At 41.7% G+C, this 72,089-nt stretch overlaps 1 non-coding gene across 1 annotated transcript; it reads left to right on the top strand.

The window, feature by feature from the left end:
* The first annotated feature begins 38,319 nt into the window (after positions 1 to 38,319).
* LOC131223197 (small nucleolar RNA R71) lies at positions 38,320 to 38,426 on the top strand. Its single transcript, XR_009160326.1, has one exon. It is a non-coding gene; the product is annotated as a small nucleolar RNA R71 (small nucleolar RNA).
* Positions 38,427 to 72,089: the final 33,663 nt, after the last annotated feature.

Here is a 72,089-nt window from a genome sequence, read left to right as displayed (position 1 = left end):
GCATGTCCTCGCCTACACTCCCTCGTGCGACACCATCTTACGGTCACAGCATACTTTCTTCCCTCTCTGCTCTTCAACCCGGGGCACATGCAGTGCGATGACATGAGCGTGATTACCGAGTTATTATTAGACCTTTTCATACAGCAGGATTAGGAAGATAAGGTACCTCCCTTATATCAATTCCCAAACAATGATCCATTCTAGGGTCATCAATCCTAGTAAATCTCATATGATGTTACGGTTCTAAGTCGCTGCAAAGGGCTTGTCACCTTATCAGTGCAGGCCTAGTGTACTCTTGTTGCTACGTAAGGGCTCGTCGCCTCTACGCAGTCTTAGTGTATGCTCGAGGTCACTACAAAGGGCTTGTAACCTTATCAATGTAGGCCGACAGCTCGAATACAGTGTCCCATACCACCGTATTCGGCTCACGAGTTGGGTTGCTCACTGGTCACTACGGGGAGGCTTGTCACCCCAGCGTAGGCCAACAGCTCGACCACGGTGTCCCATACCACCATGCTCGGTCCATGAGTCTTAGCAGATCGAGGTACCAAGGTTTAAAAGGATTTTCACTGGTGAGTTTGGTACCTTAGATTCAAGAAGTAGCATCCATACATGGTGAAAATACATCGGTTTAATCGGGTTACATGATGAGCTCGACTGGTACGAGCGCATGTTGAATTGAGTGACATGAAGTGTGTAAGCACTCCGTGTCGCCTAACCACTGCCGACAACCAAGGTACGACTCGTGTTCATCGAACGAGTCCTATGTGGCGCGACAACCTCAGCCACTTATTCAATGCCTGTTACCGATTGCCTGGACTATTCCGTAGTCTCAGACACATTCAATTATAATAGATAATTATATAGGCTAATCAAAACAGTAATGGATCAACAATTTCAATCATACAAGCATGTGAGCATTTGATGGATTTCAACTTAAACATGAATTTACACATATGCAGTGTCTAAGTAAAACAGACAAAAAATGTAATTTGCATGGAGGAAATCATACACATTGTTAAGGTAGTTGAGAATCTCTTCTCAACACCCATATAAAGTACAATTTATTACACACTTGCTCATTCAGACATTTCTACAAACACTTAGACTACATATTCCAACATACATGATGTATGTTGATGATAGCACATATTAGGACAAATCCTTTTGCCAAGGAGTTGTTACACATACAACTAGCACAAACACACGACAATTAATCATGGCAAACACATGTTCATATTTCATACGAATACGATACTTTTTACATATACATGAAATACACAAATCTCAATATAGTTCATATATATCAGAAACGCAATACTAACATCGCATTTTGCATGTGAAATTGCACCCACATCAATAATAAACCATTATCTGACATTGAAAGCCTTGAAAACTATAACCTATACATTTATAGTCCGCACCTTTCGCCGGTAGACTTATAACGAACTCAGATTTAAAGCTAAGTCTTTGTCTACGGTAGGTTAGCAACCTATAGGATAAATTAGGTTAGTTATTTCATAACTTGCACTATTAAAAATCCTAAAACAGATTAGGGTTAGGTTTTCTTACCTAAGAACGGGATTGGTATCGCCTGTATAGTGACACAGGAGTGGTGGCTAAGCACGTGGAGAGTTAGGGAAAGATCTCAACCTCTATCTCTCACTCTCTCTCTCTCTCTCTTCCTCACTTTCTTCTTCTCTTTTCTCTCTTCTTTCCCTTAGGGTTTGAAAATTCGTATGGCATATGAGAGAGGGTGTTTAAGGTCCTTATATAGGCCCAGGTTTGATGGGAATGGCCCCAGGGCCAAGGTATACTTAGGTTATATCCAAGTATAGGTCGTTCCGGTTCAACGGAGCACTTCCGGTGGCCCCTTTCCACAAGTGGTCGGACTTAAGCTCCCTGACCATGGATCTAGGTCAGGCTGATTTTTCATCCTGATCGGATTTACAGATCAGCCGTGGCGGACCAGTTTTAGTTCAACGATCACGGTCACTCGATCAGGGCCATAAGTACATCGACATGTGTGGGACATGTCTCCTGATCCGAGGGTGTATTTGGGTCAGATTCTGATGATCTGAATCCTTATATTTGGCCCGCAAGTGACACGACTCAGATTACTTAAATTTAAATTTTATTCTTTAATATTTTCACATTTCTCACACTCTTCGCTCCGGGCTTAAGTTATGCATTTCTAGACACAATTAAGACTTCATTTCCAAGGGAATTGTCAAGTCCAGTAATGCGATCATATCCGTACAGTTTCAGGGTAATCGAACTTTCGACGTGTGGGTCAGGTTCGATACGGAGTTTCGGTGTGCTCCCGAGAGCAACCGGGTTTAAGGATGGATTCTAGATTTCAGGGTAATGTAGCATCAATGATTCTGCACGTTTTAGGTCTTACAGATCATATTTAAAGTGATTAGTGCTAATTTCATCAGAACTCTCGTTTAGCACTTGCTAATATTAACCTAATTTTTAAAGGATTTGGTTCTGGGTGATTTCTGCCTGAGGTGGTACTCGGGTCCTTATACGGATTTTTTTCAAGATGTTATAGCACGCGACCCAGTCATATCCCATAGATTTGAACTGACTTAATTCGAGACTTGTACCATTACGACCGCACCGTCGCCACGGTTCCAACGCCATGTCTTGCATACCAATCCAATACCCTAGCCAGGTGATATGGACCCGCATTTATTTCGAAGAAACACCGCGTGTTTACAATCTCAAGAGAATCTCTACAACATGTCCAATCAATCAATCAATCAAAGTACACGACCCATGCTTTCTTTCTCCCCAAGTCAAGCAACCTACCCTAAGTCAACTCTCTCCCTCTCTCTCTCTCTTATACACCCATACATGTCAAGTACACCTATCACCTCAAAGCCATCACCTCTCTCTTACAACCACCCCTTCTCTCTCTTTCTCTTCACATTTTCTAAGCAAGCAAAGGAGTGCACGTCCAAGAACTCCAAGAAGAGAAAAGAGTGAGTTGTGTGGCCCACTTCCTATCCTAAGATCTACCATCCTAGCCCTTCATTTCTCATCTTCTTCCATCAAAGAAGGACACAAGGAGATCGGCGTACCATCGGACCAAGAAGATCAAACGGTGGGTGCTTCATAGGCCTAGATTTTCATGTTTTGATGATGGGCCAAGTGAGACCTACTGATTGATGGTATGGATCTCACTTTGGACCCTAGATGTGGTCGATGGCCCACTATGATTCACATGATCATTCCATGATGGGGCCAATCTCCATGGACCCCATCATGATGTTTACTTTCTAGTTTGAATGAGGTCATATAGACCTTCCATTTTGGTGGAGGAGGAATCTCCATCGTTGATTTTTAATTTGGTGGGCCCACATGTTTTGGGACCCACTTGATGTATGATTGAATGCATGGAAGGGAGGGCTCATAGTGGAGGTGCCCTCCATCATACGTGTCCCTTTCCCTCTCTCTCTCTCCCTCTCTTTTTCTTTTATGTGATGATGGGTCCCACCTTGATGTATGTTTCATCCACACCATCCAGCCATTTGGGTGGCCCACCTAGACAGCAGGTCCAGAAGCGGGGCCCACCTTTATATGTGTTGTTTGCAAACCGTACAGCGTCCAGGGACGCTAGACGTGCCACACCGTGAAGTGAGCACTGACTATGTGGTGTGCTAACCGGGTAACCAAACAAATAAAAATAATAATAATAATATATATTTATATTTAAGGTATTTGGGTGGGCCACTCATGTAGGCCCCACCTTGATGTAAGGGTCTAATCCACGTCATCCATTCCATCCCCCAACTCATTTTAGGCATTGAGCCAAAAAATGAAGCCAATCCGATAATCAAGCGGGCCATACAATAAAAAAACAGTGGTATTGACCGTTAAAGGCTATTAGGACCCACCTTGATGTTTCTACACACCAAAACACATCAAATATTGGGCTCATTTAGACTGTCTTGAGCCATAAAATGCAATGTTTGGATTGGATTCACCTGATACGGGCCCCACCTAGGAAAAACCTTAAAAATTCATTTTTTTTAAAGGAAAAATAGCTAGCAGCATGCGCTGCTGCTGGACGTCCAGAGGACGTTGCAACAGCATCCTGCTGCACTGTGGACATGAGTAGGGACGGGATGTGTGGGAACATCAACACCATGCATTTGGTAGGCCTCTTAGGGTAGTGCCCCCCCCCCACCCCCCCCAAGATCAGCCATTTACACGGCTCAGGTGGCCCATGTCACAGGAAATGGTGATGATTGAACGTGTATCATTGATACCCTGTTGGGTCACAGAAGTTTTGAATCATTGTGAAATTTGTTTTTCCTCTTCATCCGGGTATGGTGACCTTATCAACAGATTGGATGGAAAATAAACATTATAGTGGGCCCCACATGGAACCCACTGATGTATGTGTTCTACACCTTCCATTAGTGTGGTCCCCACCATGACGTATGTGCTTTATCTATGATTTCTATCCCTATGGGACCCACCATGATGCATATGTTGCATCCAAACCATCCAACCCTTTGGCAAGCTCATCTTAAGGCTTGAGGCTAAAAATAAGACAGATCTAGGATCAAGTGGACCAAATTTTAGAAAACAGTGGGTTTGAATGTCCGCTATTAAAACCCTTAGGCTACAGGGTTTGGACCAATATGATATTTATTTTTCCTCTAAATCCAGGTCTTTGTAACCTTATGAATAGACTGGATGGGAAACAAACCCTATGATGGGACCCACTGAAATTTAACCATGGAAATCATTATCACTACGGTTATATATGGTATGGTCCAATTGATCTTTTGATATGATTCATTTTTTATACATATATGTATTAATTTCTAAAAATAGATGAATTGTGTTCGGCCCATTCCACTTGGCCCATTTGATTAGGCCCGATGTGATGTATGAGGCCCGTTGTTGAGCCCCACCTTGATATACATGAGACCCATGTGATGTGGCCCATTTGATGTATTTGGGGCCCATGGGTTGAGGCCCAATGGGATGTACATAAGGCCCATTGTAATGTGTGATTCCACCATGGTTTGTGTAATGATGTTTATTGCAAGTCGTGCCTTGGGAGCAATGATGGTTTGACATCCACATTGTAAGAATAATGTTGGTTAAATGTCTGCATTATAACTCTCCCTAGGGCCCATTGATAGGCCCATACTTGTTGAGTGTAGGCCATTTAGGCCCATCTTCATTATGAGGATACTTCATTACCATATAACATGCTTAGTATAATTCCATGACTCATGTCATACACATCATATGTATGCTTGATATGAGTAGTGACTGATCATAACATATGTCATTGGGCAGATTATTTATGGGACTCACTGATAGGAGTAACCCACATGAGCGCATGGTATGCGCAGGATTATTGCATGACTAGACAGTATGATACATGCATCTCGTATTTGTGTGTCATGATCATTATATGCCCTGGTGACATCAGAGTCATGGTTCCACAGGTACATCATGGATGGTCGTATCGAATACCGAAAATACTTAGTTCTAGCACGGTGGGCACTTAGGATGTCCTTGGGTGAGAGTCCCAGAACCTTTTTGGTACCAAGAGATGCTCCAACGTCTAGACTGAGTGGATACATGAGCACAAGAGTGCCGAATACCAGTAGGCTGTGTCTCCCACTGTGTCGTGGTCGGTTGGAAGGGGGTGTGGCCTTATCCGCCCGAGTGAGGGGGTTGTAAGTTAGGCTGAGTTTAACTAGCTCGCGAATGAGTCCACTATCGATGATCTAGGTAGGTATTGGCAGACTACTGGCCAAGCGGATAGTATTGTCTATTCCACTTACTGGGCTGTGCGGCTAGGGAGGCAGCAGTCAGTGTGAAGTGTATTAGACCTCGGTGATATCCTAGATAGAAATTGTACTGATATGTACTTAATGAGGACTAGTATGCTTGCTTGCATATCACATATGACATTTGGCCACATAGGCCTCGCATCGCATGGTCTTGGTATGGCCGATAGCATTCATGTCTTGCATCACATAGCCTTGATACAACTAATTATATTCATGGACTTACCCGCATATTTCTGCATTACTCTGATATTATATACTTGGCACTTACCTTACGCACACACTTACACCACCCTCTAAGCTTTTGTAAGCTTATGCACAACTGTTGTGTGCAGGTATCGTTGGATCGTAGCAGTGCTGAGGCAGTAGTGTGCATCGAATTATTTTGAAATCTTTTGATCACCTTGTATTTCCTTTTCTGCATTGTACTTATAGTTTTTGATATAGTGGATATGTGGTGATGTTGTTTTGTGACTTGGTTATGCTTGTGGTTATGCTCCATTACAAAAAAAATCATACTGAAAATCCTCCTTGTAGGATCTCAGGATCGGAATCTGGCATATGAGTGCCAGGAGCCGAGAATGGGGCACTACGGAGGCTGTCGGTGCCAAATTCGGTGATCAAAAATTTTGTGAGCCCATTTTTTGAGCTTGGGGAGTGACAGAAGTTGGTATCAGAGCATAACTTGGGAATACCTGAGGATCACATTACATATCTACTATGAACTTAGAATAAATAGGTCCCGAGTCTGAATAACTTCGCAATTTTCTGACATAGGCCCTGAACGTTTATGCCTTTGATAATTCTCAAGGCTAATAGGCCATTGTTCCTTCCTGTAGGACATGTTGCCTGGAAAAGCGACCCGAGCGAATCCCGCTCCACCACCTGTGACCCCCGCTCCACCACCTGTGACTCCTGCTCTACCACCTGTGATTCCCACTCCACCACCGGGTATTCCTACTCCCCAGCCTAAGAATGTCACTCCTCTATCTGAGACCTGTGCAGATCTGACCATACCTGTGAGTGCCGCCCAGATACAGCAGATGCTACAGGCGATGATTGCTATTCTTCAGAGGCAGAGTGGGCGTCCCACTATTACACCAGCCGAGGCTGCGCAGGATCATGAGAGCACTCTTCTCAAGGATTTCTGATAGCGCAATCCCTCACGTTTTCGGGGCGAGCCAGACCCTACTGCAACAGAGATATGGTGCTCTAAGGTGGAGAAGATATTCGACACCATGAGATGTACGACCCAGCAGCGGGTCCCGTTAACAGTATTTCTTCTCCAGGGTGAGGCTCATCATTGGTGGGCATCTTTCACCCGAGCAGTAGCGGTCGATTTCGTGTGGACCTAGGAGGACTTTGTAAACTAGTTTGACCAGAAGTTCTTTCTCGAGCACATTCGACAGTAGCGTGCATTAGAGTTCAAGACTTTGGTCCAGGGAGACATGACTATGTCCCAGTATGAGGTACATTTCGTTGCGCTATTAAGATTCGTGACGTATCTTGTTGATGATGAGGGGTGAAAGGCCCATCGTTTTGAGAACGGTTTGCGTCCTGCCCTCAAGAGCCATGTGATCGAACACATGCTTCCGATGTTCGAGCAGATTTTGCAGAGGACCTAAATCTACGAGTCAGGTTGGGCCGGTTTGCAGAGAGCCCGTGACCAGAGGGGAAATCAGAAGAGGATGGTGCCCTCTAGTAACTTCCAGCAGCAGTAGCATCGTCTACAGTAGTGACGCATGACCCACCAAGCATTCAGAGCACCAATGGCACCCCCAGCACCACCTCCGGGACCATTTTCAAGTACTTACTTTGGTTGTGGTAGGACAGGACATCGTAGGCAAAAGTGTCTCCATCCGCAGCAGCAGCAGTCGAGGGCACCGTATCGGCCTCTACGGTAGCCCCCACAGTAGTAGCAGCAATTGTAACACTAGCCTCCGGGACCTCCCCCACAACAGTAGAGGCAGCAGATCAGACCGCCACAGCGGCAACAGCAAAGACCTCAGAGGGGACCTGTACCTCCCCACTAGGCACAGGTCAGATTTTATGCCGCCCAACAGGACCCTCAGTCATCAGGAGGGGTCGTCAAGGGTACTCTCCCTGTTTCTGCATGCATTGCACGTGTATTATTTGATTCTGGTGCATCGCATTCCTTTGTGGCTGATGATTTCTACCAATCGACCGGTTTGCTGATGGAGTCTGCCTGTGAGGGTTTATCAGTATCGACGCCCATGGGGAAGACTGCATTGTTAGACCGATTTTGATAATCTTGCCCCGTTCTAATTGGGGATATCTTTTTACCTACTGATCTGTTCATATTGTTGATGTCTGAGTTTGATGTCATCCTAGGCATGGATTGCCTCACTGAGTACCATGCCATATCGGACTGCTCCGCGAGGACAGTCACATTTTGTATATCTGGCGTGCCAGAGTTCTAGTTTGTTGCCTAGCCCAGAGGAGAGCAGCTTTCCTGCCTGTTGTCGTGTGTTGTTGAGGAGTCAATTGCTTTGAGTATCAACCAGTTGTCGGTCATTTGTGGTTTTCCTGAAGTGTTTTAGGAGATTTTGGGGTTACAACCTCGTTGGCACACTGAGTTACAGATTGATCTCATGCCCGGTACCGTGCCTATTTCGAAGGCCGAGTATCGTATCGCACCGTTGGAGTTACGGGAACTACAAAAGTAGTTGGACGAGTTGCGTGAGTTAGGCTTTATCCGTCCGAGCAATTCACCGTGGGGAGTGTCGATACTCTTCGTGAAGAAGAAGGATGGCTCGTTGAGGCTTTTCATATATTACTACGAGCTCAACAAGGTCACGATCAAGAACAAGTACCTGCTTCCGAGGATCGATGATTTGTTTGATCAGTTGTAGGAGGCGTAGTTCTTTTCGAAGATAGATTTGCGGTCTGGTTATCGTCAGGTTCTGGTCCGAGATGAGGATATCCCGAAGACAGCCTTCAGGACTCGCTATGGTCATTTTGAGTTCCAGGTCATGTCCTTTGGACTGACTAATGCACCCGCAGTGTTCATGCAGTTGATGAACGAGTTCTTTCATCCATATCTCAACCAGTTTGTTGTGGTGTCCATCGATGACATTTTGATATATTCGAGGATCTGTGAGGAGCATGAGCGGCATCTAGAGATTACCTTACAGACCCTCCGTGCACACCAGCTTTACGCGAAGCTGGAGAAGTACGAGTTCTGGTAGGAGCATGTGAAGTTCCTTAGTCACATGGTGACGAGGTAGGGCATCGTAGTGGACCCCTCAAAGATCGATGTCGATGCCGTGTGTCAGTGGGGCCAGCCCACGAACTGTCCGAGATCTGCAGTTTCCTTGGTTTGGCGGGCTACTACCAACGATTCATTGAGGGATTCTCTCATATTGCAACCCCGTTGACCAGGTTGACATGGAAGGGTGCCAAGTTCTTTTGGAGCGATGCTTGTGAGCAGGCATTTGTGGAGCTGAAGGACCGCCTCACGTCTGCTCCTGTCCTGACTGTTCCCTCTGGGAGTGAAGGATTTGTTGTATTTACCGATGCCTTGTGAGTTAGCTTAGGTGTTGTCCTGATGCAGCACGGGAAGCCGGTGGCTTATGTGTCTCGTCAGCTCAAGGTCCATGAGCTGAACTACCCCATGGATTATTTAGAGCTAGCAGCATTGTCTTCACCTTGAAGGTGTGGAGGCACTATCTCTATGGGGTGAGGTTCGAGCTCTTCTCTGACCACAAGAGCTTGAAGTATCTGTTCTCTCAGTCCAAGTTGAACATGAGGCAAAGGCATTGGATGGAGCTTCTGAAGGACTATAATTTTGATCTTCAGTACCACTCGAGCAAGGCGAACATGGTAGCAGATGCCCTCAGCCGTCAGCCACGAGGCCCGGCGACGCACATGATGATTCAGGAGTGGAGGATGCTTGAGGATGTGTCAGCTTTTGACTTCAAGATCGGCTTACAGTATTTTATCGTTCAGCTATCGAGCCTGTCGATTCAACCCTCTCTTGTCGTAAGGGTGATCGAGGCTTAGCAGATAGACAAGTCGTTAAAGGATTACCGAGCAGAGGAAGCATCTGAGAGTCAGACAAATTGGTAGATTGGTTCTGATGGTGGACTTCGCTTCAGAGGCCGATTGTGTGTCTTGGATATACCTGAGTTGCGTAGAGATCTTATGACCGAGGCAAATCGATCGCAGTTCTCTATCCACCCTGGCTCGACGAACATGTATCGCGATATAAGGTATCAGTATTTTTGGACGGGGATGAAGCGCCAGATAGCCAGTTTTGTGGCCGAGTGTGACACGTGCCAGCTTGTTAAGGCCGATCATCAGAGACCCCCTAATCTATTGCAGTCGTTGAGCATCTCGATGTGAAAGTGGGAGCACATATCTACCAATTTTTTCATAGGTTTGTTGAGGACACAGTGTGGTCATGATGCCATTAAGGTTGTCGTGGACCGTCTGGCGAAGTCAGCACATTTTCTTGTGATTCATGAGACCTGGTATGCTGACCGTCTCGCCAAGCTATTTGTAGATGAGATCGTGAGACTGCACGGTATAGCTGTCTCGATCATTTCAGACCGAGACCTGAAGTTCACGTCTCAATTTTGGAGGAGCTTCCAGAGAGCGATGGGGACTGATTTACAGCTCAGCACCGCGTACCATCCACAGACTGATAGCCAGACCGAGAGGGTCAACCAGATCCTTGAGGATATGCTTCGGGCCTACGCGATTGATTTCTTGGGTAGTTCGGACGAACATCTGTGATTAACTGAGTTCGCGTACAATAATAGTTATCAGGTGACCATTGGCATGGCTCCTTTCGAGGCATTATATGGCAGACTGTGCAGATCTCTGAGTTGTTGGACCGAGGTTAGAAAGAGACATCTCCTAGGTCCCGAGCTTGTGCAGTAGACGTCAGAGGCTATTGATATCATTGGGCAAAGGATGCGTATAGCTCAGAACCAGCAGAAAAGCTTTGCTGATTGTCAGCGTCGTCCCTTAGAGTTTGTCATTGGGGACCATGTGTATCTCAAGGTCTTACCCATGAAGGGTGTGATTCGATTTGGAGCGAAGGGCAAGCTTGACCCAAGATTCATAGGACCTTTTGAGATCACCATGCGTGTTGGCGCCGTGGCCTACCGGCTTACCTTGCCATCTCAGTTGTCTGGTGTCCATAACATTTTTCATGTTTCTATGTTGAGAAAGTTTGGGTTAGACATCATTCATGTTATTGATTGGCATCTGTCGGAGGTTCATGAGGACACTTCTTACATTGCGCAGCCAGTTCGTATCCTCGATCAGAAGGAGCAGGTCCTCTGGACCAAGGTCATTCCCTTGGTGAAGGTGCAGTGAGGCCATCATAGTGTGGATGAGGCATCTTAGGAGCACGAGGTGGAGATTTGAGAGTGTTATCCCCATCTTTTCGATGTTTGATTGTGTATTGTAATGTGTTTTGATTATATATGATGTTCTGTTACCTATTCCCTTATAAGTCATGATTAGCTACGATGGTAGTATAAATTTTGAGTATGAAATTTTTATTAGGTAGGGAGAGCTGTAAGGCCCGTATCCTAGTCCGAACTGTTCCATCGACTCCATGATCCTTCCCGAAAAATTTCGGCAATCCATGACATATAATCGATGTTTGCGCATGACCCTAAGTTGTATCCCGTAGATTTAAGTCAGCTTAATACGAGACTAGTACCATTGCGACCACACTGTCACTGCGGTTCCAACGCCGGGTCTTACATACTGATCCAATACCCTGACCAGGAGATATGGACCCGCGTTTATTTCGAAGAAACAACGCGCGTTTGTAATCCCAAGAGAATCTCTACAACATGTCCTATCAATCAATCAAAGCACAACCCATGCTTTCTTTCTCCCCAAGTCAAGTAACCTATCCTAAGTCAACTCTCTCCCTCTCTCTCTTACACACCATACATGTCAAGTACACCTATCACCTCACATCCATCACCTCTCTATTACAACCACCCCTTCTCTCTCTCTTTCTCTTCACATTTTCCAAGCAAGGAGTGCACGTCCAAGCACTCCAAGGAGAGAAAAGAGTGATTTGTGTGGCCCACTTCCTATCCTAAGATTCACCATCCTAGCCCTTCATTTCTCATCATCTTTCAACAAAGAGGGATACAAGGAGATCGGCGTTCCATCAGACCAAGAAGATAGAACGGTGGATGCTTCATAGGCCTAGATTTTCATGTTTTATGATGAGCCAAGTGAGACCTACCGATTGATGGTATGGATCTCACTTTGGACCCTAGATGTGGTCGATGGCCCACTATGATTCACATGATCATTCCATGATGGGGCCAATCTCCATGGACCCCATCATGATGTTTACTTTCTAATTTAAATGAGGTCATCTAGACCTTCCATTTTGCTAGAGGAGGAATCTCCACCGTTGATTTTTGATTTGGTGAGGCAACTTGTTTTGGGAACCACTTGATATATGATTGAATGCATGGAAGGGAGGGCTCATAGTGGCGGAGCCCTCCATCATACGTGTCCCTTTCCCTCTCTCTCTCTCTCTCTCCCTCTCTTTTTCTTTTATGTGATGATAGGTCGCACCTTGATGTATGTTTCATCCACACCATCCAGCCATTTGGGTGGCCCACCTGGGTAGCACGTCCATAGGTGGGGCCCACCTTTATATGTGTTATTTGCAAACCGTCCAGCATCCAGGGACTCTGGATGTGGCCACGCTGTGAAGTGAGCACTGACCGTGTGGTGTGCTGATCGGGTAAGCAAACAAAGAAAAAATAATAATAATATATATTTATATTTAAGGTATTTGGGTGAGCCGCTCATCTAGGCCCCGCCTTGAGATAAGGGTCTAATCCACCCCGTCCATTCCATTTCCCAGCTAATTTTAGGAATTGAGCCAAAAAATGAAGCCAATCCGATAATCAAGCGGGCCATACTATAGAAAACAGCATATTGACCATTAAAGGCTATTAGGACCCACCTTGATGTTTCTATACACCAAAACACATCGAATATTGGGCTCATTTGGACTGTCTTGAGCCGTAAAATGCAATGGTTGGATTGGATTCACCTGATGTGGGCCCCACTTAGGAAAAACCTCAAAAATTTATATTTTTTATAAAAAAATAATAATAATAGATAGCAGCAGGCACTGCTACTGGACGTTCAAAGGACGTTGCAGTAGCGTCCTGCTACACTGTGGACACGAGAAGGGACATGGGACCCAGTTGTAAGCCCAATGTCTACCATTGAGACCCTGTTGGGTCACAGAAGTTTTAAATCATTATGAAATTTGTTTTTCCTCTTCATCCAGGTTTAGTGACCTTATCAACAGATCGGATGGAAAATAAACATTATAGTGGGCCCCACATGGAACCCACTGATGTATGTGTTCCACACCTTTCATTAGTGTGGCCCCCACCATGAGGTATGTGCTTTATTTATTCTATCCACCCCTATGGGACCCACCATGATGCATGTGTTACATCCAAACCATCTAACCCTTTAGCAAGCTCATCTTAAGGCTTGAGGGTAAAAATAAGACAGATCAAGGATCAAGTGGACCACATTGTAGAAAATAGTGGGTTTGAACGTCCACCATTAAAACCCTTAGGCTACAGGGTTTGGACCAATATGATATTTGTTTTTCCTCTAAATCCAAGTCTTTGTAACCTTATGAATAGACTGGATGGGAAACAAACCTTATGATGGGGCTGTAATGTCTTGAAAAAATCCGTACAAAGACTCGAGTATTACCTCAGGCTGAAATCCTTAATGAGCGAATCCTTTGGTAATTAGACGAAAATTAATTAAGTACTAAACTCAATCACCAATGGAATTAGGTTGAACCACTTGTATATGAACTATAAGACCTAAAACCGTTAGATTCACTAACCCAACATTTCCTTGAAACCTAGGATCAATCTCAAAATCCAATTGCTCTCAGGAGTACCTTAAAACTTCGTATCAGACCTGGACCGTACGTCGAAAGTCTGACTACCGTGAAACTATACGGTTATAACCGCCTTACTAGGCTTGACAACCATCGCGAAAATCGAGTTCAAATAGTATCCAGAACTGCACAACTTAAGCGTGGAGCGAAGTGTGTGAGAAACACGAATATCTTTAGAAAATGAAGTCAAACCTAAGTGAATTGGGCCGTTCGCTTGCAAGCTAAATCTAAGGTTTCAGATTGTCAGATTCTGACCCAAGTACACCCTTGGATTAGGGAAATTTTCTTACACAGGCTAGTATACTTGTGGCCCTGATCGAATAACGAAGGCTGTTGAACTGAAACTGGTCCTCCACGGTCGATCTACAAATCCTATCGAACCAAAATCTTAACCTTACATAGATCCATTGTTAGCGAAATTTCTTTAGACTGTATGCAAGCAATGAACCTCCATGTGAGCTCCGTTAGACCGAAACAGCCACTTCTTGGCTATACCCTAAGTATACCATGGCCCTGGGGCCATTTACACCACTTCTGGGCCTATATAAGGACCTTAACCCACCCCTCTCTCATTCCATACGAATTTCCTCCAAACCCTAGGAGAGAGAAGAGAGAAGAGAAGAGAAAAGTGTGAGGAGAAGAGTGAAGGTTAGGGTGATCAAGGCGGTGGTTCTCTCATACAACTACATGCCCTAGATCACCTCTTTGTTATGTTACTCAACTCATTTCGACTGTGATTTGGGTAAGGAATCCTAACTCTAATCTCTTTTTAGGAATCCAAATAGAAGAATCTATGAAATAGCTAACCTATCTCACTGTATAGGTACCCATTATTACATATTCGAGAACGTTAGATTTAAACTGAGTTCGATGGGAGTATACTAACGAAAGGTGCTGACTATAAATTTTTAAGTTATGGTTTTCAAGGCTTTCAATGCCAGTTAATGATTTATGACTGACTTGATTGCTGTCACATGTATTTAGATGCGATGTTTTCCGTATATTACACATATATATGAACTATGTTGAATATAATGCATTCCATGTGTTTGTTAAGATGTTTGACTGAATATGGAATCATGATTTGTGCTTGCCATGGTTATTGATGGAGAATACATGATTGTTGTATATGTGGCAACTCCTTGTGAAAGGATTTGCTATAATATATGTTATAACTAATTTATTACATGTATGTTGATATGTGTAGTCTAACTGTTTGATAAAATACATGAATGAGAAAATGCTTGCTGAAATGTATTTAAATAAGGGTGTTGAGATAGGATTCTCATTTACCTTATCTATAGTTACAGTTTCCTTCATATAACCTATCTTACTACTACGTGATTTATGGATGAAATGCCTATATAGGACAACATGTGTACTATTTGTTTGTTAAAATGCTCAAATGAGATTTATATTTGAATTAGTTGTCACATGCTGTTGGACTATCATATATGAATGCCTATTATGTTTGAGTATGATTTGGACTTATATGTAGTCCAGGCAATCGGTAACGTTTAAGATCAATGGCCAAACTTGTTCGCCACAACGAATACGTTCGATGAATCTCGTATAGTGATTATTGATAGTGGTTAGGCCACAAGGAGTGCGTATGCACTCCATGTCGATTAATTCAACGTGCGTTTGTACCAGTCGAGCTTGTCAAGTAACCCGATTGGCCTAATGTATGTTCATCATATATGGTCGCTACTGCTTGCATCTAAGATACCACTTACCATTGAAAAGCCTGTTTAACCTTAGTACCACGATCCACTAAGACTCATGAGTCAGGCATGGTGGTATGGGACACCGTAGTTGAGCTATCGGCCTACGCTGGGGTGACGAGCCTCCCCATAGTGACCAGTGAGTAACCCAAACTCGTGAGACGAATACGGTGGTATGGGACATTGTATTTGAGCAGTCGGACTACGCTAAGGTGATGAGTCTTTTCCGTAGTGACCTCGAGTATAAATTAGGCCTACGCCGACGTGACGAGCCTCCCGTAGCAACTTGAACTTTCCTATCCACTGCTTTAAAAAATCAAGGGTCACGTTGCCCTATAACTTGTCTATTGTATGTGATTAACTAGGATTGACAACCCTATATGGATCATCGTTTGGGTAAACGATATAAATGGAGGTACCTTAACTTTTTGAACCTGTTGTATGAATAAACCTAATTAAGTATTGTCTAACACGATCATTCACCGCATTGCATGTGCTTTGGCGAGGAAGTGTACGTGTCTGGAGTGGTGCATGCCGCGATCTTATAGTACCACTGAGTTGATCACTCACTCCCACTCTGGGACGGTGTTTTAAAACACCAACCAGACTTTGTTGTAGCTACAGGCGATGGCGAGGCTTACAAGATGGAGCCTGACTTTTATGATGACGAGGAGTTCTCCTACATGCAACTCTTTAGCGAGTCTATGTAGACCTAGAGTTGCATCGACGGGGTTACAGGGATACTGATTAGATGCCATCACATTGTATCATTTTGTAAATTTTGGGACTATATATGTAATTATTTAACTTGGTGACATGTTCATACTCTGAAGACTCACAACCACTTATATGCTTTATATATCTATCATAATCTTCTGCTTATGTAATCTAATTGCCTCTGGAGTATGATATGTTGTCTTATTGTAATCTCATTCATGTTTAATGTACTAAAACAGACAACATTTAATCATCATTACCTATGTTGCATAAGTGATGTGTTGGAACTCGAGAGCTGAGCTTTTGCTCGACCCCTAACTTTTAGGGCATTAGAAGTTGGTATCAAAGCATGATTTGGATTAACCTGGACCTTTGTTATGAACACATGACGCACGCTGACGTATTTTGACTTAGGTGGGGATGAGAAAAATGTAGAAACAAATATAGGATTCCTAGTTTCACCGACGGGCAAAACTGACTGTTGAATTTCACCCCGTATGCATATAAGATCATGTAAAGATGATCCCAATCCCTTTTTAAACCATTAATCGATGATTTTGGGCAATAATTCAGGGAATCCCATGCTCAAAACACGTCAAAAATGTGAATATGTGCGAGTTGAAGTCCGAAAGCGCCTCAAATGGATGTGGGGGCCACACCATAATTTACAGAGGGACCTAGGGGGTCCCACGTGTTTTCGGCACCCCGAGGAGGGGTGGACACCACCCCCAGGTGGGGCCACCACTAGCGGTCTAGAGCCCGGGCGGCGACACCGCTAGGTCGGCGGCATATATCCCACCGCCTGGTCAGGTGGGCCATGCCACACGTGTGGGGCCTCTATTTGACCCCCCTCACCTCCCCTTTTGCTATTTCCTTCAACTCTTAGCCCTCTAAACCTCTAAAAACCCTTTCCCTCTCAAACCCCCCTTCCATACATTCAAGACACTACCTTCTTCTACTTTTCACACCAATCTTCCATTCTCTTCCATACTTTACACCATCTCTACCATTTCCCTTAAAAAAACCCATCTCATACCACCTTTCATCTCCCTTATTTCTTCCCATTTGAGTACATAAACCCATCCTTGTGTTTCAAAACTCCAAAACCCACCTACCCATCTCATCCTTCAAGCATTTCCTCTTATAATGACTCTTTTTAAGGTTGTCGCCGCCATCTTCTCAATCTTTACGCTCCTTTCTCTCATTGGAAAGAAGCGAGTGGCCCCGGATGAGGCCGAGCAGAGCCGACCATGCTGTACTACGAGGAGGGAGGACGCCGAAGCCAGTACGAGTGCCAAGAGAGAGCGAAGGTCCAAGCGGGACCTCGATCCTCAAGTTCCGTTGGAGAGATCGCTACCACCGGACATCAATCTCAATATGCTCTACAACCACAAGGTTGTATTTGAGGCACATGTCGATGAGAAGTTGTTTGGGACGTACCGAGTCATTGACTTTCTCCTGGAAAATGGGTGGGGTCCCATATTTGAGGGGAACACCCATGCGAGCAAAGCCACTGTGCGCGCCTTCTACGCCCACATTTGGAATTCACTATTGAAGCCTCTCTAGTTCACTATCCCTTTGGGAAGGCAGGCGGTTATAGTTGGTGTGGATGAGATTGCCCGCATTATGGGAGTTGAAAGAGGTGCAGTACATGCCAGTGAGAAAAACCTCACTAGTGAGCAAGAGAAAAGACTCTGCACACATTTCCTATGTGGCCAGCTCAAGCGTTGGAGGTGGGGAAATAGCCTCGCTTCATCCAAGATGATGAACAACTTTCGCCTGCTCCACCACATATGCACATATAACGTGTATCGTAGGTGGAGTAACCGCACCGAGTGCACAAGATTCATGGTGTATTTCTTATTTAGAGTTGGGCAAGGAGAGAAAGTGTGCCTGCCTATGCTTGTCCTATCCCAAATCATCCACACTACACAGTCTACTAGGGAAAGCTCCTCGCTACCTTTTGGCCAACTTGTATGCAAAATTGCCCGCCACTACTACTTCCGACTCCATATGGATAACGTCGCCCCAATCCACATTATTAGTGAAAATACAATCGACAACATGGGTATTGGCCTTAGGCGATGCTGAGCCCGACTTGAGGAATAGAGTGATGATACACAAGGAGGGAGTGAAGATGTCGAAGGGAGTGAAGGTGAGGAAGAAAGTGGTGACGAAGAAGAAGGGAGTGGTGAGGAAGGCAGTGAAGATGAGGGCAGTGATGAAGAGGGGGATCAGGAAAATGAAGGGGAGGCCCAAGAGTCTGATGAGGGACCTCCTCCTGCTACACATGAGCAGCATCATGATCGGCCCACCATAGAGGCCCACTTGGCTCAGATTGAGGAGGGCCAAGTCACCTTGAGACAAGAGGTTAGAGAGACTCGAGACAAGATTGAAGAGAGTTAGGCCTACATGAAGTAGAAATTTAACAAGGTGTCTCTCACCTTGAAGGCCCTCCTGTGCTATATGCAAGACAAGGGTGCTCCTCCTCCATCACCAGATTCGGACGACTAGTCATATGTGTAGTCATCTTTTAGGTTGTTTTGTTGTTAGTTTTCTTCTGTACTAGCCCTGGTAGGCTTGGTTAGCTATTAATATGATATGGTGTTTAAAGCTTGCTTAGATTAGCCCGCATGCATCTTCTGTCATAATCCATGTAAGACTATATCTCATGTATTGTGACAATTTTAGTAATTGAAATGCATGGAGCTTCTTTGATTTGGAATGTGAATGACGTTTGGATGAGTGTATGTTTTTTTTATATATGCTCAATCTCACACGGGTTGCACCCTATGTTATGTATAGGGAATGTCACCTAAGACCACTTAGAGTACGGCACGTCTTACACTTGGCGAATCGAGCGACAGGGCATCTCCCCTAAGCGATAGCCATACGGACCCCAGTTTGGGCCCGAATCACGAGACTATGCCAGATTCTCTACCGACCACTGGCCCCACTAATGGGCCAACACCTTATGCACCACCGGTTCCAGAACAGAACCGTGCGTCTACCTCGACGCCACACATGCCTCAGGCGGATTCTCCTCCTGATAAGTTGGAGTAAATGATGCTCCTTATGTAGTAGCAGTAGCAGATCTGGACCACCATCGCTAGGGCCCTTTTCCAGAACATGAGCGTGGCCCCATCTGCACCACTTGTGCACCCTGAAGGAAACATGGGTGTCAACGGCTTATTTGAGCAATTCCAGCACTTCCGACCTCCTACTTTTACAAGTATTCACAGACCCAAGGAGGCCGAGTACTGGCTTGACCGCATCTCTAAGATGCTGAAGCCGCTGCATGTACTGAGGCAGAGCAGGTTGAGCTGGTCACCTATATGTTCGAGGAGGCCAGTCTGTGGTGGGATAGCATCTTACGGACAGTTCATGTAGGACATGTATGAACGTGGGACGCTTTCGAGACCCACTTCCATGAGAAGTACTTCCCCCTCACGTACCATAATGAAAAGGAGGGAGAGTTTCTTCGCCTCCGACAGGGAGGGATAACTATGGCAGAGTACGAGAACAGGTTCACGGAGCTAGCCAGATACGTTCCCTTGATATTACTAGATGAGTCGATGTGAATGCGGTGATTTTCTGAGGGTCTACGGCCTGAGATACGCATGAAGATGTGTTGCGCTAACATTCTCAACTATGCTGAGCTAGTGAACATGTCTCTGCGAGCTGAGTAGGACAGGGATAGACTATCCCGCATACGTGTATCTGGGGGTCTGAGGCCTCAACCAGATTTACCGAATAGATCGTTCCTTGGCAAGAGGCCACGAGCAGATTCACCTCCTAGGCTTATGGCTCCATCAACACAGCTGAGATGATTTGATTTGTGGTGCACCTACTGCAAGAGGTCGGGTCATACTAATACTTACTACTTCACTAGGATGAGGGACAATGGCTTTACACTGCCTTAGAAGATTAACCGTCGGTTGCCTTAAGCCATCTCAGCTCCACCTCTTGCATCAGTACCACCTACACAGCCATCTTACCGGCCACCCGCACCTTAATTTAGGCCACCTTAACGGCCTATGGCACCACAACCGAACCATTCTCAATAGGCTTGGGCGCACTCACTTGCAGTTGAGGCATCCAAGGCACCAACTACAGTACCATTGGCCTTCGAAGCCATGGCATATATCCAAGGTACACCAGTCTTCTCATTGGTGGACATCGGGTTACTATTTTGATCATATCATGCGCAGCAGTCAAGCAACTAGGGTTGAAAAATAGTCCTATGGTTGGGTTGAGACTCCTTACCACCACAAGGACTTTCTCAGACTCTACCAAGATGTGTAAGGGTTGCTTGATAGACTTAGGGAGTAGAATAATGCTCGTTGACCTGATAGTCGCCCCATTATGTCACTATGACATCATTCTCTATATGGATTGGCTCACTGAGATGAAGGCAGAGATCGATTGTGTTGCTAGAGTGGTGACAGCCCATGGTCCTGAGGGCATGACCTTTGCTTTCCCAGTTCAGGTCAGTTGGTACTATCGCATTAGTCATTATGGTACCTTGCTAGAGAGTGTTGATGATCCAACACTTGGAAACACGTCAGTAGTTCTGAATTTCACGGACGTGTTCAAAAAGATACCTGGACTACCTCCTCAGCGTGACATCGATTTTACCATTGACCTAGCACCCAGTGTGACACCTATATCTCTACTGACATATCGTATGCCTCTGTGTGAGATGGAGGAACTGAGGAGACAGATCGATGATCTGTTGGATGCAGGCTTCATATGACTGTGTCTTCGTAGGGAGCACCTGTGTTGTTTGTGAAGAAGAAGCATGGATCACTGTGATTGTGTATTGATTATCGCAAGTTGAACTAAGTGACGGTGAAGAACAAGTATCCTTTACCCAGGATAGATGATCTGTTCGATCAATTAAAAGGGGCACTGTATTTTTCAAAGATCGACTTACAGTCAAGGTGTCACCAGTTGCGCGTCAGGGATGAGGATGTGCAGAAGATAGCTTTCAGAACTAGCTTTGGGCACTACGAGTTCCTTATGATGTCGTTTGGACTCACAAATGCGTCGGCCATATTCATGGACCTGATGAACCGGGTGTTTCGGCCGTATCTATACCGATTCATCATCATATTTATAGATGACATCCTGATATACTCTAAGAGTCAGGCAACGCATGAGGAGCACCTACGAGCAGTCTTTGATACTCTCAGGAAGAACCAGTTGTTTGCTCAGTACAAGAAGTGTGACTTCTGGAAGGAAGAAGTCAAGTTCCTATGACACGTGGTGTCTAAGGAAGGAATAGCTGTTGACCTTACTAAGGTGACCACAGTTCAGGACTGGGAGCAGCCCGGTTCAGTTACTGAAGTGAGGAGTTTCCTTGGCCTGGTAGGTTACTATCATCGTTTCATTAGGGACTTTTCCAAAATAGTCAGACCGTTGTCTCAGCTCACTCGGAAGGATCTCAAGTTTGATTGGAATGAGAATGCGGAAGCAACCTTTTAGGAACTGAAGGACAAGTTGACGTCCACACCTATGCTAGTAATGTCAGAGCAGGGGGTCAAATATACCATTTACACTGATGCCTTCGTGTTGGTTTGGGTTGTATTCTTATGCAAAAGAATAGGGTGATTGCCTATGCCTCTCGACAGTTGAGGAAGCACGAGGAAAATTACCCTACGCACGACCTTGAGTTAGCGGCAGTCATTTTTGCATTAAAGCTCTAGAGACATTACCTCTATGGAGAGCAGTTCGAGCTCTTTTGCGACCACATGAGCCTCAGATACATATTCATGCAGAGGGACTTGAATATGAGGCAGCGACGATGGATGGAAACCTTGAAAGACTTTAAGTTTGAGGTTTTCTACCATCCTAGTAAGGCCAACCTTGTAGCAGATGCATTAAACTGTAGGAAGACGATAGCATTTGCAGCTCCGCTGATGATAAAGGAATGGATATGGTAGAGTTTGTGTGCGACTTTGAGCAGAAACTTACGGTAGAGGAGCCATTCGAGAACATCATACACATTTTTGTACGGCCACTTATCGATGACCGAATCATAGTGGCTCAGGGGGAAGATGAATGGTTAGTTGAGTTCAGAAAGCAAGCTAGTGATGATGAAGACTCGGAATGGAGAGTCGGTTCGAATGGGGCTTGACGTTATCGAGGACTCCTATGCATCCCAAATCTTCATGACTTAAGAAGGGAAGTTCTCGAAGCTGCTCACAATTCTAAGATGGCGATGTATCCTGGTAGTACGAAGATGTACCGAGACATGAAGCATTCATACTGGTGGGATAATATGAAGGCCCACAGAGCAGATTATGTGTCCCATTGTCTCACGTGCTAGCAGGTCAAGGCCAAACATCGTCGACCTCCTGGTTTACTTCAGACCATGCCTATAGCTGAATGGAAATATGATTTTATCTCTATGGATTTCATTTCAGGGGTGCCGAAGAGGAGGAAGGGACATGACTCCATTTGAATAATTATGGACCGATTGACAAAATCGGCTCATTTCCTCCCAATTAGAGTCTCAAACTCAGTAGATGATTTGGCCAGGCTGTACATCAAGGAGATAGTATGTTTGCATGGAGTGCCTATGAAGATTATGTCAGATTGAGACACGCGATTCACATCTATCTTCTGGACTCGTATCAAGGAAGTAATGGGTGTGAAACTGAAGTTTAGTACTGCGTTCCACTCACAAACGGTTGGACAGATGGAATGGGTGAATCAGGTGTTGGAAGAAACGCTGCAAGCTTGTGTGCTTGATTTCAATGACAGTTGGGATGACTGTCTTCCTTATGCTGAATTCGTTTACAACAACAGCTTTCAAGCTAGCATTGGCATGGCTCCCTACGAAGCACTATATGGGCACCCATATCGCACACCGCATTGCTGGGCAGAGGTTAGCTAGAAGAGTTTGATTGGCCCCTAGTTAGTACAGGCAACATTAGAGAAGATCGACATTATCAGGCATCGACTTCTGGCAACACAAATCAGATAGAAGAGTTACATCAATATGAGGCGGTGACCGCTAGGGTTTGAGATTATGGACCGTGTGTTTCTTAAGGTTTTCCCCATGAAGGAAGTCCTTCGATTTGGCAAGAAAGGAAAACTCACGTGCATAATTTATTAGTCCGTTCCAGATTCTAGACCGATTGGGTGTGGTAGCGTACCGCCTTGCTTTGCCCACACCACTCACAGGCGTGCACAACGTATTTCATGTATCAATGCTGAAGAAATACGTTCCTGACCCTTTCCATATTATCAAATGGGAGCAAGTACAGTTAAGTGAAGATGCTACTTATGTACTGCGACCGACATGTATTGTAGACCGGAAGGAGTAGGTGTTGCGCAGTAAAGTGATTCCACTTGTGAAGGTACTGTGGACACACCACACTGAAGAAGAGGCTACTTGAGAAAAAAAAGCCGAAGTCCGCAAGAACTACCCTCAAATTCTCGAGGAGTACGAAAAGGTACTAATTTCGAGGATGAAATTTTTTCTTTAAGGGGGGTAGATTGTAACGTCTCGAAAAAATCTATACAAAGACCCGAGTGCCACCTTAGGTAGAAATCCTTAATGAATGAATCCTTTGGTAATTAGACAAAAATTAATTAAGTACTAAACTTAATCACTAGTGGAATTAGCTTGAACCACTTTCTATACAAACTGCAAGACCTAAAACCATTAGATTCGCTAACCCAACATTTCCTAGAAACCTAAGATCAATGTCAAAATCCAATTGCTCTCGGGAGCACATTGAAACTTCGTATCGGACCTGGACCACACATTGAAAGTCCGACTACGACGAAACTAAACGGTTATGACCGCCTTACTGGGCTTGACAACCATCGCGGAAATCAAGTCCAAATAGTATCCAAAAATGTACAACTTGAGCCTGGAGCGAAGTGTATGAGAAACGTGAATATCTTTAGAAAATGAACTCAAACCTAAGTGAATTGGGCCGTTCGTTTGCAGGCTAAATCTAAGGTTTCAGACCATCAGATTCTGACCCAACTACACCCTTGGATCAGGGAAATTTCCTTACACAAGCCAGTATACTTGTGGCCCTGATCGAATAACGAAGACCATTGAACTGAAACTGGTCCTCCATGGTCAATCTACAGATTCGATCAGACGAAAATCTTAACCTGACATAGATCCATTGTCAAGGAACTTTTTTCAGACCGTATATGAGCAATGAACCTCCATGTGAGCTCCATTGGCCTGAAACAGCCACTCCTTGGCTATACCCTAAGTATACTATGGCCCTGGGGCCATTTACACCACTTCTGGGCCTATATAAGGACCTTAACTCACCCCTCTCTCATTCCATACGAATTTCCTCCAAACCTTAGGAGAGAGAAGAGAAGAGAAGAGAAAAGTGTGAGGAGAAGAGTGAAGGTTAGGGTGATCGAGGCGGTGGTTCTCTCGTACAACTACACACCCTAGATCGCCTCTTTGTTATGCTACTCAAGTCGTTTCGACTGTGATTTGGGTAAGGAATCCTAACCCTAAACTTGTTTTAGGAATCCAAATAGAAGAATCCATATAATAGCTAACTTGTCTCACTGTATAGGTACTCGTTATTCCGTATTCGGGAACGCAGGATTCAAACTGAGTTCAATACAAGTATACCGATGAAAGGTGCAGACTATAAACGTTTAGGTTATGGTTTTCAAGGCTTTCAATGTCAGTTAATGATTTATGACTGACTTGAATGCTGTCACATGTATTTATATGCGATGTTTCCCGTATATTACACATATATATGAACTATGTTGAATATAATGCATTCAATGTGTTTGTTGAAATGTTTGAGTGAATATGGAATCATGATTTGTGTTTGCCATGGTTATTGATGGAGAATACATGATTGGTGTATATGTGGCAACTCCTTGTGAAAGGATTTGCTATAATATATGTTATAACTAATTTATTACATGTATGTTGATATGTGTAGTCTAATTGTTTGATAAAATGCCTAAATGAGAAAATGCTTATTAAAATGTATTTAAATGAGGGTGTTGAGATAGGATTCTCATTTACCTTATCTATAGTTGCAGTTTCCTTCATATAACCTATCTTATTACTATGTGATTTATGGTTGAAATGCCTATGTATGATAACATGTGTACTATTTGTTTGTTAAAATGCTCAAATGAGAATTATATTTGAATTAGTTGTCACATGTTATTGGACTATCATATATAAATGCCTATTGTGTTTAAGTATGATTTGGACTTATACGTAGTCCAGGCAATCGGTAACGGTTTAGGATCAGTGGCCAAACTTGTCCGCCACAACAGATACGTTTGATGAATCTGAGCCGTACGGTGATTATTGACAGTGGTTAGGCCACAAGGAGTGTGTATTCACTCCATGTCGATTAATTCAATGTACGCTCGTACCAGTCAAGCTTATCAAGTAACCCGATTGGCCTAAAGTATGTTCATCATGTATAGACGTTACTGCTTGCATCTAAGGTACCACTTACCATTAAAAATCCCTTTTAACCTTGGTACCACAATCCGCTAAGACTCATGAGCCGGGCATGGTGGTATGGGACATCGTGGTTGAGCTGTCGGCCTACGCTAGGGTGAGGAGCCTCCCCGTAGTGACCAGTGAGCAACCCAAACTCTTGAGCCAAATACAGTGATATGGGACACTGTATTCGAGCTATCGGCCTACGCTAAGGTGATGAGTCTTTCCCATAATGACCTCGAGTATAAATTAGACCTATGCCGAGGTGACGAGCCTCCTATAGCAACCTGAACTTGCCTGTCCACTGCTTTCAAAAAAAAGTGTGACGTTTTCCTATAACTTGCCCATCGTATGTGATTAACAAGCATTGACGACCCTATATGGATCATCGTTTGGGTAAATGATATAAAGGGAGGTACCTTAGCTTCCTGAACCTGCCGTATGAATAAACCTAATTAAGTATATTGGCTAACACGATCATGCACCGCATTACATGTGCTTTAGCGAGGAAGTGCATGTGTCCAGAGTAGTGCATGCCGCGATCATGAGATGTGTCACGAAGGGAGTGCAGGCAAGGGCATGCATCATTACAGCATATTATTCCTGCATTAATAAGAGTACTTAGGATATGAGTGTTATACTTCTTCATCATTACTGCTTGATTAAATTGATAACATGTTAACCTTTGCCTTATAGTACCACTGAGTTGATCACTCACTCCCACTCTAGGACGGTGTTTTAAAACACTAACCAGACTCTGTTGTAGCTACAGGTGATGGCGAGCTTACGAGATGGAGCCTGACTTTTATCATGACAAGGAGGAGTTCTCCTACATGTAACTCTCTGGTGGGTCTATGTTGACCTAGAGTTGCGTCAACGGGGTTACAGGGATACTGATTAGATGCCATCACATTGTATTATTTTGTAAATTTTGAAACTATACATGTAATTATTTAACCTGGTGACACGTTCATACTCTGGGGACTCACAACCACTTATATGCTTTATATATCTATCACAATCTTCCACTTGCGTAATCTAATAACCTTTGGAGTATGATATGCTATTTTAGTGTAATCCCATTCATGTTTAATATACTAATACAGACAACATTTAATCATCATTACCTATATTGCATAAGTGATGCGTTGGAACTTAGGAGCTGAGCTTCTGCTCGACCCCCGATTTTCAAGGAGTTATAGGGGCCCACTGAAATTTAACCATGAAAATCATTATCACTACAGTTATATATGGTATGGTCCAATTAATCTTTTGATATGATTCATTTTTTATACATATATATATATATATACATTGATTTTTAAAAATAAATAAATTGTGTTCGGCCCATTCGACTTGGCCCATTCGATTCGGCCCATTTGATTAGGCCCGATGTGATGTATGAGGCCCATTGTTGAGGCCCACCTTGATATAAATGAGACCCATGTGATGCACCCCACTTGATGTATTTGGGGCCCATGGGTCGAGGCCCAATGGGATGTACCTAAGTCCCATTGCAATGTGTGATTCCACCATGGTTTGTGTAATGATGTTTATGGCAGGCCGTGCCTTGGGAGTAATGATGGCTTGACATCCACATTATAAGAATAATATTGGTTAAATGTCTGCATTATAACTCTCCCTAGGGCCCATTGATAGGCCCATACTTATTATGTGTAGGTCATTTAGGCCCATCTTCGTTGTGAGGATAGTTCATTACCATATAATATGCTTAGTATAATTCCATGACTCATGCCATACGCATCATATGTATGCTTGATATGAGCAGTGATTGATCATAGTATATGCCATTGGGCAGATTTTTTATGGGACTCACTAATAGGAGTTACCCACATGAGCGGGCGGTATGCGCAGGATTATTGCATGACTAAACAATGTGATTCATGCATCTCGTATTTGTGTGTCATGATCATTGTACGCCCTATTGACATCAGGGTCATGGCTCCATAGGCACATAGTGGATGGCCGTATCGAATACCGAAAATACTTGGTTCTAGCACTATGGGTACTTAGGATGTCCTTAGGTGAGAGTCCCAGAACCTTTTTGGTATTAGGAGATGCTCCAACGTCTAGACCGAGTGAATATATGAGCGTAGGAGTGCCGAATATCAGTAGGCCGCATCTCTCACTGTGTCGTGGTCAGTTAGAAGGGGGTGTGGCCTTATCTGCCGGAGCGAGTGGGTTATAAGCTCAACTGAGTTTGACCAGCTCACAAATGAGTCCGCTATCGATGAGCCGAGTAGGTATTGGCAGACTACTGGCCAGGCAGATAGTGTGGTATATTCCACTTACTGGGTTGTGCGGTTAGGGAGGCGGCAGTTGGTGTGAAGTGTATTAGACCCGCTGATATCACAGAGAGAAACTGTACTGATATGTGTACTTGATGTGGACTAGTATGCTTGCTTACATCTCGCATATGACATTTAGCCACATAGGCCTCGCATCGCATGGTCTTGGTATGGCCGATAGCATTCATGTCTTGCATCACATAGCCTTGATATAGCTGATTGTATTCATGGACTTACCCGCATATTTCTGCATTACTCTGATATTGTATACTTGGCACTTGCCTTGCGCACACACTTACACCACCCTCTAAGCTTTTGTAAGCTTTTGCACGACCGTTGCGTGCAAGTGTCATTGGATCGCAGCAGCACTGAGGCAGGAGTGCACATGGAATTATTTTGGAGCCTTTTAATCACCTTATATTTCCCTTTCTGCATTGTACTTAAATTTTTTGATATAGTGGATATGTGGTGATGTTGTTTTGTGACTTGGTTATGCTTGTGGTTATTCTCTATTATAAAAAAAAATCATACTAAAAATCCTCCTTGTAGGATCCCAGGAATGGATTCTGGCATATGAGTGCCGGGAGTCGAGAATGGGGCACTACGGAGGTTGTCGGCGCTAGATTCGGCGATCAGGAATTTTGTGAGCCCGTTTTCTGAGTTTGGGGCGTGAAACTTGGTTTGATAAATAAAAATTCCTTCTTCAAGTTGTTTCACTTGCAGACCTAAAAAATAATTTAGTTCTCCAACCATGCTCATTTCAAACTTGGATGTTATCAAATTTGTAAACTCAACAGATATGTTAGAACAAGTAGATCTATAGATAATGTCATCAACATATATCTGTACTATCAGTATGTGATCATTGTGTTTCTTTGCAAACAGTTTCTTATCAACACTCCCCATTACAAAGTTATGACTTAGTAGGAACTTAGTCAATTTCTCGTACCATGCCCTGTGAGCTTGTTTTAATCTATAGAGTGCCTTTTTCAGGCAATAAACATGTCAATATGTTTAGGGTCTTCAAAACCAGTAGGCTATTCTACATATACTTCCTCATGTAGATCACCGTTCAAGAAAGCACTCTTAACATCCATTTGATAGATTTTGAAATTTTTGTAACACGCAAAGGATATGAACAGTCTGGTAGATTCAAGACGAGCTACTGGGGCAAAGATTTCATCATAATCGATGCCTTCTATCTGAGTGTACTCTTGTACAACCAGTCTAGCCTTGTTTCTTATAATATTACATAATTCATCAGACTTATTTTTAAAGATCCATTTAGTTCTAATAATATGTTTATCATTAGGTCTAGGAACTAAGTACCATACATTATTCCTTACGAATTGATTAAGTTCATCTTACATAGCCACTATCCAGTTTTCATCAACAAGCGCTTCTTTTACGTTGGCCGGCTCAATCATAGATGTAAACCACACATAATTACAAATGTTTTCTAATTGTCTACGAGTGCGCACACCAGTGAGAGGGTTCCCAAGAATTTGATCAATTGAATGGTCTTTAACTGATCGCAGTTCAGTGTCATTTTGACTAAATAAAGAGTCTGGTTTATCAAATAAAGAGACTTCATCATCTTTTAAACTTGAGACAGGTGTATTCAGGTGATCATCTATACCACATTAATAGACTCCTAAATTACACCAGTCCTCTTGTTGAGAAGATGATACACTTGACTATTTAGCGCATATCTTAGGAAAATACCCTCGTCACTTTTAGTGTCGAATTTACCAAGATTTTTTCGGTCACGTAGAATATAGCATTTGCTGCCAAAAACTCGAAAGTATTCGACTGTTAGCTTCTTATCGAACCATAGTTCATATGCAGTCTTATTATTTGACTTTCTAGTATAAACATGATTAATAATATAACAAGTCATGTTCAGTGCTTCAGCTCAAAGATTTTTAGGAAGTTTCTTGTTGTTTAACATCACATTAGCCATTTCTTGAAGCACACAATTTTTTCTTTCAACAACCCCATTCTGTTAAAGTGTCTTAGGAGTAGAAAATTTATGCGATATGCCATGATTGCTACAGAACTTCTCAAAACTGCTATTGTTAAATTCAGAACCATGATCACTATGGATTTTAATGACATAGGATTCCTTCTCGGTTAGGATATGCTTGAGTATCCTTTTCACTTCATCGAGAGTTTCAGATTTCTCTCTCATGAAAACTACCCATGTATACCTGATAAAATCATCTACTATTACCAGAATACATTTCTTACCACCTCGACACTCCGTTCTAGTTGGTCCAACGAGATCCATGTGGAGGAGTAGAAGGGGTTTGGATGTGGCATTAGAGTTCACTTTCTTGTGACCACTCCTAGTTTCTTTTCCAATCTGACATTCACCACAGATTTTATCCATTTTCTTTAACTTGGGTAGACCTCTAATTACTTTACCTTTGCTCAGTCTATAAAGATTACGGTAGTGTACATGTCCTAGTCATTTATGCCATAGTTCAGTCTCATTGGTTTGGACCATATAACACGATAACTTAGACGAGCTTGAATCACTAACTATATAATAGTTCTCAGATGTTTTGCGACCTGTTAACATCACAGAACCGTTCTCATTAGAAATCTCACACCCTTGGTTGGTGAATTTGATGCTATGTTTATTATCACAAATTTGAGAAATGCTTAAGAGATTATGCTTATGACCCTCTACAAACAAAACATTCTCAAATGGAGGGATATTAAAGAGTTGAACCGTACCTTGGCCAATAATCCTGCAATTGCTACCATCACCAAATGTGACTAAGCCATCAGCCATATCTTTAAGATTAGTGAACAAATCTTTATCACATGTCATGTGTCTAGAACAACCATTGTCTAGGTACCACTTCGATTGACTCGAAGGCTTGAAAGCGGTGTGGGCAACCAAACAAGCAACCTTAGGGACCCATTCCATTACTGTTTTTGGTTTTGGAGCATAGTTGGTTTTTCTATGCTTATAGTTGTTGTATATTCTACCATTCGAGTTAGATTTTAGAAGCACCTTGAGTAAATCAATAATTTTCTAAGCTAAGGGGTTATGATTTTGATTTCTATAATTGATATGTTTGCTATTAGATTTCATAGCCTGAAAATTTTTAGAATTTTTGAAACTATTTTGATTCAGACTTTTCCCTTTTGAGTTAAAGGAGTCCCCTTTAACAAACTTAGGTGGAGTGGACTTAGTTTTAGGAGGTGCATTCTTATCGTAGCCTAGATCAGATCTATCACCACATTTCCTTGAACCGGTTAGCAGTCTTTCTAGTTTAGAATCACCCTAGGCATACTTCCAAGTATCCTTCAAACTCAAGAGAGAAGAGATTTCTAGTTTTAGTTTTTCATTTTCTAATTTAAGGTTTTCAACTTGGGATGTTTTGAAATCTAAATCACACTTAGCTTTTTCAAAACAATCAGAAAAATGTGATTTTTCTAAAACTAAGTTATCAAAATTTTCTTTTAACTTTAAAAACTTTTATTTTTGAAGTTTTAGTTTTACAGCTATCTTACAACTTTCCCTATATAGGGCATTATAGGCATCTTGTAAATCATCATCATTTTCAGGGTCGCTTCTCAAATTTTCATCATAAGTTGAATTACAACTATCTGAGGAAGTGACTTTGGCTAGAGTCATTAAGGCCTTGACCTCATTAGTAGACTCGGGCTCAGAATCATCTGACTAAGAAGAAGCTTCAAAGCAACATGACTCATCCCATGTGGCCAACATACCTTTCTTCTTAGGTTTGTCCTTCTTTGGACATTTGTTTGTCAGATGCCCATATTTATGGCATTTGAAACATTGGTTATCTTTAATAGATTTTTAAGTTTTAGATCTAGTCTTTTTCTTTTCAGAAGGTTTTTCAAAATCTACCCCCTTTTTTGCTTTTGAAATTTTTATAAAACTTCATGGCTAATAGTGCTATATCATCTGTAGAATTTTCACAATCAGAATTACTAACTTTATCATGAGAAATATTTTTAGAAACTTGAGGGCTATGGACTTACCTTTAGGAGCTTTAAAATTTAACTCGTAGGTTTGTAAAGAACCAACAAGCTCTTCAACCCTCATATTATCCGTATCACGAAGTTCTTGAATGGAAGTGATCTTAGAATTGAACCTATCAGGCAATGAGCACAATATCTTTGCACAAACTTTGCTTTCTAGGATACTATCACCAAGACCCCACATAGAGTTGACTATGTCATTTAACTTAGTATAGAAGTCCATGAAAGTTTCACTTTCTTCCATATGTATCTCCTCAAACCAAGTGGTGAGGATTTAAAGTTTAGATTTCTTCACAATAGTCGTACCCTCGTGTGTCATTTCTATAATGTCCAAGGCTTGCTTTACAGTATCACAAGATATAATTCTTTTGAATTCATCTGGTGATAGTGCGCAAGTGATTACATTTAAAGCCTTTGCATTGGCACTACTCTCATTTTTCTGAAGTGTGGTCCAAGAAAAATACGGTGTAACCTTTACAGTTGTGGATCCATCAGTACCAGTCACTTCAGTGGTAGGAGGGGTCCATCTAGTCACTGTGGCTTGCACACGCTCTCATCTATGGACCTTAAAAATATCCTCATTCTAGCTTCCAATAGGCATAATTGGAGCCATCAAAAGGTGGAGGCCTAGTAATTGAGAGGCTATCAAAATTTGACATCTTATAAGCTCGAATCGATTAGATCAAGAAGTGAATCTAAATAATAAAAAGAGTTATTAGGCTTTGATACCACTTGAAAAGGCTGAGCTAAACGTCCTAAAGGGGGTTTGAATAGGACTATGCCAAATTAAAAATAAATGCGGAATATAAAGATAGATAACACAATCAAAAAAGAAAGAAGCACAAGTAAATAGTATCCTCAAATGCACTAATCTTGAGAGGTTGATACAAACTTAGTTCTAAGGACAACCTAACACCAAAAACCAAAGGCTTATGGCAGGACAACCTTACTAGAATGTTTTTAAGTATCAAAAACCCAAACCAATAAAGAGGCAAAGAAAATAAACTAAGCTATTACAACTTTCACCACATGTGCATAAAATAAATTACACCATTCACCACAAATGCTCAAAGTAAAATACAACATTCACACACATAAGCAAATCCAAACATCCACCATAACTCCAGGAATTATAGTGGTTCGTTTGTGTGTACACCAATTATTAGAAAATAGCCACACAATCACTTCACTCCCAATATCCACACCCACGGGATATTGGCTTTCACTATGAAATAGATTTTCCAAGGTTCACCTTAAAACCTTTACAATTGTGTCTTTAGTTGGGCTTACCCAATTACAAAAACCCCACACTCTGAGATTTTCTGGATTACCTCAAACAAAACCAAAAATAAGTTTTTCTGGCACAACCTCACAAACCATAAAAGATATACAAAATGTAAATGATACTTATCTGAAAATTCTCCTTCTGAAGAAGCCCGGTAAACCAATCAGATGTAGACAACGATGTTCAATGTCCAGTCTCACAAATGAAAGGTTCTATATCTAAATGATTTTTAGATTAATTCAACCTGGGCTAGCCTAATTTGATTTTGATCTCAAAGCGGGTAAAATCACAATTCCCTTCTTTAAAGAAATAGAGTTGAATGGAGATCACAAAATCAAATGCATAAAGCTATTTAAGAGAATTTAAAATGAACACAATATAGCTTAACAAATGTAGGAACTTATATCTCAGAGTGATAGCTTGATATTTCTTGGAATGAATAAAAAACTCTGAGATTCGTCCTCTATGTATAGGTGAAAATATTGTTCTCTCGACTGGTCTAAGGGTCGGTTCGACTGGTTGAAGGACCAACCAAATTTTAAAAATTCTGGCACGATAAGATAAGATCATTACTCGACTGGTCGAGTGGCCTGCTTGATTAGTCGAGCAATGCACTCGACTGGTCGAGTGGGACCAAAAAACCTTGTTGGACTTTGAATCGAGCCTGCACGACTAGTCGAGCACTGTTCACTCGAATGGTCAAGAAGTCTCCACGACTAGTCGAGGGTCCAATAGAAAATTTACAACAACTCTTGGACTGGTCGAGAAACTCTTGGACTGATTGAGCCAGAGCTTGGACTAGTCGAACAAAGACTAGGACTAGTCGATGAAATGACGTATAAACTTATGAAATGACCCATATAGCATAAGAAATGAATGTGACCTAACCTATGGTCAATCTAGGGTCATCCATACCTTGTTTGTGAGTTTGAACAATTGAAACATCGTTCGCCTACAAATGCACACACTTGAAATACTTAAAGCTTATCTTCAAATCTTGAACTTGCGCTTGAGCAAAGACTTGAGTTCTTGAGACTTTAAAGTACTAAACTCAGAGATTAAACATGAACTTGAGCCTTGAACTTGTACTTGAGCTTGAAATCTTGAACTTTGACAATGATTTTTCAACTTGAATACATAGAGAAGTTCAATGAAGACTTGGACAACTTTAAAATGCATGAAGTTGATCTAATCATCTCAACAAAACATGATACATATTCTAAATGATTTGGCAAAATAAAAGTTGACAACTCTGGGTGGTAGATTTATAATATAGCATTTACAGTGCCAAACTGCTTAGAATCTGTATCTTGTTTTGATGAGATGGATAGATCAACTTCATGCATTGTGAGTCCCCTTTGTCATCGCCTAGCTTTTCTATGTATTCAAGTTGAAGAATGTTGTCGAAGTTCAAGGATTACAAGTTCAAAGTGCAAGAACAAAAGTTCAAGGCTCAAGTTTAAGTCGAAAGCTCATTGTGACTACTTTAAAGAATCAAGAACTCAAGCCCTATCTCAAGCTCAAGTTCAAGATTTAGAATATAAGATTCATGAATTTTAAGTGAATGAGTTACCGAAGCGATCGATGTTTCGATGGTTCAAACTCACAAACAAGGTATGGATGACCCTAGATTGACCATAGGTTAGGTCATATTCATTGCATATTTTATTTGGATCATTAGATAAGTTTATAGGTCATTTCTTCGACTAGTCTTAGTCTTAGTTTGACTAGTCCAAGCACTGGCTCGACCAATCTAAGAAGTTTCTCGACAAGTCCAAGATTTGTTGAGAATTTTTAGAATTTTCTGTTGGACCCTCGACTAGTCGTAGAGACAGCTCGACTAGTTGAGTGATCAGTGCTCAACCAATCGTGCAGGCTCGACTCAAAGTCCAGCAAGGTTTTTTGGTCCCACTCGACCAATCGAGTACATTGCTCAACCAGTAGAGCAAGCCACTCGACCAGTCGAGTAACGATCTTATCTTATCACGCCAGAAATTTTGAAATGTCGTTGGTCCTTCGACCAGTTGAACCGACCCTTAGCCCAATCGAGTGAACAGTATTTTCACCTACAAATAGAGGACGAATCTCAGAGTTTTTCATTCATTCCAAAGATAATCAAGCCATCACTCTAAGAGATAAGTTCCCGTATTTCTTAAGTTATATTGTGTTAATTTAAGATTCTCTTAAATAGCTTTTTGTATTTGATTTTGTGATCTCCATTCAACTCTATTTCATTAAAGGGACTTGTGATTTTACCCTCTTTGAGATCAAAATCAATCAAGCTAGCCCAGGTTAATTTAATCTAAAAAATCATTTAGACATAGACTCCTTTCATTTGTGAGACTAGACATTGAACATCTTCGTCTACATCGGATTGGTTCTACCGGGCTTCATCAGAAGAAGAATCTTCAGATAAGTACAATTTGATTTTATGTATCTTTTGTGGTTAGTGAGATTCAGCCAGGAAAATCTTATTTTTGGTTTTGTCTGAGATAAGCCAAAAAATCTCAGAGTGTGGGGTTTTTGTAATTATGTAAGCCAATCTAAAAACACAATTGTGAAGGTTTTAAGGTGAACCTTGGAAAACCTTATTTGATAGTGAAAGCTAATATCCCGTTGGAGAGGATATTAGGAGTGGAGTAGTTGTGTGGATGTTTTTCAAACAATTGGTGTACACACACGAACCACTATAATTCTCAGTGTTTGGTGGATGCTTATGGTGATGTAAGTGTGGTGCTGAATGTTGTAATTTTCTTTTATGCACTTGTGGTGAATGTTGTAATAATTTAGATTATTTCCTTTGCCTCCTTCTATGTTTGAGTTTTTGATACTTGCAAACGTTCTAGAAATCAGGTTGTCCTAACATAAACCTTGGTTTTTGGTGTAAGGATGTCCTTAGAACTCAGTTTGTATCAACCTCTCAATACTTGTGCATTTGAGGTTGCTTATTATTGTGTTATCTATCTTTGTTTATCTTTATAATTCTGCATTTATGTTTTAATTTGGCAGTCCTATTCACCCTCCCTCCCCCTCTAGGATTATTAGCTTAGCCTTTTCAGTCTTTTTGGCAGAAAGTGACCGCCACGAGGTTGAGAATGAGAGAAGGAGATGACACTGTAGTATTCATTATCTGGTACACATCTCCTCAAGATTTGGTCTGGGCAATATTTAAACAAATATGAATCATCGCAGAAGAATTTGCGTACCTCGGTGAAGAATTTTTTCTTATCTTCCATAGTCCAATGTGTCGGCGTGAAACCTGTAGAAAGATAATTAGTGATATCCACAAACCAAGGTGAATGGGAGACTTTGAACAATTGTTCGTCATGGAACATATCATTTATATGTGTCGTCTCAAGGGAATCAGAGAGATCAAGGCGGGAAAGATGGTCAGCCACTACATTCTCTACTCCCTTTTTATCTTTTATTTTCAAATCAAATTCTTGGAGTAGGAGGATCCATCTTATTAAGCGGGGCTTAGCATCATTCTTAGAGAGAAGATACTTGAGCACCGCATGATCTATGTAAATGACGATCTTGGATCCTTTCAAGTATGACCTAAATTTGTCCAAAGCGAACACTACAGCTAATGGGTTAAGTATCCAGGATGATAAAATCTACCGGGTAGTAGAATTTGCAACATGGACTAACACATCCTCAATTATCCCTCTTAATACACGAACTGAGTGATCAACAAGTTGTAACGTGGTTCAGGTGGGTTTCAATTCACCTAAACTTAGTTGTTCGTAGACCGAGTAAGGAATTAGATTTACGCTTGCCCCTAACTCAAGAAGTGCTTGCTTGATGAGGTAATTCCCAATTACACAAGCAATGGTTGGGCTACCGGGGTCTTTGTATTTCTGTGGCACATCTCATTTTAGGATGGCACTCACTTTTTCAGTTAAAAAGATTTTCTTTTGAATATTTTATTATCTTTTGGTCATACTTAAATCTTTCAAAAATTTGGCATATGAAGGTATTTATTTAACCGCATCCAATAAAGGAATATTGACCTTCACTTATTTCAACACCTCTAGAATGTCGTAAGAGTTAGAGAGAGATTTTGGCGCAATCAACCATTGGGGGAATGGTGCAATCAGCTTGCCTTGAAGTTTTCGTTCTAATTCATGTGGAGTGTTGCTAGGTCTATCCGTTTCATCCACATCCGGGTCCTTATACTTTTCAGCCCCTATCGGAATAGATTTGTCAATTATCTTCCCACTCCTAAGAGTGGTGATAGACATAGCTTGCTCCATTTGATTTGAAGAGCTTGGATCACTTATTTCTTATTGCGGTTTAGGATTAGGGAAAGGTTAGACTGGAAGATTTCCTTTTTCCCAAATTGAATTTTGTCTCACACCCTTGTATGGCCTTTAAAAGGTCTTGAAGGGTTTGCAATATACTCTAATTGATAAGATCTTGGTTTTGAATATGTTTCCAGACCGGATCCTCTTGAGGTTTCCCTTGATTCAAGAATTGGTTAGGGAATCCTTGAGGAGTAGCAGTTTGTCCATTCCTCTAACTAAAGTTTGGATAATTTCTCCAACTAGGATTGTATGTGTTAGAGATGAGTCCACTAAAAGGTCTTTAGTAGTTGTTTACGGCATTCGATTGCTCATTCAGTGCCTCTTGAAAAGCAAGTATCGTTGGGCAATTTTCAGTTGTATGTATGTTGCAAGCACAGATATTGCAAACAACTTCCTTAGCTTATCTTTCTTAAGTTTCATGGCCTCGACCTTTCTTGTGAGACTGGCCACTTTAGCATTTATATCATCATCCTCTTTCAGCAAGTATATCCCACCTCTCTCCCTTGCTTGAGTAGGCTTAGATGTGGTGCTAGGTTTTGGGGTGATGTCCCATGATTGTGCAGTTTCAACGAGTTTGTCAAAGTAATCCCACACCTCATTAACATTCTTGTTCATGAATTCCCTATTGCACATCGTCTCGATGAATTAACACATGGAAGATGTCATCCCATCATGGAAGAAAGTTGTTATGCACCACATCTCAAAACCGTATTGTGGGCATGAACTGACGAGATCCTTGAACCGCTCCCAACATTGGAAGAATGTTTCATCTTCCTTTTGGGTGAAGTTCATGATCAACTTCCTGATGGTGTTCGTCTTATGGTATGGAAAGAAATTTTTTATGAACTCCATCATGTCATTCCATGTGTCAATAGATCACAAATGTAGTGAGTGCAACCACATCTTAGCTTTCTCTTTCATGGAGAAAGGAAAGAGTTTCAGCCTAACCGTGTCCTTAGACACATTAGGAAAGTATAAAGTGGCTATAACCTCGTCAAACTCTTGTAAGTGCAAGTATGGACTTTCATATTCAAGTCCAAGGAACTTTGGAAGGAGTTAGATCACTCCAGGCTTGAAATTCATGTTTCTTGTGTTTCCTGGAAAAACCATACAAGAAGGGGTGCTCACCCTCGCCGGTTGTAAGTAATCTCGTAAAGTACGAGGTGGGGGTGCATGGTGACCTCATTCTCATCCTGGACTTCTGTAACTCAAGGTTGCGGCTAATTTACTGGTTGATTTACAGCCATAACCTCAATCAACTCTGAGGATCTCAAGTGGTGTCTAATCTTGTAATGGATAGATGACCCCTCAACAAATCCTCCCGCACTCAAGAGACGTCGAGTGTTGTCACAGACCCACTTGGACATGAAACACTCTCAGCCCTCACTTTCAGAATCTAACCTAAACCTTTAAAAAAAAGGGAAAATGGAAATCTAGAAATAGAAAGAGAGAGAGAGAGAGAGAGAGAGAGAGAGAATTAGAAAGAAGTTACCAAATTAGAAGTGTCTATATTGGGATCCTGCATAAGGATCCTGCATAAGAAAAAAGGAAAGCTATTAGTTTCTAAAATGGAAATAAGGAAAGCAACCTAGTTTCTAAAAAAACAAAAAAGGAAAGTTTCTAAAAACAGAAAATAGAAAGTTTCTAAAAAAAATAGAAATAGAAAGATGAGTTAGTTTCTAAAACTAGAAAGAAAAGTTTCTAAAAAAAAAACAACCTAGTTTCTAAAAACTGATTAGGAAAGTTCTAAACCTAGAATTAGAAAGTTAGTTAGTTTCTAAAAATAAATAAGAAAAATTCTAGCCTAAAAATAAAAAGTAAACAAATCTAAATCTTAACCTAATTCTAAAACTAGTCAATCTTAGAAAAACGTAACCATTAGTACCCGGCAAACGCACCAAAAACTTGTTCACAACCCCAAATGTAGGGTCGCGATGTAGTAATAATCTCGGTGAGCCCAAGGTTGAATCCACAGGGACTAATCTCATGTGTATTCTGAATTTAACTAGAACTAGATAAAGATGTAAATCTAAATCAAAATTAATTGAGAGAGCAATTGTGATTAAAGTGATTAAAACTAACAAATTCAAAGGTGGTAACTAGGGTTTTCAAGGATCCACTTGTAGAGATCAAGGAGTCCTCTTACTTGATTCAAGTCATACAATTGGAATTGGAGTCTTATCCTATCCAATTGGAAGATATACAATTGAGATCAATCTGAGTTTTCCTTACCCTAATTCTCAATGGGGGAGAATTGTGATAATTGGAAGAGATTCCATCACTAAACCATGCCCATGGGATGATGGCTAACAACAGGATTTACCAACCCCACAATCTCAAAATTGGGAAAAGAAGATACTCAAAGCTATTACAGATCTACTGTAATTTGAGTCACGATAAACCATTAAGAACTAAAAGTATTCCTTTAAAATTAAACTAGAATTAAAGAAGGTTCAACATAAACATGAATCAAAGTAAAAGAAACATCCCATCACGCTACAAGTTTCACCTCTTAGCCCTAGCTAAGAGGTTTAGCCAACCATAGACATAATTGAACTAAAATCTCTTAAGAAAAGATAAAAACAACTAAGGAAAAGGAAGAAAAAATCTTGGTGACGGCTTCTCCACCCTTTTACTTCACTCCTCGAACCCTAGAAGATGCCTAGGAATATCTTAGGGACTCCTATTTATAGTTTTGCAAGTCCCACTTTCGCACCGAGTTGAAAAAACCCAGAAACGGCCTCAAATTTACGCAGTCCGTGTGCTGTCTGCGTAACCTTAGACGAGTCAAGGAAAACCTTCGACTGGTCAAGGGCATCTTCGACTGGTCAAGGGCACCTTCAACTAGTCGAGGGCACCTTCAACTAGTTGAAGGTTTCCTTTGACTAGTCGAGGATGACAGAAAATTAGAGAATTTTGCTGCTGGAGTTCAAGTTGAGGAATCTTTGACTAGTCGAGCAGGAGCCTTAGACTGGTCAAAAGAGGGCCTAAACTAGTCGAAGCAAGCAAATTTTTAGGATTCCTTTTCTTAACTTCAAGTCTTCAATTCTCTTCATTCCTCACTTAGTTTTCTTGGATCTTTGGCATGTGAATTCTTCATTCTTGGTCTCATAAGATCCATCCTTGCTTTGGTGATTCTTGAGCGTTAAATCCATGCTTTTAGCATCATTTTCAATCCAAGCTCTTAAATTCACCTTGCAACACAAACATGATTAAAATAGCACATTAAGCATTATCATTTTCATAAAACCAAGTAATAAATGGGGTCCAATATGTACTATTTAACCCTCAACACATATCCTAAAAATTCTACCATAAATCTCCTAACTCCCTCTCATTTCTACCATTTGCTAATAAGAGAGTAGAAAGAGATTAAGAGAAATAAATAGTTTAGAGAGAATTAGGGAGAGATTGAGAGAGAAAAAAAGGGAAAAAAAGGAAGATTAGGGAGATGACTTAAAAGAAAAGAGAGAGCTTGAGAGAGAATTAGGATAGATCAAGAGATTAGAAGGAAGAGAGAAGAGAAAAGTGAGATTAGAGAAGATTAGGGGTGGAGAGGAGCTTGGTGGACCGTTAGATCATCGATGCCAACCAATCCAACCATTCATTGTGAGTGCATGGGAGGGTCAAAACCCTCCATTTCTTTATGAATTTTCCATTTTGGTGGGCCCAAAAGGATGGGACCAACCTTAATCATATATAGATTGTATGGTGGACTTTATAATGGCGGGGGCCACCCCGATGGCCGGATCTCTTCCCTTACTTTTCTTTTCTTTCCATTCCTTTCTTTTCTCATTTTCTTTTAAGTTATAATGTTATAGGGCCCACAAGTGGGCCAAGCTGTTGGAGAGTGTGCCCCGTACGCTATCATAGTGTAGACCGCCTTGTGTGGCCCACTGTAATGTTTATTTTCTGTAAGTGCTAAAATTTTGAGCACACTTTATAGTTGTCAAACTTCGTAAAGACAAAACCACTTGACAATAGATCTTCAAGATCGGTCTATGTTCAAGAGAAGATCAAGCTTAAGACCGGTCTATACTCAAGAGAAGATCAAGCTCAAGATCGACTAATGTTCAAGAAAATATCAAGCTCAAAGTCAAGATGAATTCCGAGAGTAAGTTCAAGTCAAAGAAATATCAGATATTTGATATATCTCAAGTAGTATAAAATCCTAGAAAGACCTTAGGACTAGGAACTTTCAAAAATGTGTTATTTTGAGTTTTTATGCTTTTTTTACTTAGAATTCGGCCAGCCTTACTTTTAATTTGGCTAACCTAAGCTTTCTCGGCCAGCCCAACTTTAAGCCCGAAGCAACAACTAATTTTTGTTGCATATTCAACTAGCCCGAGTTTTGGTTCAGCTAGCCTGAGAAAGTTTGGGTCAAATTCCAACAACATCTTTTGGAATTCGGGGGAATTCGACTAGCCAAAGTGCAAACTCCGCCAGCCAAACTGTGTTGTTTGGAAAATCGAAGTTGACCTTGGGCCAGCCGAATTTTAGATAAATCTTATCCCACGCGATCCAAAATCCGTTGAACCAAATCTGCTGAACTTAGGGTAGTCAAAGCCTGACTCGGGCTAGCCGAAATTCTAACCTCTTTACCTGTAAATTAGGTTCTTTTCTCATTTCGAATAACTAGGTGAAAGTGCCCTGGTTTGTCAATTAGTGTGAACGTTGAGTCAGCCAGACAGAGGAGCCCCATAGGAAGATTGATCAAGCGCCTGCCTCAACTGGACGCGTACCCGAACTCGCCACAGGTAAATCTTATGTAACGCCCTGAAATTCGGGGGTCGAGCATAACTCAGCTCCCGAGTTCCAAAACATCACTTATGAAACATATTTAATGATGGATGTATGTTGACTGTATTAGTGCATAAAACATGGAATAGATTAAGCCAAAATACAGATATAATTCAGGGATAAGTGAATAAAGCAAGCGGAAGACTTATAGAAATATATGTATACAAGTGTAAATCCCTGAAGTAAATATACAAACCAGGTTGTATGAAAGTGTTACTTATCCAAATTATAAGTATCAAGTTACATCATTTAAATTCCCAAAAATAATAATCCCAGCATCCCGCGCATCAGACCAAGGCTCGCTAGAACCCGTCTGAAAACTGCATATAAGAGAAAGCAGCCTTATCATCATCCATCTCCCGCTCTGCCTCAGAAGTCGCATCAACATCTGCAACATCAGAACCTAAGACAGAGTCTAGTGGGTGTTTAACACCGCCCCAAAATGTGGGAGTGAGTGATCAACTCAGTGGAACAATAAGGCACTAGTTAACATGTTATCAGTTCAGTCAAATAGTAATGATAAAGCAGAACAATTAAATAATCCTAAGTACTCTTGTTAATGCAGGGATGTATGCGAAATGATGCGTGCCCTCACGTGTACACCCTCAGCGTCTTCATCTTACGTTATGCATGACACCACCTCAAAGTGCGCCACATCTACAAAGCACATGCAAATGCGGTGCATGGATATGATTACTAAGTTGTTATTAGTCCATTTCATACAGCAGGATTGGGAAGCTAAGATACATTTCTCATATCACCATCCAAATAGTGATCCATACTAGGGTCGTCAATCCTAGGCATCTCATACGATCATATGGTTTCAGGACGTAGCAAAGGGCTCGTCACCAATCAATGCACGCCTTTCACACCTTTATTACCACAGTTCGGCTCGTCACCTCATTGCGGTATCCAGGTATGCTCAAGGTCACTACAAAGGGCTTGTCACCAATCAATGTAGGCCGACAGCATGAATATAGTATCCCATACCACCATAATCGGCTCACGAGTTTAGTTGCTCACTAGTCACTACGGGGAGGCTCGTCACCCCAGCGTAGGCCGACAGCTCGACCACGGTGTCCCATACCACCATGTCCGGCTCATGAGTCTTAGCGGATCAAGGTACCATGGTTAATAGGATTTCACTGGTAAGTTCGGTACCCTAGATTCAAGCAGTAGCGTCCATACATGGTGAACATACAACGGACAATCGGGTTACTTGACGAACTCGACTAGCACGAGCGCACGTTGAGTTGAACGACATAGAGTGCGCAAACACTCCGCGTGGCCAAACCACTGCCGACAACTCTAATACGACTCGGGTTCGTCTAATACGTCCTACGTGGCGAAAGCAACCTCAGCCACGATCGTAAAGCAAATTACCGATTTCCTAGACTAATGCATAGTCCCACACACCTTACACTACAACAGGTATTCATATTAAATGTAGATCAGTAATGGAACAACAACTCAAATCATGGTACATAAGCACTTGAGGAATATCAACTTAACATAAATGTAAGCATAAGTAATGCTTGAATTTAAATAACATGGAATGTAACTTGCATAAAGGAAATCAAGCACATCAATAGGAGTGTTGAGAATCACTTCTCAATGCCCGCAATTAGTGTAATAAGTTACACTTTAGATCATTCATGCATTTCTACAAACACTTAGAATACATGGTACAACATACATGACGTATGTTGAAAAACAAGCATTTGGACAATTCCTTTTACTAAGGAGTCGTCACACACGCATCTAACATACATACATGGAAAATAATCATGGCAAACACAGGTGCATATTTTATACGTATACGGTACTTTATACATACACATAGAATACATAAATCTTAATATAACACATGCATATCAGGAAAGCAACATGAACACAACATTTGGCATGTGAAATCTCATCCATAACAAGAATAAATCATTAACTGGCATTGAAAGCCTTGAAAACCATAACCTATACACTTAAAGTCCGCACCTTAAGCAAGGAAAGAAACACCGAACTGATTTAGACGAGTTGTCTTCGTCAACAGCGATAGAATACCCTAAAACAAGGATAGAAATGAGATACAACAACACTAAGACTAATCTAAGCTCTAACACAGATTAAGGTTAGGTTAACTTACCCCAAAATGAACTTAGAATCGTCAGAATAACGATTCAAAGTGAAGGTTCAAGGATGCAGAAGAACAGGAAAGAATCCAAGATGATTCACCAACTTCTCTCTCACTTTCTCTCTCTTTTCCACTCTCTCTCCAACCTAGGGTTAGAGAAAATTCGTATGGAAAAGAGAGCTAGAGTTTAAGGACTATAAATAGGCCTATTATTGATGAAAATAACCCCAGGGCCAAGGTATATTTAGGATATAACCAAAACCTGCCTCTTACGATCCAACGAAGCACTTCTGGTGGGCCTATAACCACGAAAGGTCGGACTTAAGCTCACTGACCATGGATCTAGGTCAGGCTGAGTTTTCGTACCGACCGGCTCTTCAGACCAGCCGTGGCGGACCACACTCAATTCAACGGTCACGGAATCTCGATCAGGTCCACAAGCACTAGGATATGCCTCGGCCACCTTCCCTGATCAGATGGTAAAATTGGGTCAGAATCCGACGGTCAGATAGCTTAAAATCATCGCGTAAGCGACACGACTCAGATTTCATAAAAACTTAATAAATATCCAACCGTTCTCACACTCTTCACTCCAGACTCAAACAAATCGACCCAGAACATCAGATGGACTTGATTTTCGAGGTGATGGTCAAGTCCAACATAGTGACCGCAACAGCCTAAGATCATCGCTATCGGACTTTCGACGCGCGGTCCAGGTCCGATCCAGATCTTCCAAAAATTCTCCAGAACAACTGGATTTAGCGATGGATCCCAGATTTCAGAGTAACATAGCGCTAACTAACTACAAGTTTTGAGCCATGCAGATACAATTTAAAGTGATTGATGCGAATTTCATAAGCAATCGAGTATAGCGCTAATTACCCCAAAAACAACTACTTAAGGAAAGATTAGCACAAAAATTTCCAAGGTCGTTACATTTTACCTCACATCCCATGTCCCAAAACACTAGGTAATTAAAACCCATTAAATTGAATAGAACACCTACGATTTTTGGCTAGAAAACATTTTTTAAAAAAACAGGAAAATCTTAAGTTTTCTACCTTCGTCGATTTATCAACAAGTGGTTCAATGAAATCGAACCATGTTGTCGATGTCCTCGAAGCTCACTCGATATTATCGAAATGAGGACATAAGATGTCCAGCAACCACCAAGATCTCTAAATGGAATTATCGATGTATCGACAGACGGTTTGATATCATCGAAATTTGAATATCGAGTCCATCAAGTAGACTCAATAAAAATGACATCAGGTATATTGTGTCTAAAGTTCTATTAAGATAAATCATGTAATCCTCGATATATCGAAGAGCTCCTCAATATCCTCGAAATTAAAATCTCGATGATATCGAAAGCCCTTTGATGATATCGGATCGGGACACATTTCTATCGAGCAAGTTTTTCAGGTTATTTTTCTCGAATCGAGGGTCACTTGATAAAATCGATATTCAAATATCGATCATATCGAGGTATGGTCGATGTCATCGAATATGGACACAAACTATCCAGCGAGCTTATAGGAAAGTTCCTTATAATTATCTATGAATCGAAACTGCCCTCGATATCATCAATATTCAAATTCTGATGGTATCAAGTGATGCCCGATCATATCATTTACCTGAAAATCTTCAAAGGCAAGTCTCTCACGTTTTCAAATGTCGAGGAATCCAACCTCATGTCCATGAAATCGGAGTTCAAAATCTGATGACATCAATGCATGTTCGATTTCCTCGACTAGCTGGAAAAAGGTTTCAAAAGCATTTGACATTTGAGTTCGTGTCATCGAGCGGCCAGTCGATGCTATCGAGAGTATACGCTCGATGAAATCGACCCTGCTCGATGATATCGAACTCTGTCAAAAATGTGACTGTTTTATAACCGTTAGAACCTTTTGCCTATTTAATGAGCTTGCCTTTGGTTGTTAGAGAGAGAAAATAAAGAGTGCTTTTGTGTGTTTAACCCTAGATCATATGCCCTAAGCCTTTTCTCTCATTGAAGTTCATCCTCCAATCCACCCTCATCATTGACATTCAATAGAGTGGATTAGGGAATGAACTTCCGCATTCAAGGATCCTGCAGCTACCACCTTAATGGCAGATCATTAAGCTGGGATGCCTTGAATGCATAGATGATTGGAATCGCTCTATCTCCCTTATAAGAAAATATTTTATAGAGTAGGATTCCATCATAACCTTGACCCAACCCGACGCCATATATTGGTGCATCTTCTAAGTTGCGGTTCAAGTAAGCTGAAGATACATATCATCAAAGGAGGAGATCTTCATCAACGTGCTGAATAAGGCTCATCTACTTATCTGTAAGTCATTAGAGTCCAGAGGACCCTTGTGATCATTCCTTTTGTAGGATTGGGTCTAAGGTGTTTCTCACCCCTTGCAAGTCCTCATAGGAGGCCTCCGGCGGGAGTGTACATGGGGGTGCTTTGTGTTGACCCTTGCTCTGTGGAGAGCATAAACTCTTAGGTCCTTGTGTAGGTCCTTGGCCTGTGTGGCCTAAAAGTCAGGTGTTGTGTGTTGACCCTTACTCATGGGAGCATAAAGTGTGTCGTGTAGACACGTTATGTCAACCTAAGTGTAAGTTGTACTAGTTAGAGGTGAACCTGTTGTGAAACCTCCTTTAGTGAGATCCGGTATACTTAAGGGTTGAGTGCATCCGTTGAAAGTGGAGTAGACAAGTTGTCGAACCACTATAAAAATGATTGTGTTTAAGATTGCTATTGTCTTCCATTGCTTATGTGAATTCCTTAAATGCTTTCATATTTGATTATCTGAGATCACATCTCACACACAGTCACATCCATCATAAACTATGTTTGCATCTTATTCATCCTTCAATTAGTTTTATGATTGGATCCTCTATTTGGCTTGGAAGCATTAGAGTTACTCTGAAGAAATCCTAATATATGCATGTTTACTCAAGATTAGATTGATAGGATTTTAAATAACCATAAAATATTAAAGAGTCCTATTCACCCCCCTCTAGGACATATTGGCATATTCTCACTTCAACTAAAGCGGTCATTACCGTAATTTCAATTGGTATCAAAGCGAGTCTCTCTTAAGGGCTTCACGGCCTAGAGAGTGATCTTGACTGAAGTTGGAATCATGACCAAAAGTATATCAGAGGGTGTGAAAGATCGGAATAATTGCCTAGTAATCCATACTGCTTTGAAAGTTGGCAATAGTTCAAAATGGTACCTTAACTGTGGATTCTCCAGACACATGACTGGTGATCAAACTCATTTTTATGAGTATTTAGACTTTGATGGAGGTTCAGTTACATTTGGAGATGGTAGCTCCATTAGAATTATTGGACAAGGAACGATAGTTGTACCAAGCCTTCCCAAAATCAAACATATTCTCTATGTAAAAGGTCTAAAACATAATCTCCTTAATATCTCCCAAATCTGTGACAAAGAACATTTAGTCACCTTCTCAAAGGATGTGTGCAGGATCTTAGACCATACAGGAAAATCTATCATAAAAGTTTTACGCACTAGTGATAACCGTTACATTATTGAAAGTACGAATGACAGTGTGTTATCCACAAAGTGTAATATGGCTATAAAAAGTGAATCCAAAGTATGGCACCAATGGTTCGGACATGTTCACTACCGAAATTTAGCCAAGCCAAGTTCAAAAAATTTGGTTAGAGGACTTCCCAAGATTAGAAAAGAAGAAAAAGTTATCTGTGGAGAATGTCTAAAAGGAAAATAGATAAAAGTCGATCACAAAAAGACAACCACCATAGCAACAACAAAACCTTTAGATCTGTTGCATATGGACCTGGTTGGTCCAACCAAAGTGGAAAGCCATGGCAAGAAAAGATACTTCCTGGTGGTAGTAGATGATTATACCAGATTTACTTGGATCGCATTTCTTCAGGAGAAATCAGATGCCTTTGATGAATTTCTAATTTTGGCAAAGCAACTTCAAAATGAAAAAGGATATTGCATAAATCGCATCAGAAGTGATCATGGCGGGGAATTTGAAAATGAGCGATTTGAAAAATATTGTGATGAGAAAGGAATCCATCATGAATTCTCAACCCCAAAAACCCCACAGCAAAATGGAGTCATTGAAAGGAAAAATCGAGTATTGCAGGAAACGGGGTCAATTATGCTGAATGAAAAAGATATGGCAAAGAGTTTTAGGGCTGAAGCTGTCAATACTACCTGCTACATCATAAATAGAGTGTATCTTAAAACAAGTTTGAACAAAACTCCATATGAACTATGGTATGGAAAACAACCTAGTGTGAAATACTTTCGTGTCTTTAGAAGTAAATGTTTTATCTTGAGAGACAGAGATCACCTAGGGAAATTTGAGTCTAAAAGTGATGAAGGTATCTTTCTGGGGTAGGCCTTGAATAGTTGTTCTTATAGTGTGTATAATCTAAGGACCCTCACTATTCAAGAATCAATCAATGTGGTGATCGATGATCATCCTCATGAAGAAGATAGCCCCTTAAATGAATTAGAAGATGATGTAGATTCATGCATTTTAGATAAATCAGAAAACAAATCTCCATCATCTAATGAACCACAACCATCATCTAACATACCCATCATTAAGGATCACCCTCAAGAGCAAATTATTGGAGATCCTAATGATGGTGTGAGAACTCGACAGCAAATAAAAAAATATCTATAGTTATTTCTACTTTACCTCAAAGATTGAACCCAAGAATAACTGGATAAATGCTATGCAAGAAGAACTTCAACAATTTCAAAGAAATGAGGTATGGCAATTAGTTTCCAAACCACTCAATACAAATGTCATTGGAACCAAATGGGTCTTCAAGAATAAATCCGATGAATCTGAAAATGTGATCAGGAACAAAGCAAGGCTAGTAGCTCAAGGGTATTCACGATAGAAGGCATTGATTTTGATGAAACATTTTCTCTTGTATCTCGTCTTGAGTCTATTAGAATACTTATGTCTGTTGCATGTGCATTAAAGTTTAAACTATTTCAAATAGATGTAAAAAAGTGCATTTCTTAATGGGGATCTTGCTGAAGAAGTTTATGTAGAACAGCCTAAGGGTTTTTCAGATCATAAGTATCCCCATCATGTTTATCGTCTGAACAAAGCTCTCTATAGTCTCAAACAAGCACCATGTGCTTGGTATGAACAATTAACAAAATTTCTTTTGGACCATAAATTTTGTAAAGGAAGTGTAGATAAAATACTATTTACTCAAACAATAAAGGATTCATTACTTATTGCACAAATCTATGTGGATGATATAGTCTTTGGTTCGACATGTGAAGATACTGCATACAAATTTTCCGACCTCATGAAATCATAATTTGAAATGAGTATGGTTGGCGAATTAAACTTCTTCTTAGGCTTACAAGTCAAGCAGCTAAGTGATGGAATCTTCATTTGTCAAACCAAGTATACAAACGACTTAGTGAAAAGATTTGGGATCGACTCCGGTCATACTTATCATACTCCTATAAGCACCACACTCAAACTTTCCAAAGATGTTAATGGCAAAAGTGTGGATCAACATCTTTATCGGACTATGATAGGAACCCTATTATATCTCACAGCCAGTCATCCAGATATATCTTTTAGTGTGGGAGTGTGTGATCGGTATCAGGAAGATCCTAAGGAATCCCACCTAACGACTGTTAAGAGAATCATCAAATACATAGCAGGAACTACCTCTTTTGGGCTATGGTATCCATTTGAAATATCCACCATCATTACTGGATACTCTGACACTAATTGGGCTGGAAATTTGGATGATCGAAAATCGACAAGTAGAGGATGTTTTTATATTGGAAATTGTCTGGTCTCCTAGCAAAGCAAGATGTAAAATTCAATATCATTGTCCACTGCTGAGGCTGAATATATTGCGGCAGGTAGTTGTTGTGCACAACTCCTTTAGATGAAAAAATGTTGTTGGATTATGGGATTGAGCAACCCACAATGAGTCTTTTCTGTGATAACACAAGTGCTATCAAGAAAAAAATCTTGTTCAACATTCTCGGACTAAGCATATTGACATTCATCATCATTTCATCCAGGAACATGTTGAAGATAAGATTATCATGTTAGATTATGTGACTACTAAAAAGAAACTTGCCGATATCCTAACAGAACCTCTTAATACAAACAGGTTTAGTGATCTTTAAAAATCAATTGGAGTATGTACTCATTGATGATATCTCAGTAAAAATGATCCACATCAATAAATCTTCAAACTGAGATTTTCATGGTTAATTATTTGCAATAAATCTAAACCTCATGAATTAACCATGTTGGCCTTGGGAATAACAATGTCAAATCTTCACATTCTCGATTATATCTAGATGGCTTCGATATCATCGAGATTTAAATATCGATGGCATCTAGATTCCCTATCGATGCAATCGAAGGGTCTTATGAATGCAGTGTTATAACCACCGACCTTTCCCAATGGTTGGACTACCTCAGTTTCCTCTGGATATTTGTATCTTCCCAACAATCATCGGCACAGTCTTTGACGTCATTATGAGCCTGCTTTTGATGCCATCGATGAGGGATCGATATCATCGACGACTCTGCTGTAATAGAGAAGCATGCGTTCGATTTCAATCTACACATCCCTTCTCTTCTCTGGTTGTTTCTTCTTACCTTTTCTTGTCTTTTTGGCCTCTTCTCACTGACCAACCATGGTCAAAGGCAAAAGTAAGTCTCTTCCTCAATCTTTAAAATTAAAAAGCAAGCAACCTAAATCTAGTCAGTATCATCTCATTCCGGTGAAAGGAAATCCAGCCACTGTAGTTGAACGCATTGTCCTTAATAGTGTCATTGAGCCATTTGGCATGGATCTTCTCTTGAAGGTGATAGGATGGTAGAATATCCTAAATCTTGGTGGATCTTATCAACTGGGTTTGATTCATGACTTCTTTAATAGCTGTCATGTCGTTCGTGATGATCCTCCTTGTATTCGAGTCGAACTTGTGCATCACTCCATACTCATCACTCTCCTCACTCTTGCATGTCTTCTAAATCTTGAAGTCACTCAAATTCTAGTAACAAATCAAAATCTAAATGGTCTGGGTGTTTGGGGGGAGATAACCTGCACATTATGTCATGGCACCATGGTCCCCCGGAATGATGAAAATTCTCTTCATATCAATCATCTTGGACCCTCTTTTAAAATTCTCCATAGCACTCTAGGATCTAATGTATATCCATGTGATGTAAAGGGTAATCATCTTCCTCCATTTATGCTAAATGTTCTTTATGATGTGTATCAAGAAATCCAAGTATGTCTTCCAACTCTTCTTCTCAGGCAGCTCATTCGTATAATCCGAGGCGATCATCGGGATACACTACCCTTTCCTGTACTCATATGTAAACTCTCTCATTATGCAGGCCTCCCTGCCACATCCAACGTCGTTCATCTAGAGGCATGGTTTGATGATGACGCAGTCCAGAAGGCACAACAGTTGTGTCTCGCTTCTTCCCTCCCAGAGAATAGTCCTCCCTTACAGCCGGCGGACCACAATGATTAACCCTCATATCCTCCTACACCTTGGGGATCCAACTAGACACCGTTGCTTAGTCCGGAGTCTATCACCAATCGCCAGGCTCATCACTTAGAACGTCACCTACTTAATGGGATCGCTGGTATGGAGGAACGTTTGTATAACTGTGAAAGGTGACTCACCGCGATTGAAGATAAAGTTGACGCCCTTCAGCATACCAACCAGCAAGTAGTGGACTTTCTCACTCATGGATGTTAGGTGCCAACTGAGATGAGAAATGTTATTGTGTGTCTACAGAAAGTTTTTCTTTGTGTGCTCATGTTTGGGCCCGATTGAATGGTTTTGTTGTTTTTAAACTGAATGTTGTTCCCCTGACAACCTTAGGCAGCACTCATTTTGGATACTTGTTTTAATTATGGCTATTTATATCTCATACATCTTTACTGCCATGTTTATTTGGTATGCTTCCTGGCCTGCTTTGCATGCTGCTATCATCAGACAATCTTGGCTCCTGTTTTATCTGATTTATATCAACTATGGTCTGTGATGCTTGATCTTTTTGCTCATACTATTGGTCCGCCCAACTTTTCTTTGAACTAATATGCTTTCAAGGGATATTCTTTTATATCTACTCTGCTTAGCTTCAACTTCAGTCAATATCTATTATTACATTATCCTTTGCCAATAACTGACAAAAAGGGGGAGAACAAATTCACACCCCGAAGGAAAATTGTGTGTATCACCATATGGATGGTGGTGCAGGTGTTAGGGGGAGCAGCTGCAAGTTGACAGGGGGAGATTGCTATTAGGGGGAATAGCTACTAAATGTGTGTATGTGCAAACTAGATAACTTTATAAATTTGTGTAAAATTTATGTACACACAATTTAAGGTGTTTATTTAGAAGTTGTTCTAGAGTGTTTTGGTGTTTTGTCACGTACTTGACAAAGGGGGAGATTAAAAGTGCCCTAGTTTGTCAATTAGTGTGAGCGTTGAGTCAGCCAGACAGAGGAGCCCCAAAAGAAGATTGATCAAGCGCCTGCCTCAACTGGATGTGTGCCCGAACTCACCACAGGTAAATCTTAGCCTCACATCCCATGTTCCAAAACACCAGGTATTTAAAACCCCTAAAATTGAATAGAGCACCTAAGGTTTTTAGCTAGAAAATTTTTTTTCAAAAAAATAAGAAAATCATAAGTTTTCTGCCTTTATCGATTTATCGACAAGTGGTTTGATGAAATCGAACCCTGTTGTCGATGTCCACGAAGCTCAGTCGATATTATGAAAATGAGGACATAAGATGTCCAACAACCACAAAGTTCTCTGGACGAAATTATAGATGTATCAACAGACGGTTCGATATCATCGAAATTTGAATCTCGAGTCCATCGAGTAGACTCGATAAAAACGACATCAAGCCTGTTGTGTCCAAAGTTTTGCTAAGGTAAATCATCTAATCCTTGATATATTGAAGAGCTCCTCGATATCCTCAGAATTCAAATTTAGATGATATCAGAAGCCCTTCGATGATATCGGATCAGGACACATTTCTATCCAGCAAGTTTTTCAGGTTGTTTTTCTTGGATCGAGGATCACTCGATAAAATTGATATTCAAATATTGATCATATCGAGGCATAATTAATGTCATCGAATATGGACACAAATTGTCTAGCAAGCTTATAAAAAAATTCCTTAGAATTATCGATGAATCGACACTACCCTCGATATCATCGATATTCAAATTTCGATGATATCGAGTGATGCTCGATCATATCATTTACCTTAAAATCTTCAAAGGCAAGTCTCTCACATTTTCAAATGTCGAGGAATCAAACCTCGTGTCAATGAAATCGGAGTTTAAAATCCGATGACACCGACGCATGCTCAATTTCCCCAACCAGCTAGCAAAAGGTTTCAAAAGTGTTTGACATTTGAGTTTGTGTCATCGAGTGGCCAGTCGATGCTAACGAGAGTATACGCTCAATAATATCGACCCTGCTCGATGATATCGAACTCTGTCAAAAATGTGACCATTTTATATCTGTTGGAACCTTTTGCCTATTTAATAAGAGCTTTCCCTTAGTTGTTAGAGAGAGAAAATATTGAGTGCTTTTGTGTGTTTAACCCTAGATCATATACCCTAAGCCTTTTCTGTCATGGAAGTTCATCCTCCAATCCACCTTCATCATTGACATTTAATAGAGTGGATTGGGGAATGAACTTTCGCATTCAAGGATCCTACAGCTACCACCTTAATGGCAGATCATTAAGCTGGGATGCCTTAAATGCATAGATGATTGGAATCACTCTATCTCCCTTATAGGAAAACATTTTATAGAGTAGGATTTGAAAGTACCCTAGCTTGTCAATTAACGTGAGTGTTGAGTCAGCTAGATTGCAAAGCCTCATAGGAAGATCAATTCAAAGCGTCTGCCTCAACCGAGATGTGTGCAAGCTCGCCTCAGGTAAATCTAAGCCTCACATCTCATGTCCTAAAACACCAAGTATATAAACCCTTAAAACAAACTAGAACATCATAGGGTTTTAAAGTTGAGAAAACTTTTTCAAAATCAGAAAATTCTTTAAGTTTTCTTGCTTTGTCGATTTTATCGATACACTTCTCGATAGAATCGACTTGTGCTGTCGATGTCCTCGATACTTAAACGATATCATCGAAATAAGGACAAAATATGTCCAGCAATCGCATATATCTCTGGACGGATTTATCGATGTATCGATATACCTATCGATATCATCAATATTTGAATCTCGAGTCCATCAATGGTGACTCGATAATATTGACAGACAAATCTCCGGCGCCCCTATTTTTACTTAAGAAAATCATATGTGCATCGATATATCGAAGTTGTTCTCGATACCATCGAAGTTCAAATCTCGATGATATCGAAAGGCTCTCAATGTTATCGGTCATGGGCACCTAAGTTCTCCAGCAATTATTTCAGGGTTGTTTATCTGTGATCGAGAGGCACTCGATAGAATCGATTTCAAATATTGATGATATTGGTATGATTTTGATGGCATCAAACAGGGATAAAAACTGTCCAGCAAGCTTAAACGAAAATCCTTTGGATTTATCGATGCATCGACACTCTATCGATATCATTGACATTCAAATTCTGATGATCTCGAAGGTCCCTCGATCATTCTTGTAAACCTGAAATATTTCATGGCAAGTCTCTCTCATATTCAAGTGTCGATGAATCGAACCTCACATCGATGATATCGGAGTTCAAAATTTGATGACATCGACATGTTCTTCGATTCCCTCGATCACCTGGCATTAGGTTTCAAAAGAGTATGACATTTGAGTTTGTGTCATCGAGCGGCCAGTTGATGCAATTGACAGTATACGCTCGATGATATCGACCCTGCTTGATGATATCGAACTCTGTCATAAATGTGACCATTTTATATCTGTTGGAACCTTTTCCTATATAAAGAGGGCTTGTCTATTGTTACTAGTAGAGAAAGAAGAGAGTGCTTTTAAGTGTTTTACCTTAGATTATATACCCAAAGCCCTTTCTCTCAAGGGAGTTCATCCTCCAATCCACCCTCATCATTGATATTCAATAGAGTGGATTGGGGAATGAACTTCTGCATTCAAGGATCCTCCAACTACTACCTTAATGACAAATCATTAATCTGGGATGCCTTGATGCATAGATGCTTAGAATTGTTCTATCTTGCTAATAAGAAAACATTTAGAGAGTAGAATTCCATCATAACCTTGACCCAACCCCTCACCATATATTGGTACATCATTTGAGTTGCGGATCAAGGAAGTGGAAGACTCTTCATCAACAAAGGAGGAGATCTTCATCAACGAGCTGAATGGGACTCATCTACTTATCTATAAGTAACTAGAGTCCAGAGAACCCTTTGATCATTCCTCTGTAGGATTGGGTCTAAGGTGTTTCTAACCCTTGCAAGCCCTCGTAGGAGGCCTCTGGTGAGAGTGTACATGGTGGGTGCGTTGTGTGGACCCTTACTCTGTGGAGAGCATAAACATCCGGTTGAAGGTGAACCTGTCTAAAACCTTAAGTTAGAGGTGAACCGTGTGAAACCTCAATTAGGGACTTATGGAAGATCCTTGGCCAGTGTCCCTAAAAGTGGGTACGTTGTGTTGACCCTTGCTCGTGAGAGCATAAATAGTTAGCCTCATTGTAGGTTGTAAAGGTTGAAGGTGAACCTGATTTAAAACCTTAGGTTTAAGGTGAACTGTTGTGAAACCTCCTTAGTGATATTCGGTACACTCAAGGGTTGAGTGCGGTTACTGGGAGTGGAGTAGACAAGTATTCGAACCACTATAAAAATAACTATGTTTAAGATTGCTATATTTCTGTTTGTGTGATTTACTTTAATATTTTCATATCTGAATATCTGAGATCACACCTCACACACATACACAGTCATATCCATCATAAACTAGTTTGCGTATTATTCACTCATTAAATAGTTTGTGATTGGAGCCTCCACCGGGCTTGGAAGCTAGTAGAGTTACTTTTAAGTAATCCTAATATGAGCTTGTTATTAGGATTAGTGTAATAGGATTTTAAATAAACCATAAAAACTTTAAAAGTCCTATTCACCCCCCTTTAGGACATATTGGCATATTCCTACTTCAACTAAAGCGGTCCTCACCGCAATTTCAGGATTCCATCATAACCTTAACCCAACTGTCACCATGTCTTGGTACATCTTCTGAGTTGCGGTTCAAGGAAGCTGAAGATTCTTCGTCATCAAAGGAGGAGATCTTCATCAATGTGCTGCATGGGGCTCATCTACTTATTTGTAAGTCATTAGAGTCCAGAGGACCCTTGTGATCATTCCTTTTGTAGGATTGGGTCTAAGATGTTTCTCACCCCTTGCAAGTCCACATAGGAGGCCTCCGGCGGGAGTGTACGTCGGGGTGCTTTGTATTAACCCTTGCTCTGTGGAGAGCATAAAATCTTAGGTCCTTGTGTAGGTCCTTGGCCTGTGTGGCCTAAAAGTCAAGTGTCATGTGTTGACCCTTGCTCACGGGAGCATAAAGTGTGTCCTGTAGACACGTTATGTCAACCTAAGTGTAGGTTGTACTGGTTAGAGGTGAACCTAATTTAAAACATCCAGTTTGAGGTGAACCTGTTGTGAAACCTCCTTTAGTGAGATCCGGTACACTCAAGGGTTGAGTGCGTCAGCTAGAAGTGGAGTAGATAAGTTGTCAAACCACTATAAAAATGACTGTGTTTGAGATTGTTATTGTCTTCCATTGCTTATATGAATTCCTTAAATGCTTTCATATTTGATTATCTGAGATCACATCTCACACACAGTCACATCCATCATAAACTATGTTTGCATCTTGTTCATCCTTTAATTAGTTTTATGATTGGATCCTCTATTTGACTTGAAAGCCATTAGAGTTACTCTGAAGAAATCCTGATGCATGCATGTTTACTCAGGATTAGTGTAAGACCCGTGTCCTAATCCGTACCGTTCTGTTAGCTTCCGCGGTCCTTCCGATCGAATTTCGGCAACCTTCGCACCGTATCCGACGATTGCGCACAATCATAAGTCGAGTCCTGCATACCAAAGACGGCTCGACCCGAAACTTATATCTTAGCGACCGCGCCATCGCCACGGTTCCAACACCGCGACTCGCGCACCAAACCGATACTCAGGGTAAAAGATGTAAGCCCACATTCAATTCGAAGAAAACGTCGTGCATACGAATTCCGAGAGAATCTCTACGACCTATCCCATCAATCAATCAATCAATCCCATCCATAAAGTACACATCTCACATCAAGTCAAGTACAAGCAACCCATACCCTATCCTTACCTCTCTCTTACACAAACTACCCAAAGTCAACTCTCTCTCTCTCGACCCATCCCTTTCTTACAACCCATCACTCCACCCATCACCTACCACACCTCACCCATCCTTTTCACCCATCACTTCTCTCTCTTCCTCATTTCTCAAAAATCTCTCCAAGCAACACACTCTCACACGTCTAAGCTTCTCCCTACCAAATGCCAAGTGTGGCCGACTTTCCCTACTCTCTCATCTCCCATCTCAATTGTTGATCCATCATCTACCACCATCAAAAGAGAAGGCAATGAGCTAAGGAGGCTAAGGGAGCAAGAAGGAGGCCTAGAGGTGGGTGATTTACTGTTAATTTTCAATTTGATGGCCCACTTGTGATGGGACCCAATCTAATGTATATGTTATAGTCATATGAGGGGCCCATAGTGGCGGGGCCCCTCCACTATGCCGATCTCTCTCTCCTTCTCTCTATTTATCTATCTCTTCCCTTTTCCTTGTTGATGGCCCACCTAATATGTGTGTGTGTGGCCCACCATGAAGTATGCATTCTATCTAGGCCGTCCACCGAGTGGTCCACATGGTCATCCGTTTGGACGTGCCTGATCAAAGGAAAACACAATCATCGGATTAATCAAGTGGGCCATGTTCATGTGGGACCCACCTTGATGTGTGGGCCACGTACAGGTGGGACCCACCACAATGATGTGTTTATCTATGCCGTCCAGCGTCCCTGGATGCTGGACGTGCTAGTGCCTAACGTGGAGTGCATGTACTGACATGGGTGTGTACTAACAAAGCTAAAAAAAATTACTTTTAGGGTGGACTGCTCATATAGGCCTCACCTTGATGTATGTATACAATCCAAGCCGTTCATCCTTCTCCTCAGATCATTTTAGGCATTGAGCCAAATTTTGGGACCAATCTAATTCTCATGCGGGCCATACCATAGGAAATAGCGGTAATACCATTAAAACCCACCTTGAATCTTCTATTCACCGAGAATATGTCGCATATTGGTCTCATTTGGACGATCATGGACCATAGAACCCAGTGGTCAGGTTGGATTTTTCGTACGCGGGCCCCACCTAGGAAAATCTGTAGAAAAACAAATTTAAAAAAAAAGGGCGGCCGCTGCTTCTACTGCTGAGGACGCAGTAGCATCCTGCGCAGGCGGGCGGACGGACGGGCGGGCTGGGCCTCACGGCCCCAGCTGTGGGCCCCACTGTGATGCATTTTGAACATCAACGCCATGCATTTGATGGGTCCCCTCGGACCAGGAGGCCACCCTAAAAATCAGCCATATATGGAACTCAGGTGGGCCACACCATCTAAAATCATGTGAAGACATGCCTAAAACATATAAAATCACTTGGTGGGGCCTACCTGAAATTTAAATGTAGCTGAAACCTAGTCTGAACCCTCAGCCAAGTGGGACACACATAATGGGTGGGCTAGATTTGCGAACCACATTACGGTGGGCCCCTGACCGTGACCCTATGAACAGTTTAGGTGGCAAATAAACATTCCAGTGGGCCCCCATTTTCCTAGGTCCACATGACCTTTTTAAATAAGTTGGATGTTAGATAAAAATCACGGTGGGCCCCATGTATACGTTGGATGGCAAATACATATCACGGTGGCCCAAGTCCACGTGACCATATGAACAGATTGGATGCAAATAAACAGTACAGTGGGCCCCCAGGTCCACGTGACCTTATAAACAGGTTGGGTGCAAATAAATATTATGGTGGAAAATAAACATTTCGGTGGGCCCCAGGTTGGGTGGGCAATAAACATTATGGTAGGTCCTACTTAGAACCCACTTATGTATGTATTGTGTCCACACCTTTCATCAGTATGGACCTCCACCATGAAGTATGTGATTTATCTATGCCTTTCATCACTATGGGACCTACCATGATGCATATGTTTAATCCAAACCGTCCAACCATTTTGGAGGTTATTTTAAGGCCATGTGATAACGCCCATCTTGGTGTGTTTGTGAGCCGTCCGTTGAGGCCCACCTTGATTCGTATAAGGCCCATATTATGAGGCCCATTGTGACGTATGCAAGGCTCATGTGATTATGCCCAGCTTGATGTATTTGTGGCCCACCCACTAAGGCCCACTTGAGATATATGAGTTCATGGTTTGAGGCCCATTTGATGTATTTGGGCCCTTGGGTCGAGGCCCAACAAGATCTATATAAGGCCCATTGCAATACGTGATTCATGGCAAGCTGTGCCTTGGGAGTAATGATGGTTTGATATCCACATTGTAAGGATGATGTTGGTTAAATGTCCGCATTGTCACTCTTCCCCTAGGGCCCATTAATAGGCCCATACATGTAGCATATAGGCCGTCTGGGCCCATCTTCGTTTCGATCAGAGCCCATCACCACATAACATGTATAGTATAGATCCATGATTCATGATCATACGCATCATATGTATGCCTGATATGAGAAGTGACTGATCATAGCATATGCCTTTGGGCAGATCGTTTATGGGCTCCCTGATAGGCGGAGCTGCCCCACATGAGCGCTCGGTACGCGCAGGATTGTTGCATGTTTGATAGTATGATTCATGCACTTGCATTAGTGTGATTGCGATTACTGTATGCCCTAGTGACATCAGGGCCATAGCCTCCACAAACACATCGTGGGGGGCTGGATTGAATACCAAAAATATTGTTACTAAGCATAGGGGAGCCATAGATGTCCCTGGGTGAAAATCTCTAAACCCGATGGTACCAGAGGATGAGCGTACAAGGGCCGAATACCAAGAGGCCGTGTCTCCCACTGTGTCGTGGTCGCTTGGAAAGGGGTGTGGCCTTACTCGCCTGAGGGTAGGGGGCAATACTAGGCTGAGTTTGACCAGCTCGTGAATGTGTCCACTATCGACATGCCAGATAGGTATTGGCAGACTATTGGCCCGGCGGATAATGAGGTTTCTTACGCTCACTTGAAATGTGTGACTAGGAGAGCTGCAATGCCACTTGGAGTGTATTAAACCCCAGTGATTATCCAGAATGAAAACTGTACTGATATATGATGAGGATTGGCATGCTTGAGCTACATCTCGCATCGCATGGCCGTGTTATGGCCGATAGCATTCATATCTTACACCTCATAGCCATGGTACGGCTGATTGCATTCATGTACTTATCACCATGATTCCACATTACTTTGACCTTGCATTTTGAGCACGCTCATATTGCGCACACACTTACACCACCCTCTAAGCTTTCTATAAGCTTATGCACGATTGATGCGTGCAGGTGACTCCAGGACGCAGTCGTAGCATAGTAGCAGTGGGAGCATGTAGTCGAGCTTTTGGAGTTTTCGTTATTTGTATTATCTTGTATTTCCTTTTAGACGCATTATACTTAAAAGTTTTTTATCATAGTGGATTTTATGATGGTGTTCTTGTGGTTATTGTTCGTGGGTTTTGCTTACGATTATGATCATTACAAATTAAATTGATATTAGAAATCCTCCTTGTAGGATCCCAGGATCAGAACCTGGTAAATGGGTGCCGGGAGCCGAGAATGGGGTTCTACGGAAGCTGTCGGCACCGGATTCGGCGATCGGGAATTTTGTGAGCCCGGTTCCCGAGTTAGGGGCGTGACAATTAGATTGATAGGATTTTAAATAACTATAAAATATTAAAAAGTCCTATTCATCCCCCTCTAGGACATATTGGCATATTCCCACTTTAACTAAAGCGTTCATTACTGTAATTTCACTAGGGGTGTACACGAACCGTGCTAGCTCGGTTGGCTCGCTCGATTCGACTTGAAAAAGCTCGACTCGACTCGATTCGAACCTGAGTTCGAACCGAGTCGAGCTGATTTTTGGAGCTCGAAAATGAGTTTGAGCCGAGTTAGAGCTTACCCCAGCTCGACTCAACTCGGATCGAATCCAGCTCAAACTCAGCTCGACTCGGTTTGACTCGACTCGACTTGGTGCAGGGGTATATATACCCTTTTATTAAAAACCCTATTACTCTCTACTACTCCTCCTTTTCCCTTACCCGCACAGTCGGCGCCCCTAAACCTTAACCCATTTCCCTTGCCCAGCGCCCCTAATCTCTAACCCCTTTTTCAGTTTTCCTCTCTCTCTCTCTCTCTCTCTCTCTCTCTCTCTCTCTAGTCTCTCCCTCCTCTCTTAGGTGCTCACCTCGATCTTCCTCCCTTTGATATTGATGTTGCTTACCAAGTGTTTAATGAAATGACTCAACGAAGTGTGGCTGGTGGCAAGGAAGGTATGTACATGAAATAAAAATCCATTTTTTCTTGGTTTTTATGTTGCTCAGAAGGTGTTTGATAAAATACGTGTAAAACCATTACCACCATTTTACAAACAGTGGGATTTTGAAGATATAGTCCAGGTGTTTGTGGAAATGTTACACATGAGAACTAGGCTTGATCTTTGCTCGAACTCGACTCGAACTGGCCCGAACTGCTGACTAAACCGAGTCAAGCTGGCCAATCAGGCTCGAGGACCAAGTTGAGCCGAGTTCAAGTAGAGGTCAACTAGTGGCCGAGCCGAGTCGAAATGAGGCCAGCTCGACTTAATGTACACCCCTACGAATAACACAAGTTAATTATCAAAGTCCTTCTACAAGAGAGAGAGAAGATCAAGTTATTAGTAAACTATTAAATGGTATTTATAATTTAATTTATATAGATTTTTTCCAATTCTCTTTATCTCAGATCTTTCAAGTTTGATTATAAAGAGAGTAAACTGTACTCCTCTTTTGAGATTTAAGAGAATTGATTCAAGTAGCCTTTGGGTTTAACATAATTAAAATCAATAGAACTGTAACGCCCTAAATTTCGAGGGTCGAGCAAAGCTCTACTCCCGAGATCCAGCACATCACTTATGCAATATGGATAATGATGTTCCAATTTCACCCATATTAATGAGTTAAACATGAGTGAGATTAAACTAAAACAGCATAGCATACTCTGGATATAATTAAATTAAGCAAGCAGAAGTCTGAAACATATATATTTAAACATGTAAGTGTTTCACAACCTCCAGAGTATGAGTATGTAACCGGGTTGAATATATACATGTATTGTTTCAAAATAAACAAAATGTGAAAAAGTATATGTGTCCACCTAAGCCAAATATCCCTGTAGTCCCTGGTATCGGTACGAGGTCTACATAGACCCGCTCGAGAGCTGAAAGTAGGAGAATTCCTCCTTATCCATAAAGTCCTGCTCCATCGCATAGACTTCGTCCACCTGCATCTAAACCAGAGTCTGGTTGGTGTTTTAAAACACCGTCCCAGAGTGAGAGTGAGTAGCCAACTCAATGGTACTATAAGGCAAAAGTTAACATGTTATCAAGTCAATCAAGCAATAATGATAAAGCAACATAATAATCACTTCCTAACTACTCTTGTTAATGCACGAATGGAGTGCAAGTAATGATGTAAGCCCTCACATCAAAGCTCCCTCACAAGCGACTCTGATAACCTATTTCGCATATAACATCACTGCCTTCGGTGCAACTTCACTGCCTTTAAAGCACATCCTAACTAATGCAGTGCGATGCATGGTCATGTTAGCCAAGTAGTTAATTAAGCTTATTCATATAGTAGATTTGGGATTATATCATCGACCCGCGAACCGAAGGATCCATCTAAGTTCATCACTCCTAGTTAAGCACATATGATAGGCAAGTTGTAAGGTCATCACTCCTAATGGAAAGCAGTTGATAGGAAAATTCAAAAGCTTATACTCACGGTCACTACGGGAAGGCTCATCACCTCAGCGTAAGTCGATAGCACGAACACAGTGTCCTATACCACCATGCCCGACTCACGAGTCTTAGTTGCTCACTAGACACTATGGGGAGGCTCGTCACCCTAGCGTAGGCCAACATCTTGAACACGGTATCTCATACCACCATACCCAGCTCATGAGTCTCAGCGGATCGTGGTACCATGGTTAAAGTGGGCCTTTACATTGGTGAGGAGTACCTTAGATTCAAGCAGTAGTGTCCATACATGGTAAACACACAATAGGCTAATTGGTTTATAAAGCAAGTTCGATTAGTACGGGCACACGCTGATTTAATCGACATGGAGCGCATAAGCACCCCTCGGGGCCTAACCACTGTCGACAATCGTCGTGCGACCCGGATTCATCGAGCCTACCCAATGTGGCGAGACTAATTTGGCCACCCAAACAGGGACTGTTACTAATTGCCTGGGCTATGTTACAGCCCCAATCTTACTCGGATGCAGTAAATAAACACATGTGATAATCATTTCAGCATTTGACAACCATCCAAATAAATTCCTCATTTGAGCATTTCATCGAACACATTGATCACGTTACCAAACACTTGCATTTCATCCATAAATTGCGTAGAGGCAAATATGATTACATAAAAGAAACTATACATATATATAAGGCAATTAAGAATCCTATCTTAATACTGGTAATAAATACAAATCATCAATAATTTCTCATTCAAACAATTCATCAAACAATTAGACTACACTTCACCAAATATATAGACCAGGTTAATTACAACATATATTTTTACAATTCCTTATACAGAGAGATCAATGTGCATATGACAATGATTAATCCTAGATCGGTAAACATAGCAAGCACAAATCATATTCAAATGCTCATTCAAAAATTTCAACAAACACATGGAATGCATCTTTTACTCATCACAATTCATGTGTTCATTTCATACAGAAATCAGTGTATCTAAGACAATACGGTAGCAATCAAGTCAGACATAAATCATTAGCTAACATGAGAGCATTAATAACCGTAAGCTAAGCATTTATAGTCTGCACCTTTCATCGGGATGCTCGATTTGGACTCGATTCAGTTCTACGTTTCCGAAAACGGAATGTCGGGCACCTAAATAACGTAATAGGTTAGCTAGTTTGACGAACAATCAACCTGGATCTCTACAACAACATTAGGGTTAGGTTTTCTTACCCAAAATTGTAGCCGAAATAGGTTATGTAGCGTAACGTGATTGAGATTCGGTGCATGGAGTTATGGGAGAGGATTCCTGCAATGATCTCCCGAGATCTCTCTTCTCTCTTTCTTCTTTTCTCTTCTTCTCTCCTCTCTCCCTTAGGTTTGATGAAATTCGTATATGAGGGAGGTGGGGCAAAATTAGGGCTATTTATAAGCCCATAAGTGATGCAAATGACCTCAGGGCTACCGTATACGTAGGTTATATCCTTTGGGCAGCTGGTTTTGACAAACAGGGCTCACAGGGAGGCCCACTACTCACCTACATCATAGGGTCCATTTCCTGATAATGGATCTATGCTAGGACATGATTTCGATGTGATCGAATAAGCTGATCGGCCGTGGAGGACCTGCGTCAGATCAACGGTCATACTTACTCAATTGGGGCCGCAGTTATACAGATATGTGAAGGGAAATTTCATTTCCCCATGGGTGAGGTTTGGTCAGAAACTGACGGTCCGAAATCTTCAATTTCACGTAAGAGTAAACGTCCCAATTCACTTAAGTTTTGGTTCGTTTTCTAAAGGTATTCGCGTTTCTCACACACTTTACTCATGGCTCAAATTGTATGTTTCTGTACACTATCTGGACTTGATTCCCGTGATGGTTGTCAAGCCCTGCAGGACGGATATAGTCCTATAGTTTCATGGTCATCAGACCCTCGTCGTGCAGTCTAGGTCCGACACGGGGTTTCAATGTACTCTCGAGAGCGATAGGCTCTTCGAATTTCTCCTAGGTCTTTAAGTGACGTTGAATCAATGGTATTAATGGTTTTAGGCCTTCTCATTTGTGGAAATGGTGGCCCGAGCTTAATCCATTGATTATTTACTTTAGTACTTAACTAATTTCCACCTAAATTACGACAGGATACAGTCCTTGGGTAGTCCTACCTGAGGTGGTACTCGGGTCCTTTTACGGATTTTTCTGAGACCTAAAAATCTACCCCCCTTGAAGAAAAATTTCATCCCCAAAATTATTACCTTTTCGTATTCCTCGAGGATTTGAGGTTAGTTCTTAAGGACGTCAGCTTCCGTTTCCCAAGTAGCCTCCTCTTCGATGTGGTGTGTCCATAACACTTTCACTAGTGGGATAACTTTGCTGCATAGCACTTGTTCCTTCCTATCTAGAATACACGTGGGCCACACGTAAAACCCTGTACTTTCCAGTACTCGGGTGTTACTGTAATGACCTGAAAAATTTTGTGCAAAGACCCGAGTACTACTTCAAATTCCTTAGAAGTTTGATGTGGGTTATTTAGCGCTAACCTCAATTTGCTTGTGAAATTAGCATCAATCACTTTAAATTCGATCTGCAGGACTCAAAACCTGTAGAATCGTTAGCGCTATGTTGCCCTGAAATCTGGGATTCAACGCTAAATTTAGTTGCTCTGGGGAGTACTTGGAATCTTTGTATCAGACGTGGACCGCGCGTCGAAAGTCTGACAGTGATGATCTTAGACATTTATGATCTCCTGGTTGGGCTTGACTATCACCTTAAAAATCAAGTCCAGATGATGTCCTGGGTCAATTTGCTTGAGTCCGGAGTAAAGAGTGTGAGAAAGCTGAGAAATTAAATATAAATTTGTGAAATCTGAGTCGTGTCGCTTGTGCGCCGATTCTAAGCTTTCTGACCATTGGATTCTGACCTAATTTCACCATCGGATCAGGGAAGATGGCCCGGGCATGTCATAGTGCTTGTGGACCTGATCGAGTTTCGGTGACCGTTGAATTGAGATTGGTCCGCCACGGCTGATCTGTAAATCCAATCGGTATGAAAACTCAGACTGACCTAGATCCATGGTTAGTGAGCTTAAGTCCGACCGCACGTGGAAAAAGGGCCACCGGAAGTGCTCCGCTGGATCGAAATAGACCCGATTTGGTTATAACCTAAGTATACCTTAGCCCTGGGGCTATTTTCATCAATGTTAGGCCTATAGATAGACCTTAAAACCCTCACTCTCTATTCCATACGAATTTTCTAACCCTAGCTAAGAGAGAGGAGAAAAGAGAGAGAAAGTGAGAGAGAAGTTGGTGAATCATCTTGAGATTCTTTCTTGCTACTCTGCATCCTTAAACCATCACTTCTGAATCGTTATTCCGGTGATTCTAAGTTTATTCTTAGGTAAGTCAATCAAACCCTAGTCTGTTTTTGAGCTTAGAATAGTCTAAGTGTTGATGTAGCTCATTTCTATTCATGCCTTAGGTTATCTAGTCGCCGTTGACGAAGACTTATCGTCTGAATCAAATCGGTGCACTTTTTCTAGTTTAAGGTGCAGACTATATTCATATAAGTTATGGTTTTCGAGGCTTTCAATGTCAGATAATGGTTTATGATTGTTGTGGGTGCAATTTCACATGCCAAATGCGATGTTTATATTGCATTCCTGATATATATGAGATGTATTGAGATTTGTGTATTCCTTGTGTATGTAGAAAGTATCATATACGTATGAAATACGAACACGTGTTGCCATGATTAATTGTCGTGTACTTGTGTTAGTTGTATGTGTGTCAACTCCTTGGCAAAAGGAATTGTCCAAAGGTGTGTTATCACCAACATACGTCATGTATGTTGGAATATGTAGTCTAAGTGTTTGTAGAAATGTCTGAATGATCTAATGTGTAATATATTATCCTATTTACGGGCGTTGAGAAGAGATTCTCAACTCTCCTATTGGTGTGTATGATTTCCTACATACAATTTACATTCTTTGTTATTTAAGTTCAAGCACTACTTATGTGTAAATCCATGTTAAGTTGATATTCTTCAAATGCTCACATACTGTATGATTTGAATTATTGTTCCATTACTGTTTTAAATTATTGATATGAATATCTGTTATAATTGAATGTGTTTGGGACTATGAAATAGTCCAGGAAATCGGTAATAAACCATGAGTTCGTGGCCGAGGTTGTTTTCACCACGTAGGATGTGTTTGACGAACCCGAGTCGTATTAGGGTTATCGGCAGTGGTTTGGCCACACGGAGTGTTTGCGCACTCTATGTCGTTCAACTCAACGTACGCTCGTGCTAGTCGAGTTCGTCAAGTAACCTAATTGTCCCGATGGATGTATACCATGTATGGACGCTATTGTTTGAATCTAGGGTACCAAACTTACCAATGCAATTCTGTTAACCATTGTACCTTGATCCGCTAAGATTCATGAGTCGGGCATGGTGGTATGGGACAGCATGGCCGAGCTGTCGGCCTACGCTAGGGTGACGAGCCTCCCCGTAGTGACCAGTGAGCACACCAGACTCGTGAGCCGATTATGGTGGTATTGGACACTATATTCGTACTGTCGGCCTACATTGATTGGTGACGAGCCCTTTGTAGTGACCTCGAGCATACCTTGATACTGCATTAAGGCGACGAGTCTTAGGGTAGTAACTAAGGTATGATAGACATGCATTGATTGGTGACAAGCCCTTTACAGTGACTTAGAACCATATGATCGTATGAGATTGCCTAGGACTGACGACCCTAGAATGGATCACTGTATGGGAGTTGATATGAGGAAGGTACCTTAGCGTCCCAATCTTGCTGTATGAAAAGGACTAATAACAACTTGGTAATCATGTTCATGCGCCGCATTGCATGTGCTTTGGAGTCATTGGCACTGCAAGAGGTTGTCATGCGTACCATAAAATGAAGACGCTAAGGGAGTGCAGGCGAGGGCATGCATCATTTCTTCATACATCCTTGCATTAACAAGAGTACTTAGGACGTGTTGATGGTATTGCCTTATCATTACTGCTTGATTGATTTGATATCATGTTAACTCTTACTGTATAGTTCCACTCAGTTGATCACTCACTCCCACTTTCTAGGACAGTGTTTCAACACCAACCAGACTCTGTCTTAGATGCAGATGATGACGCGACCCTTGAGGCAGAGTAGGAGTATGAGGATAATGAGGACACATTTTCTGATATACAGTTCTCAGGCAGGTTCATGTGAGCCGTGTCCTGATCTACGGGATTCTGGGTTTTCTTTTGTAATGGATAATTTCATTTTGATACTTATATTTTGGTAATAACACTTGTAATTATTGACCTAGTAGAGTATACATATTACAGGGACTTGTACATGTACACATATATTTCTTTAAGTCTTCCGCTTGCATCTTTCACTTATCCCTAGATTATGTTTACATTTTGGCTTAATCTATTCCATGTTTTATGCACTCACAGACAACATACATCCATCATTAAATATGTTGCATTAGTGATGTTTTGAAACTCGGGAGCTGAGTCATGCTCGACCCCCAAATTTCAGGGCATTACAAGTTAGTATTAGAGCATGATTTAGATTAAACTAGACCTAGGTTATGGTCACACACCGCACACTGCCGCTATCTTAGTGTAGGAGGGTGTAAGCTTATTTTAGAAATTGTGTAAGTTTTCCCGTTGCTCCTATCGGCGAAAGTTTACTGAAAATGATCGCCGAGATCGAGTCTGTGCACACTCCTGATCACACATAGCGACCCTAAATCTCTTCTAGACCGTCCATTGACGAGTTTAGATGGTGTATCATCCCATCCCAGCCATTAAAATGTCTGTAAACCTGCATCTGTATCAGATTCTATTCATAGTGGCCTGATATGCGTCAAATCGGACTAAGGGCCCAATCGGGGTAATTCCAGGGGGACCCAGGGGGGACCAACATCATTTTCTAACTTAGGGGCCAGGAGGACCTCGCCCTAATGGTGAGCCATCGCCGGAATGTCCAGAGACCGGCTGTCACGCCCCGAACTCGGAAACCGGGCTCACAAAATTCCCGATCACCGAATCCGGTGCCGACAGCCTCCGTAGAACCCCATTCTCGGATCCCGACACCCATTTACCAGGTTCCGATCCTGGGATACTACAAGGAGGGTTTCAAATCATTAGTCTGATTCATAATGAGCATAACAAAAGCATAACCCACAATCAATAAGCACAAGAACACTACTACAAAATCCACTATGATCAAAAACTTTTTAAGTACAATACGACTGAAAGAAAATAAAATACAATGTAACAAAAGAAACAGAACTCCAGAAGCTCGGCTGCACGCTCCAACTACAACGAGACTATGGCTGCGACTGGCGTCAACTGCACGCATCAATCGTGCATAAGCTTATGGAAAGCTTAGAGGGTGGTGTAAGTGTGTGCGCAATATAAACGTGCTCAAAATGCAAGGTCGAGTGATGCGGAATCATGGTGATGAGCACATGAATGCAATCACCGTACAAGGCTATGCGGTGCAAGATATGAATGCTATCGGCCATAACACGCCATGCGATGCAAGATGCAACTCAAGCATGCCAATCCTCAACATGTATCAATATAGTTCTCATTCTGGATAATCACCGGGTCCAATACACTCCAAATGGCACTGTCGCTCTCCTAGCCGCATACCCAAGTAAGCGTAAGAAACCTCACTATCCGCCCGATCAATAGTCCGCCAATACCTATCCGCACGTCGATAGCGGACCCATTCACGAGCTGATCAAACTCGGCCTAGTATTGCCCCCTACCCTCGGGCGAGTAAGGCCACACTCCTTTCCAACCGACCACGACACGGTGGGAGACGCGGCCTCCCTGGTATTCGGCCCTCATGCGTTCGTATATCCACTCGGTCTCGACGTTGGAGTCATCCTCTGGTACCATCGGGTTTAGGAATTTTCACCCGGGGACATCTATGGCGCCCGTATGCTAGAACTAAATATTTCCGGTATCCAATCCTGCCATCCACGATGTATCTGTGGAGGCTATGGCCCTGATGTCGCTAGGGCACATAGTAACTATAATCACACAAATGCAAGTGCATGAGTCACATTATCAGTCATGCAATAGTCTGTATGTACCATGCACTTATATGGGGCAACTCCGCCTATCAGGGAGCCCATAAACGATCCGCCCAAAGGCATATGCTATGATCGGTCACTCCTCACGTCATGCATACATATGATGCGAATGATCATGAACCATGGATCTATACTAAACATGCATATAGGGATGGGCTCTGCGTATCACGGAAATGGGCAGACGGCCTGCAGAGTATAAATATGAACCTATCAGTGGCCTTAAGGAGTGTGACAATGCGGACATTTAACCAACATTGTCCTTACAATGTGGACGTCAAACCAACATTGTTCCCAAGGCTTAGCCCGCCATAAAGCACCATTACACAAACCATAGGAAATCACACATTGCAATGGACTAATATACATCTCATTGGGCCTCGACCCATAGTTCTCAGATACATTAAATGGGCCATCTCCTATGGGCCTTATATAAATCAAGTGGGCCGCATTAGTGGGCCTTATGTACATTGCAATGGGTCATACTCCATGAGCCTTTGAAAACATCACAATGGGTCTCGTAACATGGCCCTTATATATATCAGAGTGGGCCTCGACATCGGGCCACCAATACGTCGAATGGGCCTAACCTCATGGGCCTTATATATATATCAAGGTGGGCCTCCCAAAGGCCCGAAATACATCAATATGGCTCCACCACATGGGCCTAGGGCCCACCATAATATTTATTTGAAATCCAACCTATTCATAAGGTCACTTGGACCTTGGGTAAGGCCCACTGAAATTTTTATTTGGAATCCAACTTATTCATAAGGTCACACAGGCAAGGGAGGAGGGGAACAACAATTTTCAGCTTGATCTGAAACTTCTGTGGACCCGAAAAGGGTTTCAATGGTAGAGTTCAATTCACACTTTTTCTTGTGATGTGGGCCGCCCGAGCGCTGGATTGACCTGATTTTTGAGGGGGGTCCATGTCAAATGGTGGCCCACCAAATGGACGGTGTGGATACAAAATATACATCATGGTGGGGCCCACGGATGGAGCCGTGGGTCCCTGCCTCCTGGCCGCCCGCCCGCCAGCAAATTTTTTTTTTTTTTTTTTTTTTTTTTTTTTTTTTTGGGGCCCACCGAGATGTGATTCACAATCCAGCCCATTCATTATGTGGGTCCCATCTAAATGACTGTACAGACCAAGTTTAAGCAACATCCAAAACTCAGGTGGGCCCTGCCAAATGATTTTATATGTTTTAGTATGTCTTCACATGATTTTCAATGATGTGGCCCACCGGAGTTCCATATACAGTTGAATTCTGGGGTGGATGGTTGAAATATGGGGACCCATCAAATGCACGGTGTTGATGGCCG

Source organism: Magnolia sinica, chromosome 1 (assembly GCF_029962835.1).
Source record: "Magnolia sinica isolate HGM2019 chromosome 1, MsV1, whole genome shotgun sequence".
Lineage (NCBI taxonomy): Eukaryota > Viridiplantae > Streptophyta > Magnoliopsida > Magnoliales > Magnoliaceae > Magnolia > Magnolia sinica.
This window is presented reverse-complemented; position numbering and strand designations above follow the sequence as displayed.